Source organism: Muscardinus avellanarius, assembly GCF_963383645.1.
Source record: "Muscardinus avellanarius genome assembly, chromosome: 7".
Lineage (NCBI taxonomy): Eukaryota > Metazoa > Chordata > Mammalia > Rodentia > Gliridae > Muscardinus > Muscardinus avellanarius.
Window position 1 is genome coordinate 85,670,547 of NC_137793.1, and position 72,089 is coordinate 85,742,635.

At 41.4% G+C, this 72,089-nt stretch overlaps 1 protein-coding gene across 5 annotated transcripts; it reads right to left on the reverse strand.

Annotated features, from left to right (window-relative positions):
* Positions 1-21,254: 21,254 nt before the first annotated feature.
* On the reverse strand, positions 21,255-49,194 carry MDM4 (MDM4 regulator of p53; the record flags this gene model as incomplete). 5 transcript variants are annotated; one of them, XM_080698237.1, is made up of 10 exons in its annotated part: positions 21,255-21,827; positions 23,938-24,018; positions 26,491-26,640; positions 30,057-30,217; positions 33,442-33,535; positions 34,246-34,313; positions 40,081-40,145; positions 41,639-41,772; positions 48,017-48,091; positions 49,117-49,194. In XM_080698237.1, 10 exons carry the CDS (start codon positions 49,192-49,194, stop codon positions 21,255-21,257), a joined length of 1,479 nt encoding a protein of 492 aa, XP_080554363.1. The 5 variants fall into 5 exon arrangements, with proteins under 5 accessions (XP_080554363.1, XP_080554364.1, XP_080554365.1 ...); XM_080698238.1 differs by lacking the exon at positions 26,491-26,640; XM_080698239.1 differs by lacking the exons at positions 40,081-40,145; positions 41,639-41,772; positions 48,017-48,091 and having other exon boundaries at positions 34,246-34,284.
* Between the last annotated feature and the right edge of the window lie 22,895 nt (positions 49,195-72,089).

A 72,089-nucleotide genomic window follows, 5' to 3' on the forward strand; every position in this document is an offset into this window, starting at 1 on the left:
CCTCTTTTCCTGGAGGGTCCCTGTACATTCAAAACCAAGTTGACTGGAGGGAATGCTTGCAAGGGAGGGTGAAGTAGATGGCTGTTACGTACATGGACTTCGGAGGCAAATTGCCCGCATTCATTCAGATCCCTGTGACCCCAGGCAAGTCATTTTACTTCTCTGTACCCCATTTATCGAATTAGGTCATAAGAGTAACTCACAGCATTTTGGCTAATGAGATAATACCTATAAGTATCTGATTAGAAGAGTGTACCATGTATACAGGCCAGTATCCTAACCACAGCCTGCTGGAGCAGCTGGCAACGGCTGCCTTCCAGAAGGATGCTGTGTGCTCCTCATTCAGCTAGATGGGCAACTCTGGTGCTCTCCCAAGGCCACATCAGAGAACGGGCAACGGGACCATCATATTGTGTGGAAGGGATTAAGAGAAGCAGGAGTGTACAGGGAGAGAGCAGCAGAATTAGGGAAGGAAAGAGCCTGTCCACGGACCCCTTGAAACTCTTGTCCTCTGTGTTACCCCTGGAAAAGGGACATCTACTGCCCATAGAGCACGGGTTGAACTGAGCTCTGGCCTTAGTGCCACTGCGGAAGGAACCCCTAGGCCCCTGAACGTGGGCTTCCTCTCATCATAACCACTGGCTCCCTTCTAAAGGATTTTAAATATACCTTGCCATCATTCATTTCTTTCTGAAGCTCCCATGTGGCCTATTGAAGATATTCACATTCCTTTGATTATGATCTCGATATCTCTCTCTCTCTCTCTCTCTCTCTCTCTCTCTCTCTCTCTCTCTCTCTCTCTCTCTCTCTCTCTCTCTCTCTCTCTCTCTCTCTCTCTCTCTCTCTCGAACACATTACCCCGGCCTTATTTTGCACATCGAAGTATTCCCTCTTCTCAACACCCTTTACCTTACAAAGCTTCCTCACACTGAGGAAAACCATTTTCAACTGCCCCAGAGTTGAAGATAGAGAGGCCAGGGCAGACGGGGTGGGGGATAACGAAGTTCTGCTATAGTGTGAAAGAATGAGGAAGGGCATAAAGCTGATGCGACGCTCTTCCAGTGAACGGACACACGCTCACCTGTCTGGTACTCAGTGCCTGTTGGGTAACTGATGGTTAACAGCATGTAATTCTGTCTTTCACACTCTGATAAATCATAAAGTTCATGTACCTAAATCAGCATCAAATCTAGTTCATTTGTTTTGGACCCCAGGCCCACGTGAAAAAAAAAAAATGTGATGAAAAGAATTAAGAGGACAAGCCAGGCGTGGTGGCCCAAGCCTGTAATCCCACTACTTGGGAGGCGGAAACAGGAAGATCACAGGTTCAAGGACAGCCTCAGCAACTTAGTGGGACTCTCAGGAACCTAGCAAGAAAAATGAGGGAATGTTGGGAGTGTAGCTTGGAAGTAGAACATCCCTGGGTTCAATCCCCAGTACCACAAAAGGAAGAGGAGGAGGAAGAGGATTAAGAGGAGACCAAGCATGGTGGCGCACGCTTGTAATCCCAGCACTTGGGAGGCTAAGAAAGGAGGACTACGCAAGTTCAAAACCAGCCTCAGCTACTTAGTGAGACCCTGTTTCCAAATAAAATATAAAATAGGTCTGGGGGTGTAGCCTGGAGATAGAAGACCCCTGGGTTCCGTCCTCAGTACCACCAAGAAGAAGAATAAAAGGAGGAGGAGAAAGAAGATAATTAAGAGTATTCATTTGAGAATACTGGCTTTCTATAGGTGGCAGAGGACAGGGCCTACCTGGCAGGGGTTGTAGGGGACTTGATAGTAGCTTCCCTGTTTCCCAACTGCTGTTCTCTGGTCCCAGGTAAGCCAGGCTCAGGCTGCCCCTTCTATGCAGAACTGTGCAGGGACCCTACAGGAAGCTCCAGTTGAACGGGGGCAATTCCTGTGTGACAGTCTGCCCTCAGCCGGGCCTTGATGTACTCCTTGCAGATATTTAAGTCTCTCCAAGGTGCTGTGGCTCATCTGCCTGTCCTTGGTTAGAATTCTGCAGGGAAATTGCATGCAGAACCTGGTCACTGTCTGTACACAGATACACCGAGAGATTCTAGGGCCAGTCATTTCTGAGTAAATTACCTAAGTGCAGAAGGGCCCACCATGGAGCTAGGGGACAGTGGAGCAGGGACAGGAGGTGTGGATGAGACTTGAGCATAAATCACAAAGCAATCAGCAGGTGACAAGGGGCCCTGAGCCACGGGCTCCATCCAGCTGGACGAGTCAAGGGGCAAGTCGCCCTGCCAGGATCTCATCCATCACCAAGACACCACTTACCTGGACTTTGTGCGCCCAGGCCTCCTGCTTTCCCTGCTTGGCTGCTTTTCTTGGCCTGGCTCATGGTCCTTGCTCTTGCCCTCTGGGCTGTCTCAGAATCCACCTGTCCTGCCACACTTGGCCCAGGCCATGGAGGAGTACATGGCTTTTGCTAGTTCACCTTTAGGAAGCCATTTACTAGGTGAGTTCCCAAGTCACCTGCCTCAGTTACCTGCAACTCCTCTTCCTATGCCCTGTATTAGTTATCAGGGCCCAAGAAAAGAAGGCATAAATTCTCATTACTCTATCCCTAACTTACTTCATGGATCCTCCTCAGCTTCTTCCCTCTCCTGGCAACCTACAGACACCCTTCAGGCCCTGCTGAGCACAGAGGTCCCTGCCCCATGGGGCTCCCCTCTCATCTGCCCGGGCCTCTCTGAGCTGTGCCCTAGCCCCTGGATCAGCCTCCAAGTAGTAGGATTACGGATTACAGATGGGCATCATCATGCCTGGCTGTTTACTTTGTAAAAATTGTCATTTGCCAAGTGCAGTGGCCCAGCCTGTAGTTCCAGTACTTGGGAGACTGAAACAAGAGTTTCAGCAACTTAGTAAGACTCTGTTTCAAAATAAAAAATGAAACAAAGCTGAGGGGTATAACTCAGAAGAAGAGTACTCCTTGAGTTCAATACCCAGTAACAACACACACACACACACACACACACACACACACACACACACTCTCTGTAAAAGTCAAGGCCAGGCATGTTAACACATGCCTATAATCCCTGCTACTCAGGAAGCTGAAGCAGGAGGCCAACCATGGCAATTTAGTGAGACCCTGTCTTTAGCTTTAAAAACATAAAAAGGGCTGGGCGTGGTGGCGCATGCTTGTAATCCTTGCGCTTGGGAGGCAGAGACAGGAGGATCACGCTGGCTTAGGAGACCCTGTTTCCAAATAAAAATGTAAAAATAGTTCTGGGAGTGTAGCCTGGAGGTAGAAGGGCTTCCAGGAACCCCAGTACCACCAAAAATAAAAAAATAAAAAATAATAATAATAATAAATAAAAACATAAAAAATAAAAACATAAAAAGGGCTGGGAATATAGCTCAGTGGTAGGAGGCTGCTGGATTTCATCCCCAGTAAAACACACACACACACACACACACACACACACACACACACACACACACACGGGAAAGCAGCAAAATCAAGGCCTTCATACTAATGTAATCTTGTTCAAATATAAAATTTACATATGCCAGTAACGTGTGTGTGTGTGTGTGTGTGTGTTTTACTGGGGACTGAACCCAGACATTCTACCTCTGAGCTACACTCCCAGCCATATATATATATATATATGTTTGTTTTTTTTTTTTTTTTTAAACAGGGTCTCACTAAGTTGTGAAGGGTCTCATTAAGTTGTTGAGGCTGCCTGCAAACCTGCAATGTTCCTGTCTCGGCCTCCCAAGTACTAGAATCACAGGCATGAACCACCACACTGGGCTGAGACCCTGTCTTAAAAATAAGAAAATTTAAAAAGGACTAGGGGTATAGCTCAGTGGTAGAGTGCTCCTGGGTTTAGACCACAGTACTGCAGAGAGAGAGAAAAAAAAAGATCTTTTAAAAAGAAAGTAGTAATACATTATAGTGGTAATTGTTACTGTATTTTAAATGTTCTTATTTGATGAAATAAAGGCTGGCAGCACTGTGCAAGTCCCTACATTAATAGAATATATATGGGTTTTTGTCAGATTTTGCTGTTTAATTTTTTTTTCACCTGTGAAAGACAAATATCTGGACATAGCCGGGTGTGGTGGCGCACGCTTGTAATCCCAGCATTTGGGAGGCTGAGACCTGAGGATTGCAGTTCGCGGACAGCCTCAGCTACTTAGCCAGGCCTTCCGCAACTCAGTGAGACTCTGTTTCAAAATAAAGAATAAAAAATAGGGCTGGGGGTGTAGCTCGGAGGTCAAATGCCTCTGGGTTCCATCCCCAGACCCACAAAAAAAAAAAAAAATCATCTGGACATGCTGATTCTGTTCACAAATGTGAAATTTTATGTTAAGATAAATTGGCTAAAGGATGATTCCTGAATAGCACTCCCCGGGTCCCCTAACCTACCAGAGTCCTGCTTGTCTTCCTGGAGGATGAAAAGCTGCCTTGGCCAGAGTGGCTATCCAGATCCTGAGGCTGAATAGAGAAGGGAGAAGCAAACGGAAACTCAACTCACAGCGACTCCTGGGGATGCCAGAGGGAGGTTGAAATAGTGAAGCCAGAAACTCTCCTCTGCAGGGCGCAGGTATGCAGAGTGCTTCTGTGGGCTGTGCTGAGGCCTGAATGCTGGGCTCTTCCCCAGCTCAGATGCTGACCTGAATCCCCAGTGTGATGGTGGTAAGAAGTGGTGAGCCAGGCATAGTGGCGCACGCTTGTAATCACAGCATTCGGGAGGCTGAGACAGAAGGATCCTGGTTCACAGACAGCCTCAGCTACTTAGTGAGGACTTTCGTAATTCAGTGAGACCCTGTTTCAAAATAAAGAATAAAAAATAGAGCTGGGGGTGTAGCTCAGAGGTAGAATGTCCCTGTGTTCCATCCCCAGTATGGGGGGGGGGTAGTGGTGATATAGGAGGTCATTAGGTCACAAGTGCTCCACCCTCATGGGTAGGATTGTGCCCTTACAAAAGAAGCTGAGCCAGGCATGGTGGCGCACGCTTGTAATCCCAATACTTGGGAGGCTGAGACAGGGGGATCACACAGATTCAAATCCAGCCTCAGCTATTTAGTGAGGCTCTCAGCAACTTAGTGAGACCCTATTTCCAAATAAAATATAAAATAGGTATGGGAGTATAGCCCAGAGGTATAAAGCCCCTGGTTTCCATCCCCAATACCATACACAAAAACGTAATTAATTAATTTCAAAAATAAAAATAAATTTAAAAAGAGCTGGGAGTGTAACATGGAGTAACCACATCCCTGGATTCAATCCCCTGACCCCCTCTCCCCCCCAAAAAGCTGGAGGGAGGCCATTTGCCTCTCTTGTCTCACAAGGGCACAAAGGAAGACACCATCTACTCATGTCATGGGAGAAGAGTCCATCCCTCAACTCAGCAGGGTCTGTGGGGTCCTTGGTTTATATGACAGAAAAGAATTTCAGCATGTGCCAGAAATGTTGAAAGTGAGAAATGCATGTTCAAGGGAGAACGCGGGCCACCTCGAGTGAGTGAGACCCTTTGGGAGTGCAGGGCTCTTCTTTTCTAGGGGACTTTTGTGAGGGGTGGGCAAAAGATCAAGCTTGCTTCCCTTGATCTACTGGACCTGTTAAGAATTTAGGCCTAGACTTCTCTTATCCATCTAACATACACTGTAGGCTAACAAAACTGGATATATAGTGCTCTGATATTTACTGAACCTTTCACGAATTTTGGTCTGAAGGAAAACAGATGTTCAGGGTGAAGGTGAGGACAACTGTAGAGTTTTTAGATGTAAAGCTACAGCCTTCCTTTTCTTCCCTGTTTGTCTCCTTTCTACCTACTTATTACTTTTATTTCTCCTATCCCACCTGGCTAGGAATGGAGCCACACCAGACAGAATCTCCTGCCACCTTGATTTTGAACTTTCCAGCCTCCAAAACTGTGAATAATATATTTCTGTTGCTTAGTTACCCAGTCTCAGGTATTTTGTTTTAGCAGCCCCAAGAGTCTAAGATAGCTTATCAACACCCTTCACCCATACCGTCCTTGCTGTTGATAACAGAGAAATTTCCGAAGCTCAACAATACCTTGTCTAAGCTAAGCGCATAGGCCAAGAGAAGCAGGCAACAGGGACTTCTTCCTCCCAGAGAGCCCAACCGGGACTGTAAGGATACAAATAAAGCCGGAATGAGAGGGCTTACAGGCTTCAGAAAAGACAGACTAGCATTTGGTGAACGGAAGCAGAGATTTCTTACATGTTAGATGTCAATGTTTGCAGCCTGGTTTTCAACTTCTCCACATCAGGAATTTGGTTGGCAAAGCCCTGCTGCCCTCCCCCACCGCAGCCCTGATGCTTTAAGTCAGGAAGAGCAAAGGTGCTGTTTTTAAAGGCACAGTGCCTCTCCACCACAGAGCAAAAAGCCTTCTCAACTCCTCTGGGAAAGAACGAGGAGCGCACGAACACTAGAATTTCAGGTTTCCTTGTAAACAAATCAGGAATCTCATACAGACCCCAAAAGGAGGTGGGTTGAGTCCAGTGGTGAATCCACAGCCACAAGCATGTTAAGTACCGCTATCCTGCCATACTGCTCTGCACTGGAAGAACGGGAGAGTGAGCAGGAGGAAGGAGATAGCTCCTGGTGGTTTTTAAAGAAGAGCGCATTTAAACTTAACTCATAGTGTAGTTGAACAGCTGGGTTGGAAAATTGGTTGTTTAGTTCTGCAGTTTGTGGAACGACTCACTGGCTGAGAGAGAATAAAAGCAGCTCAATTCTGTAAACTGCCAGTATTATGAACCAAGGCGAAGGCCTCTGGGGAGCGGAGACTCTGGCAACTTCTGTTCCGTTCCTACAGACAGAGAGCAGTGGCCAAGCTGTGAGCACACGGCCATTAACTCCCCAGCTCTGCCTTCAAGGAATCACAGTGCCGGAATTCCAGAATGTCAGATCTGGAATTCCAGAACCTCAGACTGGAATGGTGCAGAAGTCTCAGCTTCAGTGGAGCCCAGTGCCCCGTGAACATCTGCTACCCCTGCCCAGCCTGCCTGCTGTTTGCCAGCTTAAGTCCGTGGTAAGTTCCTCCCTGTGGCGTAGGCTTAGCATATCCAGGCCTTGGATTTGATCCCAGGACACCCCCCCACACACACACACCAAAAACAAAAGAACCCCGAGCTGCCTCTCTGTCATCTCCTGGCACACAGGCATAGACGCAGCATGTTAGATGGCTCCCACGTAGTGTTTGAACAACTCTTTGCGTTAGCCAGGCATGGTGGTGCACACTTGTTATCCCAGTACTTGGGGAGGCTGAGACAGGAGAATCACAGGTTCACAGCCAGCCTCAGCTACTTAGTGAGACCCTCCATAACTTAGTGAGATTCTGTTTCAAAATAAGGAGTAAAAAATAGGGTTGGGGTTACGTGTAACGCAGAGGTAGAATGTTCCTGGGTGCAATCCTCAGTACCACAAAAAATAAAACAAACAAAACTCTGTGTGTGTTATATACACTACTAGGGATTGAACCTGGGGGAATTCTATCTTCAAGCTAATCATTGCTCAGCCCTTTTTATTTTGAAACAAGGTCTTATTAAATTGCTGAAAGTCTCACTATATCCATGGCCTCAAACCTATAATCCTCCTATCTCAGCCTCACAATAATAGAATTACAGGCATGTGCTACCACACCTGGCTACTTATTTATTTTTTATATTGGGGTTTGAAACCAGGAATGGTCTACCTCTGAGCTACATCCCCAGAAGTTTTAATTTTGTTTTGGAACAGAATCTCAGGTGTGCATAGTAGTACTCACCTGTAATCCCAGTATTTGGGAGGCAGAAATAAGAGGATCACAGGATCAAGGACAGCCTCAGCAAGTAATTAGATTCTCATCAACCTAGAAACCTTGTTTCAAAATAATAAATTAGGGCTGAGGGTATAACTTGGAGGTAGAATGCCTCTGGACTCAATCCCCAGTAACCCCCCCACACACGCACAAAGAAACAGGGTCTCACTAGGTTGCTGAGTCTCCCTCCATTACAAAGCTATCCTTAAACCTGTGATCCTCTTGTTTTAGCCTCCCAAGAACCGAGATTACAGGCATGTAACACCGTGTCTTAATTTTCATTTTCTTACAAATTTTTATTGGTGCATTGTAGTCATATATCTCAATGAAGTACAAGATGGTAGAGGCATACATGTTATTTTTCAATTTGAAATGGGTCTTCCTGAATTTCTGAGGGTCATGATAAGTGCCGCAGACTTGGCTCAGTCCAAATGGGGCGCGAGTCCACTCGCGATCGAACCGATCTCAGAAAAAGCCGGACGTGGATAGGGTGCCGTACTGCAGCCACTTATCTGCAGCGATTCTTTCCCCTCTAGGAAATAAATTTAAGTTCCTATTTACGGCGCTTCTGGAAAGAATCTGACATGGATCAATGCTTCTTGTGCAATCGAACACTTTATTCTAGACACAAGATTTTTTACATTTCCCCATTTCCCCCGTGATTCCCTAGTAGAAAAGTGCAAACACCCAAAATACAATAGTGAGATACACATGCAAATTACGAACCCTGAACAAGACAAAAGTAAGGCCTGTGACATCACAGGTCCTTGTAATTGAAATCAGTCCCATGACCCTACAGGTGGGTCTTGTGCTTTGAGTCAGCCCCTTTGGCCTTGCAGCTGCAGAGGCTTTTAGTGGGCAGATTCCAGAAGAACAAAAGTCACACCCAAAATCACTTGAAGAATCCAGCTTTTAAGAGTTTTCTTTAACCCTTTCGGAACCTTTTATTCCTAGGGCTTAGTCCAATGTCCTTCTCTATCTAGCAACCTCCTTTGAGCTGAATGGGGGATGAAGTCCGAGATTCCAGCTTTCATACATGTAGTTGGCGTAGGGAAATCCGTGTACATTTATGATGATTTAGAGGATTTCGATGAATGTCTGCTGGATTCTGTCTGCAATACCATCTGCTGTCTGAAAGCTTAAGCAAGCTCATAACACAGTTTAGCAGGTAAACACCAAGAAATAACATGAAGTTTTTAGATTTAGTTGTCAGATGTACTTCTCTAGTAGCTGAGCACTTTTCCTCAAATGATAGGCTTATTAGAAGCCTATTCCTCTTTTAATAATCCATTTCCTCACCACACTCCTTCTGTAACCTGCTTTTAATCTTTCTAATTCCTTTCTTTCCCATTTGGGACAATCTTAGGATAAGCTCCTCTTCATACAAAAATGCTTTCTTATTCTCACCATATTTTCTTTCTTTCACATTTACACATCTATTTTATCTTTCCTTTGTTTTGACATAGCTATTTTAACCAGGTGGTGTCGCCCTGTCTCCAGGCAGCCCTGTCTCCAGGCAGCGCTATCACTAGGTGCAAAGGTCAAGATTCCTTCTAGCCCTTGGCTCTATTGTAATGGTTAGAATGAAGGTCAAAGATAGGGAGGAGTTCTACATTTGTAATTGCGGTAGCAGGATTGCTTCCACAGTATCTGAATTCTGACTAGATTTTCTTACCATTTGAACAAAGTCGAGGACGTTTAGAGGCTTAGACAAATTACCAGAAACTTTATTTTCCACAGACTCAGTTTCTCTCACAGTCCTGATCTTACACCACCGGAGCAATTTGTGTGGAGAGTTAAAAGAATCATTACCAAAAGAATAATAGTTATGAAAGAATATCTAAAAGTGGGGGGAGTACTTTTGGCCAGAGACCACACCCTCTCTCGGGGCTTATTTCTCGTGTTGAGAATCCGCCTATTAGCTGCGTGGGTGGTCTCCACGCAGATGCCGAGAGGAAGTAGGTCTCGGCAGATAAGTTACTACAGCTGACCTCAAACCTTCGGTCATCTTATCTCAGCCTCTCAAGAACTGGGATTACAGACATAGTCTGCCATGCCTGGCTCATCCAATATTTTTAACAGGGAAATTTCCTAGAGAAAATCCAGCCTTTCAGGTTCTCTTGATATATAAGAAAAACTGCCAACAATGACCCCACAGTGTCCCCTGAAAACACCTGTCTGGAGTTAGGCAGCAGCTGTCCCCTTGATCTGAGCATCTTTCTCCAGGTTACCCCAGTCCCCAACATTGCCCAACACCCCCAGCCCAGCTATTGTGTTGGAGGCCAGACCTTGTCCAGGCTCCAGGTTTTACCAGTAACCACAGACCGGGGTCCTCCCTGGCCTAGAGTTCATTCCCTCACTTTATAATTTAGCCTCTTCCTTCCAGAGCCATGCTCCTCCGCCATTCCAGGGATTCCTTCCTCTTTCCCTGCTCCTATCTCCATGTTGTAGTCTTTTTTTTGTCTTTTTTTTTTTTTTTTTTTTTTTTGCGAGTCTGAGGATGGAACCCAGGGGCATTTGACCTCTGAGCTATACCCCCTGCCCTAATTTTTATTCTGAAACCAGGTCTCACTGAGTTGCAGAGGGCCTCACTGAGTAGCTGAGGCTGTCCGCGAACCGCGATCTTTCAGGTCTCAGCCTCCAGAATGCTGGGATTACAAGCATGCGCCACCACGCCCGGCAGATGTCGTAGTCTTCATTAGTATTAATTCAAACAACCAAGCCAGCAAAGCTTTTATTCATTCATCCATTTTATGGCATAGGGGTCTTTTGTTTTCTTACACTTATGATGCCATGAATTCACAGGGAAGATTCCAGCAGCTCAGATTCCTTCCTGGTGGTTCTCCCAAGATTGCTTCTCTGGGCAGCACAAGCTGGCGCTTCAATTGAACCCAGGTACCTTTCTCTTTGGCTTCCTTCTTTTTCTGATCATTTCTGTCACAGGATTCAGGAAGCTCTAAGAGTGTTTAGTGTGTTCAATATACACATTAACTCTCTTGGCAAGAATCTTGCCCTTAACTTGCTTATTTACAAAGCTGCCAACAGCATGCTGGGTAACACTGTAGACTCTTCAGTTTTGCATTGGTAACATTTATGGGGTGTTCCCTTTTGAACAGGACCCTTTCTCTTAATATCTAATACTGCATTTCTTGTAAATTTGCATATATATGATTTATGGCCAAAGGAATAACTTTTTTTTTTTTTGGTACTGGGGATAGAACCCAGGAGCAATCTACCTCCAAGGGACACAACCCCAGCCCTATTTTATTTTTCTTACAGTACTAGGAATGGAACCCAGGGGCATTCTGCCTCTAAGATACACCCCAGCCCTATTTTTTTATCTTTTGAAACAGGGTCTCACTGAGTTGCAGAGGGCCTAAGTAGCTGAGGCTGTCATGAACCCAGATCCTCCTGTCTCAGCCTCCCAAATGCTAGGATTACAAGCGTGCACCACCACGCCTTTTTTTTTTTTTTTTTTTTGGTGGTACTGGGGTTCCTAGAAACCCTTCTACTTCCAGGCTACACTCCCAGACCTATTTTTATACTTTATTTGGAAACAGGGTCTCTTAAGCCAGCACGGCTGGCTTCAAACCTGCGCGATCCTCCTGTCTCTGCCTCCCAAGCACAGGGATTACGAGCATGTGCCACTACGCCCGACCCGGCTTATTTTTTTTTTATTTATTTATTTATTTATTTATTTATTTATTTATTTATTTATTTTTTGCAGGTCTGGGGATGGAACCCAGGGGCATTCAACCTCCGAGCTACAGCCCCTGCCCTATTTTTTATTCTTTATTTTGAAACTGGGTCTCATTGAGTTGCAGAGGGCCTCCCTGAGTAGCTGAGGCTGCCCATGAACCACGATCTTCCAGTCTCAGCCTCCCAAATGCTGGGATTACAAGCGTGTGCCACCACGCCTGGCTCCGGCTTATTTTTTATTAGTTGAAACAGGATCTTACTAAGTTGCTCAGACTGGCCTCGATCCTGTGATCCTCCTGTCTCAGCCTCCCAAGTACTAGGATTACGGGTATCCATTGCCAAGCCCGACTTGACTGTTTTCTAGAAGGCACAGAGAACATATTTCAGAGCCTCTCCTCTTACCCTTCGGTTCATCATTTTGGCAAACTACTGGAAGATGTAGCTTAAAGGCCAAAGAGTTGCGTATGTTGTTCCTTTCCCGGGGCCAAGCACCTAAATCCATGGCTCTCAACTAGCAGCCAGACAGCCTCTAGCAGACCTTCAGGGCTTTGGGAAATTTTTGGCACTTTCTATCCAGGGATACTAAACATCTTGCCATGCAAGGATTAGTCCCATAAAAAAAACAAACTATCATTCAAAATGCCAGTCACCCTCAGGGAGAAAAATTAAATGGAAGTCTGGATAATTCTGTCCTATATATTTTATTTACCTGCTCCATGCTTATGTAAAATAGCCTTTTGTGATGGGCACCTGCCAATCACCAGACTCTCACCACAAAGGGATTCAGAAAACAGCTTCAGAGGCTCTGCAGAGACTCAGAAATAGATCCCTCCCCCAGCTGCCTGCTGGAAGGAAGGGTGGCCAGGCAGGCACCGTGCACAGGGGGAGGTGGGAGCTGTACAAAGGGGAGACAGCAGTGCGATTCATTTGAATAAACCAAGAAGAAAGGAACAGCAATAGGTCATTACTGAGGGATCAATTTGTAACTAGGTTACAATCAGTCTTGAGGAGATGGAGAAGGAATGGCAAAAATGAACAAAATAAAAAATGGAAATATAATTCTCTTGGTGGCTGATGGAGAGTTAGTCCCGTTTATACTTAAATTCAAGACGTTACTGCTGAATTTTACAGGGATCTTACAAATGATCCCTCAAAACACCAGGAGTAAGAATGTTTAAATAAAGGCTCTAACCCAGGGGATTATCCTCAGGCCAATTCAACTATATTGTTCAGAGCAGAGGAACCTCTTCTTGGATTGTATAGGTTACTGGCGCCCTCTAGTGGAAGATAGAAAATTATACTCACTGGTAGAGGCCAGATTTGTTGTGTTTGAAAAAGCTGTAAACCCTAGTTCCCACATAACCAGCAAGAGGAGGAAATATCAGATATTAAGCCCTTCATATGAGCTACTTCATGTGTCCATCATGCCTATTTTACAGATCAGGAAGCTGAAGCTCAGAGACACTAAGTGAATTGCCTAAGGTCACCCAGCAAACAGCTAACAGGCTATCCTAATTCTGTGCCAAAGATTCCAGGAATTCTGATGGTCAGTGTTTCAAATGCAGAGAAAGCTAGGAGTGGTGGTGAACACTTGTAAATCCAGCATTTGGGAAGCTGATACAGGTGGATCCAGGTTCGTGGCCAGCCTCGACTACTTAATAAGGCCCTTCGCAACTCAGTGAGATCCTATTTTAAAATAAAGAGTAAACGCCGGGCGTGGTGGCACACGCTTGTAATCACCGCGCTTGGGAGGCAGAGACAGGGAGATCGCGCAGGTTCGAAGCCAGCCTTGCTGGCTTAAGAGACCCTATTTCCAAATAAATATAAAATAGGTCTGGGAGTGTAGCCTGGAGGTAGAAGGGTTCCATCCTCAGTACCACACCCCCCCCCAAAAAAAAGAGTAAAAATTTGGCTGGAGGTGTAGCTCAGAGGTAGAATGCCCCTGGGTTCTATCCCCTGTACAGAAAAAAAAAAAAAAAATCACAGACACACACATATACACTCTCATGCACACTCACACACATGTGCACAGTGGAGAAGCGGGTAGGGAAGAAAAGATGCACACTCCCCAAATATGTCTTCTATAAGGTAGTAGCCTTACCTAGTTCTGAGCAGGGTTGTTTGCTGGAGTTTAAGATATCCCAATTCAGCCAGGCGTGGTGGTACACGCTTGTAATCCCAGCATTCAGGAGACTGAGACCAGAGGATCGCAGTTCGCGGACATCCTCAGCTACTTAGTGAAGCCCTCCCCAACTTAGAGACCCTGTTTCAAAAAAAATAAAGAATAAAAAATAGGGCAGAGGGTGGAGCTCAGAGGTCGAATGCCCCTGGATTCTGGCCATCCCCAGTACCACAAAAAAAAAAAAAAAAAGTCCCCTAAAAGTTTAAGAATCACTGCTAGAGACTCTAGCAGATGCAAGGTACATACGTGATTAAGATACATCTTGTGCTGGGTGTGGTGGCGCACGCTTGTAATCCCTGCGCTTGGGAGGTGGAGACAGGAGGATTGAGCAGGTTCATAGCCAGCCACGCTGGCTTAAGAGACCCTGTTTCCAAATAAAAATATAAAAATAGGTCTGGGAGTATAACCCAGAGGTAGAAGGGCTTCCAGGAACCCCAGTACCACCAAAATAAATAAATAAACACTAACCCTATTCAAAGATACAGTAAGTTCAGTGTTAAAAATTATATATATATATATATCTCCTGCATAGCCAGACATGGTGGCACACAACTATATCAGGTTGAGACAGCAGGATCAGTTGGAGCCAGTCTCACCAACTTAGGGAAACACTGTTTCCAAATAAAAATAAAATAGGGCTGGGGTTGTAGCTCCGAGGTAGAATATCACTGGGTTAAATTTCCAAAATCACAGACCAAAAAAAACCTCCTGAAAAACCTGAGGGTTTCCTTCAAGACTGGGAACCTGAAAATGAAAATACAACAATGACTCTATGAAGTAACTTGGGAGAAAGTTGCTATTGATTTTAAGTCCAGTAACTCTCTGAAATCAGAGCTGGATACGAAATTACATATTTCCCCAATAACGACAACTCATGATGAAAATGAAAGATATTTAATACACACAAAAACCACAAATTCAAAAGGCATTAGAAGCATTACAGTGCAAACATCAAAAGGATACATGCTTATTAACTTATTGGTACTTATAAAAACTAGGCAAGAACATATGAAAACGTCTCCCTCTGTCCTCATTTAATAAGCTGGCCACTATTCAGTTAAATTGCCCTTTTCTTCTGACTTTATGAAAGCTCTTTGCCATTCCTACTGACTGTGGTTAACTGATTAAAAATATCTGGAAAACGTCATACGTTTCAGGTACACAGGCGGGGCATTCTATGCCACCTACTCAAGTGTATGTAGGATTTTTATATATCAAGACAACAAGGCAGTTCTACCAGGATACAATGTGCTATCCAAATTTACACACTCTTCTCTCAGAACATATGGAGACAGAACTCTTCTAATCAAGAGCTTCACTAAGGAAAGAAAGCTGGGCAAGGTGACACGCACCTGTAATGTCAGCACTTGGGATGCTGCGATAGGAGGTTCAAGGTTAGTCTCAGGAACCTAGTGAGACCCTGTTCCAAAATAAAAAATAAAACAATAAAAGGGCTGAGGGTGTAGTGCAGGGGTAGAAAGCCCCTGGGTTCAATCTCAGTACCAAAAAAGAAAAAGAAAGAAAAGGAGAGAAAGAGAGTATGTGTGGGCAAAAGGACTCTGCTAGGCAGACATCAAGAACTTGTGTTCAGCTTCCGGGACACAAGATTTTTTTTTTTTTTTTTTTTTTTTTTTTTTTTGGTGGTGGTACTGTGGATTGAACCCAGGGGCATTCTACCTCCAAGCTACACTCCCAACCCTATTTCTTATTCTTTATTTTGAAACAGGGCCTAAGTAGCTGGGGCTGGCCATGAAGCTGCAATCTTCCTGTCTCAGCCTCTCATGTACTGAGATTACCAGCGTGTGTCATGACACCTGGCTTGAGATACTAATATACACCCAGAACTTGCTCAAGCATGACAGCTTCTTGTATCTTTTTCAAGGCAATAACAGACTTTAAATTTCTCCCCCAAACTTACTTCCCCCAACAAGCTGAGGTAGACAAGGCAGGTGTGGTGTGCTCCTCTTACAGACAATAAGACTGAAGCTTTAAAGCAGCACAGAACCAGGACTCACGTCAGTGGGGTGCTCTTCCTCTATGCAACAGGCAGTAACTCGTGCACATGCACTAACCACAAGGAGTCCTGTGCAGAGGCCGATTATGACTTCTACTTTGCCATGTGTTGAGCAGGCCAAAAACAACTTTCTATTGGTTTTAAAAGGGGGAGAGGGGAACAGAGGAGACACTTTTCTTACTGAAAAAGTAAAAAGCGAGGCAAACTACAAGGGAAAGAAATAATCTTCCTGCCAGAAGAGAAAAGGAGGGCCTCAAATTCCCAGTGCTGGGCTGGTAGGGAAGCTGATCACCAGCCCATCAAACACACAAAGGGAGTCTCAACTCCCGGCAGTGCTTTACACCAGCTGGCAGTTGTGAGCCAGGGCTTCCCTTCCTCACTGCTGAGACCCACCACCTTGCTCTGCAGCACAACAGTGCTGAAAGAGGAATGGTACCCAAAGGTGCCATGGTCACAACTGTGCAAGGGCGGGCAGAGCCCTCGGGACACATCAACACCAAGACAGGCAACTCTGAACTAAGAGGGCGGAAGAGCAACAGTGAGGGGGAGGGCGGGGATGCCTGTTGACATCAAAGTACTTACTATTAAGAACAAAAGCAAGAAAACCTCTGAATAAGAAATCAAACGCTCCGATAAACCCTCACATGTAAGGACAATGTCAAACGACAGGCTTGCTCTGAGAAAGGAATGGCTTCGATAGCACAATTTGGCTGTCTTACGGTATCTGACCTTACCACCTCAAGAAAGAGGGAGTTGCATTCGCTGGGCTGTGCTCCCTCCCAGAGGGCACTGAATGAGGACGCTGCATGGCAGAAGATACCCTGCAGGTGAAGCAGCAACTGTGGATTTCTGGTAAGCGGCCCAGAAATACCAACCGCCTCTCTCTGTAACATGTTCAATAAATCCAAATATAGGCTTACTGTAATAATTTATCAATGCCACATTCACCACTAATGGCATTATATAAGATTGCACATTCCATCAATGACCTAGAAATGTTTATGTGATATTCTTCCAAAGGAGAGGAGAGCTGGTGGCTCCTATAAAGGAAGAATATAACAATGGCAGACAAGGAGAATTCTGCCAACAGAAAGAACATCTCAAATCAATTGGGAAAAACTGTCCTCAAATTAGGTCTAGGAAGCTGTTTGAAACCACTATCTCGGATACTCATTTCCAATTTTCCTCAGTATTTCTACTCACAAATCTGAGAAAGTCCAGCAAAGGAACTTCACCATTCCCTATGGCAGTGCAAAATCCCAGACATCTGTAAACACTGTACATTTTACTTTTGGCACAGGGAAGAGCTTGCAGATTCATTTATCCTTGAAGTGCAAATTCTAAATAAAGCTAGCTCCTTATGTACAGCCATTTTTAAAAAGGTAGCATCAGTCTTAACAATGTGGGTGTGTGTACACATACACACTCATGAATGGAGGAACCATCATGAATTCTTTAGTATATGAGTCTGAACAATTTAAACACAAAATAGGCTAAATGGGTAATAACAGATTCACAGTATCTAACGCCGTGTACTTTAAGAAGTTCACATAACTCTGTGGAAAGGAAACCCAAATAGCTGGATGGCAAGTTTCCTCTTTTCTAAAGTGGAACGCGAGGTATTGTTACAATAGCTTTGTAGAATCCAAGAACATTCACCAATATGTCATTTATGACTTCCCAAAGGAGCCAAAATTGCATTGAACTGACACAAAAACAATGTTACAAATGATTCTAACCTTTACAAATAAATTTTTTCAAACCAAATAACAAAGTATTACAAACATCTAAATATACAATAATTACAACTAAAATACAAGAGCATTATCTCAAATGCTTGGCAGTGACTCGATCTTTTATTACAAGTTTGTGGCAATGTGGAGACTGGCCTGGCTGGACAATGATCCACTGTTCCAGACTAACATTGGAAACCTGTGATAAACTGAGGGGGACTGTGGAGAGATGGTAATATCATGTGATTTAAGTAGTAAACACGAAAGCATACCAATTACTATTAAGAACACTTTGAGTTGATAAATAGGAACTTGTTATAATCTAGAAATTGTTTTTCTAATGATTTATCATCTCTGCTCTTCACCTTTTGTCTAAGTTAACAAGATCATAAATATTAATTTAAATGGCAACTAAAAAAAGAAATCTGATACTTACTGTTTATGGCATGATGTAGCAGAAAATACTGAACTACAATGATACCCACTTCCCTTCAAGATTTCTTCTTAGCCAAGGTATTAATAATTACAGTGGCCATATAATTTAACATCCAAATGAAGGCATTTCAAAGAAAGGAAAAATACAGACAAATAAGATGCATGTTGAAAAATAGAGGAAACCCAGCACTGTCTCCAGAAAATCAGAGCCTATCTCCCCAAAATCACAGCCAAGAGGAAATGTGGTCAATCTTATGGCAGTCAACTCTGAAGATTTCCATACAAACTACATCTTGACAAAAAGTAAATAAAATTCGGTACTCTTATGGCAATGGAAAAAAAAACACTCAAAAAAGAATTAAGAAAATAGTTTAAGCCAGGTATGCCTTAATCCCAGCTACTACATACACTGAAGCAGAAGGATCCTAAATTTGGGCAACTTATTGAGAACTTATCTTAAATAAAACACAAAAAGGTTGAGGATGGAGCTCAGTGGTAGAAAACCCTGGGGTTCAATCCCTAGTACCCCCCCCAAAAAAAGGATGGTTTAATGCAGGTAAACCCAAAGTTCAGCTCAAACAACCATCTCCACACTACAAAACAAAACAACAGAAAACCAAAAGCAAACGTATCTTACTTAGCTCATCTACATCAAGTACTTAGTGCTAAGGGAGTTAGTGAAAAACCCAGCTGAGCAAACAGAAAAAGGAAAAAAGATGAGTAGCCATGGGGCTGCTATGCTAGGTGGATGTACCAAAATCAGTATCACAAATCTACAAACATAAATAAAATGCTTAATTATTCTTAAGTTTTTGTAAAAAATAAACTAAGTTTATGTACAGGGAATCAGGGGGTATAAATGTAAATTGCTAATTCTCCCTGACTCGTTTATCATATACAGAAACACTTAGCTGGCAAAAATCAAACAAAATTGAGTGCTATCAAACTATTAGGAAGATTATTGCTGGGGGGAGTAGGAAGGGAAAGAATGAACTTTCTAAAGCTCTAGAGCATTCACCATGTTCTAGCAAGACATTTAACTTAAGGGACTAGTCTTGCTCACAGGGAGGAAAACGCTCATCTCTAAATGCTGAGGCGCCTCATTCCCCTGGAAGAGGCAATACTGGAGAAAATGTTTCAGGTCCTTGCTGCCTTGACTTGTTCTCACAGCAGAAGTAGTTTTCTGAACAGCTGAGCCTGACATTCATAAAGCCTCATTTTGGCTACAATCACTATTAGAAGATCTACATTTTAAGGTTATTAGCTGTCCCAAATTCAAAGGCGCCACTTTGTGTGTGTGTGTGGGGGGGGGTAGTTACTAGTGACTGAACCAGGGGCATTCTACCTCCAAGCTACACACCCAGCCCTTTTTATTTTGAAACAGGGTCTGAGTTGATGAGGCTGTTCTAGAACCTGTGATACTCTTGTCTCAGCCTCCCGAGTACTGGGATTACAGGAGTGAGCCATTTACCTGGCAAGCAACATTATTAAAATTATTTAACAAACGATGAGAGGGCAACAAGCTTTTTTTTTTAAAGGTTCACTAGTCGAGAGACTTGGATTCTAGTTAATCTAGCTTCATGTAAAATAGGGGGACTGAATATATGTGAGTAAATTATAGTTTTAAAATGCAACAATTTTAAGGAAATTTCCCTTTTAGAAACTACATGACAATAAAGTGAGCCCGTTATACTTTCTGTTTGGTAGCTATAAAAATAGAAGGGGAACCCCTTCCTTCCTCGTGGGGTAGGGCTTCCACAAGTGCATCTACTGAAAACCTGCATCAGAACCTCCAGGAATATTTGTTGGAATTATCCCCAACAAATCAGTCTCTGGGAATGTGGGAACTTTTAACAAGTAACCCAGGGAATTCTCCTGACCTCCTAATTCAACAATTCTAGTACCTTTGTCCTCAAAATGACACTCCCTAGGGATACATCAGGATTTCCCCGTAAGTTAAAACAGACAAGGATGGCTAAGAGACAAGCACAACAAAGAAAGTAAAGCAGGGGGAGCTTTGGCTAAAAATTGTGTGCCTTTTCTTTTTAGAACTGATTGCTGAGGAGACTGTGTCAAAGATACATTTCCTCAAAACCAAACTTTAGCAAAAATGTTTGATAACCACTGTATTAAGCAACACATGAAAGTCAGGCATGTCAGTGCATACTTGTAATTCCAGTATTTGGGATAAGAGGATCACAGGTTTGAGATCAGCCTCAGTAACTTAGTGAGGCTCTCCACAACTTAGTGAGGTCCTGTTTCAAAATAAAAGAATAGAATGGGACTGGGAGTAATATCTAAGAGATAAGATGCACCCGAGTTCCATTCCCAGTACCGCAAAAAAAAAAGTGTGTGTGTGTGTGGCGGGGGGGGGGGGGGGGGGGGATACGTGAAGCTGAGTGTGGTGGCCCACACCTTTAATCCCAGTACTTGGGAAGCTGAGACAGGGGCATATAAGGTTTGAGGATAGCCTCAGCAAGTAGTAAGACTCTCATCATCAACCTAGTGAGAGCCTGTTTCAAAATAAAAATAAAATTGGGCTAGGGGCTAGGGATATAGCTGGAAAGTAGAATACCCCTGGGTTCAATTCTCAGTACCACAAAAAAAAAAAAAAAGAAAGAAAAAAGAAAAGAAAGAAAAAGAAAGAAATCTCTTATATTTTAAGACTTTTTAAGTTAGGTAAGGTGGCTCACACCTATAATTACAGGTATTCTAGAGATTGAGGCAGGATGATTATGAGTTTGGATCCACCCTGGACAACATAGTGAGACCCTATCTTCTAAGAACAATAAGAAAGTATGTGTTAAGTTGTACAGCACAAGCTTGAAGCTCTGGTTTTGACCCAGCAACTTACAAAACAAACCAAAAACAAACCAAAACAAACAAACAAACAAAAAAAACCCAGCTTTTTCTGTTTCTCTGACTACAACATAAAAGTGATCCATAACACTTCATAATTTGACTAATCAGATTACTTACTTTTTTTCAGTGTCAGCCTTCATATTTTTCTAGTAATAACCCTGATTTTGATGCCAGAAAAATAATACGCAACAGAAGAGAAGGGAATAAAACTAAAGAAAGAATGAGTCTTCAGTGAATGAATGAATGAATGAATGAATGCATTTTGATGTTTGTACTGGTAGTTAGTTTTTCCCTTTCTGATCTTCATCTTTGGGAGAATAAAGTAACTGATGCATTTTTTCATGTTAACGAGGCCTAGATTGATCAACTAGTTCTAAAATACTTACTCTCAAGTAAGTTTAGGAGCAAAAATGACCTGGGATCCAGATGTTTACATGAACAAAAGAACACATGAAATGGGTCACAGTAGAGATGCTCAATACTGATGTTTAAATACATCCTGGTCCTCCTATTATTTATCTGCAATTGATTAAGTTATGCCATAAAAACCTTAATAACCAACTGAATCTCTTTCTTGCAAGTCGGACACGAAGCCCCGGCCCTTTTTAGCCTCCTGGCACAGTGAAAACAAGTGGTGAGATGGCTGGTCCTCCCATGAATGATGTTCCCATCCCGTGGTCTTCTCTCACATAGGCTGCACGGCTTGAGGATGTTCTGGTAACCCTGCACACTTTCTGTGCCAGCACTCTGCTCAGGATGCCTATGTGCCTGTTCTCTGATGCTTGAGATGGTGTCCTGGCTTTCAGAACTTTGGGCCAAATCCAAGAATTCCACTGAGTTGCAGGGATTAAAAAGTTTACTGTTTTCTTCCTTTATAACTACATCTTTAGGTCTAACAACTGGAGCTGAAACAGTTCTTCGGCAATCAGGGACATCAATTCCTTCATTTTCCTTCTTTTCGGGTATGGCAGTGATATCAGATGTGGAGAGAGAATGTGTTAACTTAGAACAGTCTGAGTACCAATCCTTTCTCAGGGCCCAGCAACGAAAACAGTACCTCTTGCTTGGAGAGTTAAATTTCTTACACTCAGTACACTGCCACTCATCCTACAAAGATAATTTCAGCCTATTAATACTCACTCAGTGATGAACAGGATGCTGAGAAAAAAGATAGCTAGATTCTCATCACCTCACCAAGCGAGTAGTAGGTAGTAGGTTCAGCACATCAGCGGCCCAGCCTAGGATCTGAACAAATCCTATAGCCACATAGAATGTCTATGGAAGTTTTACACTGATAATACCACAACTCCCATTTTCAAGCCATTTGATAAAGCCATCGTGTGTGTGGGGGGGGGGGGGTGGATGAAGAGTAGTGAGAATTGAACAAGTTGGCATTAAACCTCTGAGCTACACCCGGCCCTTTTTTAATTTTTTAAACAGGTCTTCGCTAAGTTGCTGAAGCTAGCCTCAAACCTGTGACCCTCCTGTCTCAGCCTCTCAAGTACTAGAATTATAAATGAGCACTACCACCCAGCTGTGTAGCTATCTTTTAAGTGAATTAAATTCATTATTTTGGCTCTCTACACAGTTTAGGTAAAACACTGTTTGCTTTTCCTTGATGCCTTTTTTTAGGTCATTTTTCTATGCAAAACTCGCTCCTTTATCTGGCAAGAGACTAATGAATGAAGAGGTAACATTCTTTCTTTCTACTAATTAAACAGTATTGTAAAACCTGGCAAAGAGGAAGTTAAAACTAAAATGAGGTCTGAAAACTACTCAATTTTCCTCCTGCTCTCATGGTTCTCAGGATCACAGGGAGCTAATTGTCTGCCTAAATCACACCCTCTGAAAAATGAACGATCTTGCCCTTGAATGCCAAGTAATTCTCCGACTTCTCCATATTCAAATTAGGAGACACTGGAGCTCAATGAATTTTAAATGCCTTGCTTAATTCAACAGCAGCTACCTGGAACAAGTCCTGAGTAGCTCATGTGGATAACTGCCTGGCTTTGATAGGATCAATGATCTGACACTGGCAGACTTGGTTTCTTTCAGGACAAAGGCCAAGCACTTCAAGTTTAGAAGTCACAATTCAATTGTCTAGTCTGAGAGGCAGGGACACAACCATTTATTAAACTGGGATGGTCTCCAGAAAACCACAAAACACACTCACCAGTTTAAGGTCCTCCAATCTCATCTGAAATGCTGTACATATACTCAAAGGAATGTCATGAGGATTTGATATACATAACTGATGATAGCCAGAATTTAATTGGCATCACTTTTTCTTTTTTAGTAGTACATAAGATAATAGGGCTTATTAACTTCAATGGCATCTTTGATTTGATGAAATACAGTTTATTTGCTTAATAGGTTTCTGTGCCCAAGCAGCCACAGAAGTCTGATTAAGATGGGAGCATCTATCTCTGCTATTTGTATTATGGTCAAGAGCACTTATTGGACCAATATGTTCCACTTTATTACTTAGCTATGCACAGATAATTTGAAATGAATTAACATAATAGTCAACAGCAGCACAGAGGGAGTGGGGAAAGGTTCAACACCAGTAACAACCTAAAAATGTTTCTGTCCCCATGCAGCAAGATGTAAAATCCCTTTCTTACCCACCCCTCATCACCTTTTTCCCAGAGTAAGTTAGCTACAGAAAGTACTAAAAGGAAAATGGGGAAACAGAGAAAAGTAAAGTATACATTTCAGAATAGATTTGTCAACTGATAATAAATCCATAACTATTCCCTCAGAGCTTAATACCAAATCTTCTTTCAAAAATTATCTTGTACTGAGGATAGAACCCAGATGCATTCTACCTTTTATACCCCAACCCTTTCATCTTTTTTATTTTAAAACAGGGTCTTACTAACTTGCTGAGGCGATCCTCAAACTGGCAATCTTTCTTTCTCAGCCTCCCAAGTACTAGGATCATAGGTGTGTGCCACCATATCTATGTCCAAAGAATTTTGATGGCGGGGACACAAATGTATTTAGATCATCCTTTCCAAGACAGGGAGGAAATGATATCAATTTATCTTCTTCCCATCTCAAATTTCAATAAAACCTCTAACAAGATATAAAGAATTCGATATCTCTTAGCAACAAAGAAAGGGAGATACAGTGAAAAGTGGCACTCTACAAGTTGGGATGGATCACATCATCTAGAGAAGCGCCAGTGCAAAGAGCTTTAACTGGAGGTTCATACCTCAGAGGTAACTTCTACATCAGTATCATCACTGAGGGACTTAGAGTCCTCCAAGTCATCATTGTTTTCCATTTCAATCACCTATGAAGGCAAAGACATCTCATTAGTAAGTTTACCTACTTTAGATGAGGCTAGTACCTGAACACAGAAAAAAAGATAATACAGCTTCAACTTAAAACTCACATTCTGCCTGTATCAATTAGCATTCGAAAACAAAAAATAGTTAAAACCAGGCATGGTGGCACACGCTTGTAATCCCGCGCTTGGGAGGTGGAGACAGGAGGATCGCGCAGGTTTGAAGCCAGCCTTGCTGGCTTAAGTGATCCCGTTTCCAAATAAAAATATAAAAAATAGGTCTGGGAGCTGGGCATGGTGGTGCACGTTTGTATACCCCGTGCTTGGGAGGCTGAGACAGGAGGATCCCACAAGTTCGAAGCCAGCCTCAGCTGGCATAATAGACCCTGTTTCCAAATAAAAATATACAATAGGTCTGGGAGTATAGAATGGAGGTAGAAGGCCCCTGGGTTCCATTCCCAGTACCACAAAAAAAAAAAAAAAAAGGTCTGGGAGTGTAGCCCAGAGGTAGAAGGGTTTCCAGGAACCCCAGTACCACCAAAAAAAAAAAAAAAAAGTTAAATATAAGACCAAACACATGATTCTATAAACACCTAGCTAGCATTTTATGTTTTGTGGTACTGGGGATTGAACCCAAGAGCAGTATACCTCTGAGCTATACCCCAAGCCCTAAGCTGCTGAGGACCTTAGTTTAGCTAAGGTTTCTCAGGCTGGTCTCAACCCTGCGATCATCCTATTTCAGCCTCCCAAGTACTGGGATTACAAATGTGTGCTGCCTTGCCCAGATCAGCTGCCATTAGCACATGACTGAAAAGCATCCAGAAGAGTTACCAGATATGTCTACACTCAGAAGAGAAAAGGTGTCCACATTTATCACTAAAGAAAATAAACTATCAGAATAGAAAACCCACAAATCACTAAACATAGAAATTTTAACCTTGGAATCAGGTAGAAATGAAGAATGAAAACAAAGTATTATGAAACTTTGCTTTTAGCCGGGTGTGGTGGTGCACGCTTGTAATCCCAGCATTCAGGAGGCTGAGATCAGAGGATCATGGTTTGTGTACAGCCTCAGCTACTTAAGTGAGGCCCTCTGCAACTTACTGAGACCATGTTTCAAAATAAAGAATAAAAAATAGGGCAGGGGGTGTAGCTCGGAGGTCAGATGCCCCTGGGTTCCATGCTCAGACCCCCCCCCAAAAAAAACTTTGTTTTTTCTAGGTCTAAAATTTTTAGAATTTAAGATTCTAAAACTTTATTAAAATCCTATTTTTTATTAGAAGTGGTGAAGTACAGCTGTAATCCCAATACCTGTGAGGCTGAGAAAGAAGGATCACAGGTTTAAAACCAATGAACAGTAATTTAGTGAGTGTTCATTCTAGCTTCTGATTTCCTTTCAATGCTACCCATAATTAGTCTAAGAGAGCCCAAGCATCTGTCTACAGCAATCAACCCAAATTTTAATGAAAAGTTCATAAATTAATGAAGACAACGACCCAATTTAGTACTGAAAGGGGTTTTGCTAAATTTATTTAATGTTTATTGAAAATCTTCTACCTCTAGACACTAAATGCAATTTCTAATTTCTTTTCTTTTCTTTTGGTACTAGAGATTGAACCTAGAGATTCTACATCCAAGCTACACCCCCAGCTCGATTTTATTTCTTTATTTGGAAACAGGGTCTCACTAGTTATCTGAGAGCCTCATACGTTGCCAAGGTTGGCTGTGAATTTGCGATCCTGCTGTCTCAGTCTCCTAAGTACTGGGATTACAGGCATGTGCCACCATGCTCAGCTTTAAATCTAATTTCTTAGGAACTGAGCACTACCCATATGAACTCATCTTGGTGTGCTCACACCATATGTACTCAGAGTTCTAACTACCATCTTTTCTCCAATTTTAACTCTAAAATAGGTATAAGAAATCCTATCTTCCCATTTAGCTATGAAATGGTGTGGAAATTAACAAGATTTCTAAGAAAGGATGTTGAGAGTATTTAGAACTTTGCCTTGTTAGAAAAGCAAGATTTTTATTTTATTTTTATTTTGGGGAGACTGAACCCAGGGGCATTCCACCTCTAAGCTATAGCCCTAGACCTATTTTATTATTTTTTTAATTGTAAAACAGAGTCTCACTAAGTTACCGAGGCTGGCTGCAAACCTGGGATCCTCCAGTCTCAGCCTCTCACATACTGGGATTACAAGCTTGTGTCACCAAGCCCAATTGAAATGCAAGATTTCTAGAAGAAAATGCTTCGCAGTAAGAAACCAGATAACAGGAGAAAATGGGTAACTTATTGCTTTCAATAAAATAGAAGCTTGTCTTTCTCCTAAGACAACTTTGAATTACAATGTGAATCTTGAAATTTGGAGGCAGGGAAATATTAAAAACTAAAAAGGGAGAATTATATAATTTACTATACAAAGTAAAACAGAACCCTAAACAGATTAATGAACATTAAATTTTTCTGGAACATACCTTTTTGTCACTCACTCTCCCTACTTCTTCACTTGCTTGTTCAGTATCAGCAGCTTCAACCTTTATTCCAACACCTAAGTGCTCTGATACAGACTCATTTAAAAACCACAAGTCATCTGTAGTGTCTGAAACAATGGCAGTACCTACAGCCTAACAGAGAAAAACAACATGAATTTCTGTAATCAATGGCTTATCAGAGGTGACGAGCTAACAAGAACCCAAAACTTAATGTCTTCACATTACTTCTCCAAAGAATACCCTGCCTTTCCTCAACCGACATGCATTCTTCTCAACAGATACCTACTTAACGCCAACTATGAAGAGATAGCGAATGGATAGAAATTTCCATTCTCACAGTAAATCAGGGATAATCACCAACAAATGTGACCGAAGCACTTAAAAGGTTAAGACTCATAGTTGTTTAGCTAAATAGAATTCATTCTTGACATTCTTTTCCACAGATGGCCCTCGGAAAATCCAGAAAACATCCCATTGGTTCTGATGAATTCTTTCCTTTAATGGTCAATGACTGCCCGCTGAAGAAACACTGATGGTAACTCAAACCTTGCTACCACTTTCTAAAATTTTAAATGACTTTAGATATATAAGACCTTACTTTCTGCATTTGTCAACGGACATTTTATTGCATGCTTTCCTACAACGCTCATGAGACAGCTCACTATTTTGCCACTGTTATAGGCCTATTTATCTAATCAACAAGTACTCACTGAATGCTGATTAGTAGGTAAGGGAACAGAGTGGCAAATAACACAAAATTCTGGCCTTCCATTTCAGCGAGAGTAAACAGATACTAAGTACATACATAACACTAATTTTACAAAGTAAAAAGTGCAATAGAGAATATAAATTTAAGGTAAAAGAGCAGAGTGGCTACAGTTAACTAGGCTATTTTAACTAGGGATTGTTTTGCAGGGCTACCACTTAAAACTGAAGGGTACAAAAAAAAAGTGAATGAATCCCACTGCCAGTGTGAAACAGCGGCCTTGGGAGCCAGAGATGATCTCTAAGAAAATACATTTGAGCCAAGTCCTAAGAGATGAGAAATAAATGAAACAATTGGGGGAATGGTAAAAAACAAATTTAAGTTGTCTGAGGGGGGGAAAAAAATTTAGGCTATGGTGTTAGAAAGAAAGCCAGTGTGTTGCCGGGAGTGGTGGCGCAGGCTTGTAATCCCAGCATTTGGGAGGCTGAGACAGGAGGATCAAGGTTCGAGGATAGCCTCAGCTACTTAGTAAGGCCCTTTGCAACTCAGTGAGACCCTGTTTCAAAATTAAGAATAAAAAATAGGGCTGGGGATGTAGCTTGAAGGTAAAATGCCCCTGGGTTCCATCCCCAGTACTGCAAAAAAAAAAAAAAAAAAAAAGAAAAGAAAAGAAACCCAGTGTAAAAGCCGGGCGTGGTGGTGCACGCTAGTAATCCCAGTACTTGGGAGGCTGAGACAGGAGGACCATGCAGGTTTGAAGCCAGCCTCAGCTACTTAGGCTCTTAGCAACTTAGTGAGATCCTGTTCCCAAATAAAATATAAAAGAACAGGTCTGGGAGTGTAGCCCAGAGGTAGAAAGTCCCTGGGTTCCATCTCCAGTACCACGAAGGAAAAAAAAAAAGGAAAGAAAAAAAAAAAAAAGAAAGAAACCCAGTGTGAGCCAGGCGTGGTGGCACACACTTGTAATCCCAGGACTTGGAAGGCTGAAACAGGAGGATCACCAGTTTGAGGCCAGCCTCAGCTACTTAGTGAGCTCTTCCCCAAATTAGTGAGACCCTGTTTCCAAATAAATAAGGTCTAGAGGTGTAGCTCGGAGATAGAAGGTCCCTGGGTTCAATCCCCAGTTCTGCAAAGAAAAAAGAAAGAAGGAAGCCCAGTGTGTCTGAAATGCACAAACTGAATGAGGAAGAACGACAGGAGGGGAGGCAGGTGGAGTTTAGTTCTGGCTGTGGTAAGGAGTCTAGATTTTATCATACTTGAAGCTACTAAAGAATTTTAACAGTAATGTTACTTATCCATTAAAAAATGTACTCTCAGAAGGGTGTGGTGGTACACAGTTGTAATCCCTGCACTTGGGAGGCTGAGACAGGAGGATTGCAGGTTTGAGGTCAGCCTCAGCAACCTAGAAAGACCCTGTTTCAAAACAAAAAAAAATCCAGCCGGGCGTGGTGGTGTATTGCTTGTAATCCCAGTACTTGGGAGGCTGAGACAGGAAGATCGCAGGTTCAAGGTCAGCCTCAGCTACTTAGTGAGGCTCTTAGCAACTTAGTGAGACCCAGTTTCAAAACAAAGAATAAAAAATAGGATTAAAGGTATAGCTCAGAGGTAGAATGTTCCTGGGTTCAATCCCCAGTACTGCAAAAGAAAAAAAAAATTGCACTGTTTGAGTCAGCGGAAAGTGTCATATCCCTGTAATTCCTGCAACTCAGGAGGCTGAAACAGGATTGCCAAGTTTGAGGCCAGCCTCAGCAACTCAATGAGACCTTGTCTCAAAACTAAAATTAAAAAATAATTATAACTCAGGTAGAAGGCCCCTGGGTTCAATCCATCTGTATCCTGTCACCTTAAAAAAATTTACTCTTTGAAAAGAATCAATAGCTGAACAAGAATAAAAGCAGGTAGAAACAGTTGTGGTGCTAGCATACCTGCATGAAACTGAAAGGGGGCTTGAGTTGGGTTATGACACTGCAAGTAGTAAAGAGCTGATTTTTTAATGTGCTTTGCATGAAGAGCTAATGACATGAAATGTGGTCACCCAGAGAAAGAAAATCAGTATCACTTTACATTTGGCTGGAATTGGGTAGATTTACAAAGAAGGAAAGGCTAAGGAAGGAGTGCTTTAAAAAAAATTATTTCTTTTTAAATTTAAAGTTCGCAGGTCACAGTGACTCAGATCTCTAATCCCAATACTAAGGAGGCTGAGACAGGATGATTGCAGGTTAGAGGCCAGCCTCAACAATGTAGCAGAGTTTTCAGCAATTTAGTGAGGCCCTGTTTAAAAAACATAGGGCTAGGCCGGACGTGGTGGCCACGCTTGTAATCCCCGCGCTTGGGAGGCGGAGACAGGAGGATCGCGCAGGTTCGAAGCCGGTCTCACTAGCTTAGGAGACTCTGTTTCCAAATAAAAATATAAAAATAGGTCTGGGAGTGTAGCCCGGAGGTAGAAGGGTTTTCAGGACCCCCCCCCTTCAAAAAAATAGGGCTAGAGGTGTAGCTAGGCAATAGAACCTGTGTCTGATTCCCCATCCCACACACACACACACACTCACTCAAGCGCGCGCACGCGCGCGCGCGCACACACACACACACACACACACTCACTCACTCGAGAGTTCATGTTAATGTCAGATCCTCTTAAAGGAGATGTGCTAAGCAGGCAGCTCGATGTGGAAGCTGGGTATACAGGGGGAGGTCAGGCCTAGAGACAGAGATCTGGGCATCATACACACATAGGTGGTAAAGTCAAAGGAGTTCATAAGAATTCTTGGAAAATGCAACCTGTGGTTAAGAGTAAATAAGGTTACTCTTTCCAAAAAAATCAGTTTCCAAGCATGAAATTTACCTGATTTGTCTGTAAATCAGTGGAGCCATTACTTCTAGGTGTATAGTTGTTTTTCAAGTTTCCTAAAAACCACCAAGGCAGGCCAGCTACATCCCACTCCTCAAACCCAAGGTCCAACCCAGATGTCTCATCTTGGGTTAAATTTTCTATCAAGTCTTCATCTATAGAAGTCAAATGAAAAGAATAATAATATGTATACGACACTTAAGAACCCAGTCTCCTTAAAATACTTACAGTCTCTTTATAAGATGGGTTAAAACAAACTCCCACTCTCAGAACCAGAAATCAATGATCTGTCTTAGTGGCAGAGCCCAAATCTCCCCTTGATTAGGCTTAATTAGCAAGTAATGACACTAGAAATAGATGATCATTTATCAAAGACTCTGCCAGGTATGGTGGTGCATGCCTGTAATCCCAATACTCAGGAGGCTGAGACAGGAAGACTGCAGGTGTGAGGCTAGTAGATTCAGCAATGTAGTGAGGTCCTGTTTCAAAATAAAAAAGCAGGCCTGAGGGTGTAGCTGAGAATGTCTGGGATTCAATCTCCAGTACCACACCAAAAAAACCCCCAAAACATCTGAACAATGGCAATAGCAGTACTATAAAAAGCCTGCTTGCTTACTTGATTTCTTTTTCTTCGTACGTGGGTGGGTGCGTGTGTGCGTGCTTGTGTGATACTGTAGATTAAACCAAGGGGTATTCTACCTCTGAGCTATATCCTTACCCCTTTTTCTAATTTTAATTTTGAAACAAGGTCTCCTTAAGTTACCATATGCTGGTCTGGAACTTCTGTTCCTCCTGTCCCAGCTTCCCAAGTACTTGTAAATGATCACTTTAAACACTCCTCCCACTGCACCAACTAAAGAAAGACTTACTCTAGTGCATGATGCCTGGTAAAGGCTTGATCCACTGTACTACAAATGTGACAGCATAGTGGCCTAACCCTTGAGATCAAAGCAGGTGGTACAGATCATAATGGGTAATCACAAGATTGTTGAGGCCTGGTACCACATATTTGGGGACATTTCTCAATAATTCAGTAGGTAACAACCATCATAAACTCAGCCAGGTATAGTGATGCACACCTATAATCCCAGGCTTGGGAGCTGAGACAAAAGGATGGCAAGTTCAAGGACAGCCTTATCAAGTAGTGGGATTCTCATCAACTTAGCAAGACCCTGTTTCAAAATTAAAATAAAATAGGGCTTCGTAGTGTAGCTCGGTAGTAGAATGTCCCTGGGTTCAATTCCTTGTACCAAAACACACAATACAATAAGCAATGAACTCTAGGTTCAGAATATTTGGTTGCCCATATATTCACATACATATGTCCTTTCTACATCTGTAGACTCTTTTGGAGTTGAGTATCTAGAAATATCACAAATAGTAAGGCCCCTGTTATTTCAAGTAAAAATCCTTGTATCAAATATCTGATCATTCAAAGCAGTTACTAACGTAAGTCAGCTGCTACCACACAAGTTCTTTTCTTTCTTTTCTATCCCCTAACCCTACTTGCTGTATCTTGCATTCTCTTCCTACTGTCTTACTCTCTATCTCCTCCAATGCACCAGGCCTGCCAATGGCAATCACAGGTGATGAAACGTGCTGAGGACACAGGACAAGGATTATGCAACAAATAAGTCCCCTCAGAACATAAGGATACTCTATCTACTTACAGATTATGCCAACCTTGCTTATTATAGGTGGATCTGTGGACAAGGAAACTTCAACTGCCTTTTTACTTACTCATTGCTAAACGATCTGAAGCCAAATCCCTGAGATGGCATCATGTTAAAGTTATCCTCATCTACTCCAGCTCTGTAATTTATCATGAAGGAAATGTAAATAGGTCACTCTTTCCACAGCTACTTGGGCTTTTAGCTCAATGGTAGAGTGCTTGCCTAGTATGTGCGAAGCTCTGGGTTTGAGTTCGAGCACTATAAGAAACAAATTCTCTCCTTTCTACCTACAGACCTGAAAATTCTAAACTATTTCCAACTTCCCACCACAAATTACATATATCTCTTAAATCGACACTTATTTTATCGTTTTTATATCTTAAACAGCCTTTTGAACAGAAAATAAGCAAGGAGCTACATGTAAATAAGCAAAATTACAAAATATCATACAGACTAAAATAATCCCAAGGTAAACAAGTGGCCCAAAACTCAAGATTCCATTCAAAGCAATTTGAAAAAAATCCAGCATAAAAAACGAATTCAATTTTAATTTAAACATTTTTAAATAACTTCAGAAGATTAACTTTCTGTGATAGAGTTAGAGAGCTAACCTGCCTTTGATCCAAGTATGAGCCAACTACCTAGACAAGAAATCATCAAGCCATAAAATACCTTTGGTAAAATTATGATCTTATATATATATATAAAAAAAAAAGCCTGCTGGGTGTAGAGACACACACCTGTAGTTCAGTATTTGGAGGCTGAGGCAGGAGGGTCACAGGTTTGAGGCCAACCTCAGCAATGTAGTAAGCCTCTCAGCAACTTAGTGAATCCCTGTCTCAAAAAAATAAAACAGAGTCGACTGTGAGTGTAGCTCAGAGATGAAATGCCCCTGGGTTCAATCCCCAGTACCACACACATACACACAAACACAAAAAAGAAAAACTATGAAAATCAACCTTTACATCAAAAAATAAAAACAAACTAAAAATTATAACCAAATCAAATATATAGAGGTATCAAGATTAAATAGGCCAAAGCAGATGAATTCATGTATATAGAAAATTCATCAGTTAGCAAACCAGTATGTAGTCTTCTTCTCATTTTTTCTTTCTTTCTTTTTTTTGGCATACTAACTAGTAGAAGGTTCTTGCATTACCCCAGTTATCCTGGTTTGCTAAAAGAACACTACACCACCTTCAAAGTCAGTAATAGTGATAAGGGTAAAAAAAAGCTTTCAGAAAAGAAGAAATATGACATTGCCCCCCTTACTTCACATGCTAATACACAGCAATGTTACTTTTTTAGTTCTCTATTTGCAAACTTCTGTAATAATTGTTGGTTTTGTTTTTTATTTTTTTATTTTATTTATTTATTTTTTTTTGGTACTGGGGATTGAAGCCAGAGGCATTCTACCACCAAGCTGCACTCCCAGCCTGATTTTATTTACTTGAAAAGAGGGTCTCACTAGGTTGCTAGGCTCACTAGACGGCCTAAGTAGCCAAGGCTGGCACTGAACCTGCAATCCTCCTGTTTCAGCCTTCCAGGTACTAGGATTATAAGCTTTTGCCACCAGGCCTGGCTGTAATAGTTTTAATTATAACTAGTGCTTAATATATTCACATGCCATTTCTAGAAATAATCAACCCCCCCAAAAAAAACCACAAAAGAAGAAAAAGTCTATATATCAATAATCCAAAACTTACCTCCTCTGAAATTTCTGTGTTTGTGCTCTGAGGTAGGCAGTGTAGAACCTTCTTCGGGTCTTTTCCTGGAACTGGAACTTCCTTCTACACTTTGCTGAAAGGGAAAGACATCTATCAGTACAGTAGAACTGATTGAGACCAGGGGATGTAGCAGTTCCATCCTGGCTCACCAGTTAGTGTGCAACACAACAGGTTATGCACAAGAAAGAGAACTCTGGAGTTCACACAATCATCAAGGAAAGCGACACATTACCTCTCCTCACCCACTATAAGCACAGCTAGGAGAATCCAAAACCTGGGTGTAGAAATAACCTCTGCTCGAGGCCAAAATAGCAGGCTCCAGCCAACCACAAAATTAGGCATATTTCAAAAAAACACGTGAAACCCTCACCATATACCAAGACGATTTAAAGTTCTCCTGGGTTTGAGAGAACTTTAGGAAATGGCCTGACATGAACTTAACTGCAACAAACTCATTAAAAATCTTTAAATAAAGTGGTTTCTTCAAACACCTTTAACATATATTTATATACTCTTTCACACACACATGCACACACAACCCAAAGAAATGCAACTGGAAGAACTGAAGATCAGAAGTGCTACATCCCTAAGAAAGATTCAGAGACTGGAACTCTGTATGGGCAGAACAGAGAAGGTTCGCTCTGTCCCTGGTCTATGAACTCCCAAGAACCTTTCCCATTAGTCTTACCACATTTGGAGGAAAGGCCTTGGGAGTCCAAGATCCACAGGTACAGAGAAGGGGCCACTCTGTACAACAAAAGAAGTCACCACGTGGTGATTTACCTTCAGTTGGTCTTGACTTGGAATATCCATACTGTGATCCTGTGCGAGAGCGAGAGTCTGTGCAGCATCTGGATAGCAAGTAAAACAAAAGGAAAACCTTCCCTGGTAATAACCATTCTTTCCACACAAAAAGGATCTCAGCAAACAACCCTAAAGCCACGTTGGGGCCCTACAGGTGTACTTCATTATGTTGGCTGGACAAGGCTCTCATTTGCATGAAGGGAAAAAATAAAACTGGTAAAAATGACACAAAGACCTGGGTATGGTGGCATATCCCTCTACGTGAACGGCTGAAACAAGAACCCCAAATTCGAGGCCAGCCTGGGCAACTTAGCAAGACCCCATTTCAAAATAAAACTAAAAAGCGCAAAGGATAGAGCTCAGTGGTAGAACACTTGCCTTGCATGCACGAGGCCCTATGTTCAATCTCCAGTACAGAAAGTGACAGAGAAAGAGAGAAAAAACACCAAGACAGGCCACCTTTAAAATAATACAAAATTATAATCCGAGAAAAAGTGGAAAATGACTAGAAATGGCAACCTTTCCTATTATTATATGAAAAGTGATCCTAAGCAGTTAATAATGAGTACCTTTGCCATCTCTTTCTGTATTACTAAACTTGCCTATCTTAAAACAACAACAAAGTTTCTAGCCTTTTATCTTTAATTTGTATTATTTATTTATTTGGTGGTACTGGGGGTGGAACCCAGAGGCTTTCTACCTCCCGGCTATACTCCCAGACCTATTTTCTATTTTATTTGGAAACAGGGTCTCACTAAGTTGCTGAGAGCCTCACTAAGTATGGAATTTCCCCCACTTGCTTCATTAAATAATAGCATCTTCAAGCAAATCTACATTCTAAAGTGTCAATGATGATTTCATAATTTAAATTCCCATCATCTGAATAGACTGGATTTTTATAACATCTTATTTTTCCTAGTTACAACAAACATTTCCTAAGAAGAGAAAGCAGATAAAGGTTTTTCTCAAAGCTAATAAAAGCAATGAAAAAAATAACCTGAGAGAAATTCTTATATATTAGCCTAAGTGACAATGTATTTCAAAGACTCAGAAATTTTTCAAGCAGAACAGAAAATATAAACTCAGCTACAGAAAAGAACAAGCTGCAGAGATTTTTTTTTTTTTTTTTTTTTTTTGGTACTTAGGGTAGAATCCAGGGGCTTTCTATCTCTGGGCTATACTCCCAGACCTATTTTATATTTTATTTGGAAACAGGGTCTCACTAAGTTGCTGAGAGCCTCACTAAGTAGCTGAGGCTGGCTTCAAACCCGTGTGATCCTCCTGTCTCAGCCTCCTAAGCGCGGGGGTTACAAATATGTGCCACCACACCCAGCTAAGCTGCAGAGAATTTAATAATCCAAACCATTCATGATATGACGCTATATGTAACTGATAAGCACTAAAACAAGTGTGTCATGAATCGGGTTCATCGGCCACTATCAGGTCCAGAGGTAAGGCATTTAGGGAAAACATCGTTCTCGTCTAATAAAGATTGCCAGAAAGAGAATCCAGATCCTACAACTGATCTGACAATTCAGTTGTTTTGCACAAAGCAAACATTTCCAAATGGTAATAATAAAGAATTAATTTCTAAAAATATTTTTATAGCTAAGTGACATATGAAAAGTTCAGAGACTAATTTTCTGACAACAGTGGTCCTCAAAGCAAAATCTAACTAACATACAATGCAGGTAAAACAGTTAACAAAGCAATTCTACTGCTGTCACTTATACTACTGTATTCTAAATTAAATGTAAAAAAATGTTAAAATATATAGTTTTCAATCCCCAGTACAGTTAAAAATACATTATATACAAAGTGTTAGTTTGTCTTATCTTATTTCATTTTATTACTATCATGGGGAAATTTAGAGAAGTGATTTAGAAAGCACCACCTTGACTTTAAATAATGGCATCTTCTTCAACCACTGCAATAAAGTTCTATTCATTTGCAAAGGTGTTGAATAGCTACCATTAACTTTCTCATTTGTCCATTAAATAAAACAGAGCTAACTACAAAAATCAACAGAAGTTGGGTGTGGTGGGACATGCTTGTAATCCCAGTACTTATGAGAATCACAGGTTCTAGAACAGCCTCAGCTACTTAGTGAGGCCCTCTGCAACTTAGTGAGACCTTGTTTCAAAATAAAGAATAAAAATAGGGCTGGGGACACATCTTGGATGTAGAATGTCACTGGGTTCCATCCCAATAACACACACACACACACACACACACACACACACACACACACACACAATGTTAATAGAGATCACAGCAGATAATCAATCCAAATTACTTGGGGCAATTTCCTAGTTTTGGCCACCAAACCATGGTTAAAGAAAATGTTGCCATTGGGGAATCTGTGTAGAGAACATCTGATAACTCTACGTAACACTTCTGTGACTCCTGAAATTTTTCAAAATGACAAGTTAAATAAGAAATAAAGATATCGTAAAGATGTAATATTTAGCCGGGTGTGGTGGCACACGCTTATAATCCCAGCATTTGGGAGGCTGAGACCAGAGGATCGCGGTTCGCGGACAGCCTCAGATACTTAGTGAGGCCCTCCACAACTTAGTGAGAACGTGTTTCAAAATAAAGAATAAAAAATAAGGCAGGGGGTGTAGCTTAGGGGTAAAATGCCCCTGGGTTCCATCCCCAGACTTGCCAAAAAAAAAAAAAAAAAAAAAAAAAAAAGGATGTAATGTTTAAAGAAAAAAAATGTGTCCAAAACAATGGTGTGGGAGGGCAGGTGCTATTAGAGGCAAGAGTTAAAGAGACATCAACGTGTGGCATAATGAGCAGAGAAAGGACTGGCTAGTCAGAAATCTCTGCTCTACCACTTACCAGTGGCATCTGACATTGGGCAAATTGCTCCTATTAAAAAAAAACACCTCAATTCCTTTATGTCTAGATCTTCCTCACAAGGTTATTTGAGGATTGATTAAAGTGTTAGAAATGTTCTTTATATTTGACATACCAAATTCTACAGAGAAAGTGCAAGAAAGAAAATAAGAGAAAAGGTGAGAATAATACTCAACTCAGATATCCAGAGTATAGATCAACCAGAAAATAAATTTTACTGAAAAAGTAGACCAGCAATTATAAAATCCTCCATATTCCGGAAGCCATTAGTGATTAGCCCAGGAATGCTGTAATATTTTACAAATAATGGGGTTTAAATGAAGCTGCCAATCACTCACCAAGCTTTCTCCTATCAGAAATCTACAGCTATATCAAGTGGCTGAAGTAGGCAAACGGGGAAACCAACAGACTCCAAAAGTCAGTGCAAGTTCAAAGTCACATTTCAATGTATGAGCAAATCTCTTTCCCTGGCTTTGAAGCACAAATCTTTATTAGGAAAAGATTCTCTTCAATCTACTTATTTCAGTAAACATAGCCAATCTAAAAGAGATTATATAATTTGGGCTTTTTTCAAAAGAAAATGTTAACTACAATGTAATTTGAAGCTCCTAAAACAGTTTCATGTAGTAGAAAAAGAAAAAAGTTGTATTATATGGAAGTGAGTGAGAGTTGCGATTCAGTTGTATCCAGCTTATTCACCCATCTCTCTACCACCACTTTGGAGACTTAAAGACACCAGAGCTGCCGGTTTCCTACACATACCTAATAAATTTGAAGGTCAGTATTCAAAAGGTCTGGAGTCAAGCAAAGGGTTAGACAAACTGGCAGATGACTAAAATCATGAGGTAAAAGGTTTCTGAAGAAACCATTATAAGAGATGGATTAAATGAACACCTCCTAACCCACCAAATCGTAAGAGCCAGAAAAGTGACAAAGCAGACCTTGCAAGACTGATGTGACGGAACCTCAGGGCACAGCACCACCTATAAGGGTCTCTTGGAAAAGAAATCTAAACTTGAAACTATTCAAGCACCACTACGTATATCAAAAATAGGAAGGATAAAGAAATAAGTTAAATAATCATAGCATATGTTCTGCCGACTCCAGAATGTGGGAAATTCTTCAGGACAAATAATCAGTTTCTTCAATAAATAAATGGCATGTAAACAAAAGGAGGGGTGTTCTATACCACAATGTGATGACTATAATGAATAATTTATTGTATACTTCAAAACAGCTTAGAAGAGAGGATTTTTAATATTTCCAACAAAAAGAAATGATAAATGTCTGAGGTGATAGATATGCTAGTTACCTTAATGCAAATTACATATTGCATGCATGTGACAAAATACACTGCATCCCATGAATATATACAATATGAGCCTTTTTTTTTTTTTTTTGGCGGGTCTGGGGGTGGAACCCAGGGGCATTTGACCTCCAAGCTATACCCCCTACCCTATTTTTTATTCTTTATTTTGAAACCGGGTCTCACTGAGTTGCAGAGGGCCTCTCTAAGTAGCTGAGGCTATCCGCGAACCGCGATCCTCCAGGTCTCAGCCACCCCAATACTGGGATTACAAGCGTGCGCCACCACGCCCAGCTATGAGTCATTTTTTTAAAAAGGCAAAAGCTATGTTATTGAGTAAAGATATAAAAAAAAAAAAAAGCAGGGAAAAGTGCTAGCTTTGTATAGATTAAAGAAAGACACTTATGGGATATGATATTGAATATCATATTCAATGTGTAAACTTTGTTTGGACCCTGATTTGAACAAGTCAAAAATAAAAATATATTTTTGAGGGTTGGAGATATATCTCAGTGGTAGAGCCCTTGTTTAGAATTTGTGAGGCATTGGGTTTGATCCACAGCACTGCCAAATAACCACCAAATAAAAAAAGATTTTCGAGATAATTAGTGGAAAGGAAATAAACCATAATTAAACAGAACTATGGAATAATTTTTAATTTTGTTATTAATTTTTTTTGGTGTAACAATGATGTATTTATGTTTGAAATAAAAAACTCCTTATCTATTAGAGATTTTTAAAAGTTATGTCTAGCCAGTGTGGTGGTACACACTTGTAATCCCAGCATTTGGGAGGATGAGACAGGAGGATCAAGGTTCGTGGACAGCCTCAACTACTACTTAGTGAGGCCCTTTGCAATTCAATGAGACCTTGTTTCAAAATAAAGAATAAAAAATAGGGCTGGGGGTGTACCTTTGGAGGTCAAAGGATGCCCTTGGGTTCCACCCCCAGTACCGCAAAAAAAAAAAAAAAAAAAAAAAAAAAAAAAAAAAAAAAAAAAAAAATTGGGCTAAGGGTGTAGCTCGGAGGTAGAATTTCCCTAAGTTCCATCCCCAGTACTGCAAACAAAATAAAATAAAAAAACAAATATAAGTTATGTCTAGCTGGACACGGTGAGGCACACCTATAATCCTAGTACTTGGGAGGCTGAGACAGGAGAATGACAGGTTTGTGGCCAGTCTCAGCAACTTGTGAGGCCCTCCAAAACTCAGTGAGACCCTGTTTCCCAATAAAGAATAAAATAGGTCTGGGGGTATAGCTCGTAAATAGGATCTTAAGTCCCATTCCCAGTACCACAAAGAAAATAAAATAAGTCTTGAGGTATGGCTCAGAGGTAGAATGCTCCTGGGTTCAATCCCCAGTACCACACACACACACAAAAAGTTATGTCTAGATGAAGTAAATGTGGAAAATATTAACAACTGTTAAGTCTAAGAGATGGGTATCTATCTTTAGTATGTTTGAAATTTTTCACAGTGAAAGCTAAACAACATAGTAATAACATTCTGCACGACACATAGTATATTTCCCGCCCAGTCACACTACAGACAGCATTCCATTTCTATCTCAATTCTCCTTGCTTTCCCATTATTTGCTCCCTTGAACTTAAAGCTACAATACAGGTAAAGAAATATATGACATACCTGTAGTAGCAGTAGTAGCAGTAGGTAAAGGGACAAGATTCTTCCTTAGCATATCATACAGAGGGCTGTTAGGAGATAAAAATAAAAGTTTAAGAACCTACTCTAAAGATACTGGAAATATTGATAATTTTTATTAAATATTAAATATTTGACGTTTGTTGCCTCCCAATTTTCTCTACTAAGTATAAAAAGACATAATCCTTTTCCCAGAATTGAATTTTTTTTTAGGGGGGGATACTGAGAATGAACCAAGGGGCATTCTATATCCGAGCTATACCACCAGCCTTTTAAAATGTTTTATTTGAAAATAGGGTTTTGCTAAGTTGCCGAAGGTCTCCCTAAATTACTGAAGCTGGCTCAAATCTGCGATTCTCCTGTCTTGCTAAGATTACAAGCATGTACTACCACACCCAGCTCAGAACTGAATTTTTAAAAATCAATCTTAGCCAGGTGTGGTTGGTGCAGATTTATAATCCCAGTACTTGGGAGGCTGGGACAGGAGGACTGCAGTTTCAAAGCCAACCTCAGCAACACAGGCCCTCTGTAACTTAGTGAGATCCGGTTTCAAAGTAAAAAATAAAATAGGGCTAGGGTGTAGCTCAGAGGTAAAATGCTTCTGGGTTCCATCCCCAGTATCAAACACACAAACAAATCAATCTGAAATATTAAGATGTGAATGCCTAAGCTCTTGTGACTTCTTTGTCCACATTAAAAAAAGTTAATTTATATTTTATTAGATGACCTTACAGTAACCCAAAATAGAGGTGTCCTTTGGGAATTATTCCTTCCTTCTAGAAATTAAATTTTATATTTTAATTGGGAAATAAAAGTGGACAGGAATCTTTGTTTTTTTTGGTGGTACTGGGGATGGAAACCAGGGGCCTTCTACCTCGGGCTACACTCCCAGACCTATATACCTATATATTTTATTTGGAAACAGGGTCTCTTAAGCCAGTTGAGGCTAGCTTCGAACCTGCAATCCTCCTGTCTCAGCCTCCCAAGTGGGGGTTTACAAGCGTGCGCCACCACGCCCAGCTGACAGGAATCTTTCTAAAGTAAAAAAAAAAAACCTCAGCTGAGCTGGGTGCAGTGGCACACACCTATAACCCCAGACTTGGGAGGCTGAGACAGGAAGATCACACACAATCCGTGGCCAGCCTCAGAGACTCAGGGAGACCCTCAGCAACTTAACAAGACTGTTTCCAAATAAAACATTTTAAAAACTGGGGTTATACAGCTCAGAGGGAGAATGTGCCTGGGTCAATCCCTAGTACAAAAACACAAACTCTCCGTATCACACTTTTTACTTCATGTACCTCTCTTTTGAAGTGCTTTTCATACTGTTATTTTACCATGTGCCAGTATAATTATTTGATTAAGATGGGGAGCATATCCATTGTCTTATTGCTTTGAAAGCTCTATAAAATCAGACCATGTTGTGTTCCCAGTACCTCATTAGCTATCTAAAATATGTAAGCCAATTATTTGTAAACTAAAAGAATAACCACTAATGTCCTAAAGGAGATTAAATGGATACACAATGTCGCGCTCTTGTTACCTTGGATCTTTCACGGAGAAGCTCTGATGTCCCATTAGCTCTCCCAAAAGATCCCCACCACAATGCACCATATGCTGCTCCTGCTGATCATACAGCTGCTTCACCGTTATATACTGGCCCAGGTAGTGCATTACCTGTGTGGGAATAAAACACCATATAACAATCTGTCCGACTGTCGCCAAAAACAAACTATGAGAAAGTAGGTAAGGCAGGTAGATAGAGAAACAGATCGTCTATTTACAAGACTGTCAGTACCTGTACGCTGACACTATACAAGCAGTCCTACAACAGATGGTTGCTCCCAACTTCTAGGTTCATCTACTCATTATTTCTGATCATTAATAGACCCACTATTTTTAGCACCAAAATGTATTGATATGGCAATGAAAAACAGTGATAAATTTATTTAATATCCCCTTAAAAGTTTCTCACCAGCTGGGCATGGGGGCGCAGGCTTGTAATTCCCGCGCTTGGGAAGCTGAGACAGGAGGATAATGCAGGTTCGAAGCCAGCCTCAGCTACTTCGTGAGGCTCTCAGCAACTCAATGAGACCCTGTTTAAAAAAAAAAAAAAAAAAAAAAAAAGACTTAACTGGGCGTGGTGGCGCATGCTTATAATCCCGGCGCTTGGGAGGCTGAGACAGGAGGATCACACAGGTTTGAAGCAAGCCTCAGTTACTTAGTGAGGCTCTTAGCAATTTAGTGAGACCCTGTTTCCACATAAAATTCAAATGACGAAACTGTTCTGTTACTACAAGTAATAAACTTTAAGTCTGCCTGGACTCTAAAACTATTTTCCACTCCAAGGGCACATAAACAACTAGGCTTTTGATGCATGTTCACTTTTTTTGACAAATGTACAATGTTTAATAAGCCACCAGCACTCTATGTGCACAAAAAAGAATCCAGGTATTTAATAAAGAAATACTTAATCTGCATGGCTATTTTTTCAGAGTTCATAAAATGGAAGGGAACACAGACTTAACATTTGAAATTTACCCTTTAAAATGGAGATGTAACATTTCATTTAATCTTTATTCTATTATCCGGGTTGAACTATTTGCCATTGAACACGGCTGAATTGTATGAAAAACAAATATAATGAAATCTATTGAAGTGTTCTCTAAAGATAGATTATTCAAAAAACTTGTTTTGCTTAATAATTAAATTCTTCCCATAAAACACAAAGTGACCAAAGCAGTTTATCTTTATCTTTAGGCCTCAACTTCATAGAATTATTAAATATCTACAAAGAATTTTTCCAACATTATTCTCATTATATTGGAGCAATGATGTTTCCTAGACACATCCCCAAACATGACCTAGGTTTTTTTGTTTTGTTTTGTGGTGGGAGGGTCTGGTAATGGAAATTGAACCCAGGAGCATTCTACCTTTGAGCTTATACCTCCAACCATTTTTTTTTTTTTTTTTTTTTTTTTTTTTTTTTTTTGGTGGTACTGAGGATTGAACCCAGAGGCAGTCTACCTCTGAGCTACACCCAAACTCTATTTTGATTTTTTATTTGGAAACAGGATCTCGCTAAGTTCTTGAGAGCCTAAGCTGCTGAGGCTGGCCTCCAATATGTGATCCTCCTATTTCAGCCTACCAAGTACTGGGATTACAGGTGTGTGTCACCATGCTCAACTTATTTTTTGTTTTGAAACATGATTCCACTAAAATGTTGAGAGTCTCACTATGTAACTGAGGCACTATCGAACCTGCAATTTCTCTTGTCTCAGCCTTCCAAGTACTAAGATTATAAGTGTCACTACCATGCCTGGCAATGTCCTAGTATTAATGGATTAGCTGATTTCTCATATCTAATAAACTAGGAGAACATAAGATGAAAAAAGCATTTACTGAAAGAAACAAGAAGTTCTTTATGTCGACTCAACTTTAAGAAAAAAATGAATCATCTTGCAGGGCATGGTGGCACATAGTTGTAATCTCAGCACTTGGAAGGCTGAGACAGGAGGATCACACAGGTTCGAAGCCAGCCTCAGCTACTTAGTGAGGCTCTCAGCTACTTAGTGAAACCCTGTTTCCAAATGAAATATAAAATAGGTCTGCGAGTATAGCCCAGAGGTAGAAAAGCCCGTTTTCCACCCCCAGTACCACACACACACACACACACACACAAAATCACCTCTAAGTATATAAAATAGTATGTTCTAAAATACTAAATTTTTAGCCAGGCATGGTGGCACATGCTTGTAATCCCAGCGTTTGAGAGGCTGAGAAAGGAGGATCACATAGGTTCGAAGCCAGCCTCAGCTACTTAGTGAGCCTCTCAGCAACTTAGTGAGACCCTGTTTCCAAATAAAGTCTGGGAGTATAATAGCCCGGAGGTAGAAAGCCTCTGGGTTCCACCCCCAGTACCACCAATATATATATATATTATACATACATATATACACATATATATACATATATATACATATATATAAAATAAAATAATAAATTTTTATATAATACTATTACTTTCATTTCTCATTATATTATCTGCCTCAGTGTATACAGTACAACTTTTCTTTTTTGGTGATAGTGGTGGTACTAGGATTGAATCCAGGAACATTCTATCTCTGAACTACACACCTAGTCCTTTCTATTTTTTATTTTGAAACAGGTTCTCACTAAATCACCACATGTTGGCCTCAAACCTAAGCTTCTGTCTCAGTCTGCCAGGTACTGGGATTAGAGATGTGAACCACCACGCCCAGCCAAAAGAACCATGATTTAAAAATAAAACCAAGCTGGGTGTGGTGGTAATCCAGTACTGGGGAGACCGAGATAGGACTGCAGGGTTAAAGCCAACTTCAATGAGGCTTTCAGCAACTTAGGGAGGCCCTGTTTCCATATAAAAAATAAAATAGAACTGAGGGTATAGCTTAGAGGTAGAATGTCTTTGGGTTTAATCCCCATAACAAATAAATAAGTAAACAGGTATATTAATAGATAAATTAAAATTTTAAAAGGCTTAGGGGTGTAGCTTGGAGGCAGAGTGCCCCATGGATTCAATTCCCAGTACCACACACACAAAAAAAATTATAATAAAAATAAATAAGCCGGGCGTGGTGGCGCACACTTGTAATCCTAATACTTGGGTGCCTAAGACAGGAGGATCACAAGTTCATGAACAGCCTCAACAACTTAGTGAGGTCATCTGCGACTTAGTAAGATCCTGTTTCAAAATAAAAAAACAAAAGCCGGGCGTGGTGGCACATGCTTGTAATCCCAGCATTCGGGAGGCTGAGACCTGGAAGATCGCTGTTCGCGGACAGCCTCAGCTACTTAGGGAGGCCCTGCGCAACTCAGTGAGACCCGGTTTCAAAATAAAGAATAAAAAGTAGGGCAGGAGGTGTAGCTCGAAGGTCAAGTGCCCCTGGGTTCCATCTCCAGACCCGCAAAAAAAAAAAAAAAAAAAAAAAAGGATTAAAAAAATTTATAATAAAAAAAATAAAAAACAAGATGGGTCTTGTGTAATTCAGAGGTATAAACGTCCCTGGGTTCAATTTCCAGTATCATGCACAAAAAAATAAATGCACATGCCTATAATCCCAATATTTGAGAGCTTGAGACAGAAGGATCACAGGCTCAAGGCCAGCCTCAGAAACTTAAAACTATTTCAAATTAAAAAGTAAAATAAAAGCCGATGTAGTGGCACACACTAGTAATCCCAGCATTGGAGAGGCTGAGACAGGAGGCTGGCAGTTCGTGGACAGTCTCAGCTACTTAGTGAGGCCCTCTGAAATTCAGTGAGACACTGTTTCCAAATAAAGAATAAAAAAAAAGTAGGGCTAGGGGTGTAGGTCAGAGGTAGAATGCCCCCTGGGTTCCATCCCCAGTACCACAAAACAAACAAACAAACAAAGTAAGTAAGTAAGTAAATCAGGTGTGGTGGCACACACTTGTAATCCTAGTACTTGGGAAGCTGAGATAGGAGGATTTCAGGTTCCTGGTCAGCCTCAGCAACTCGGTGAAGCCCTCCACAACTTAGTAAGACCCTGTTTCAAACTAAAAAGATAAGGCTGGAGCCAGGCGTGGTGGCACACGCTTGTAATCCCAGCACTCGGGAGACTGAGACAGGAGGATCGCTGTTCGTGGGCAGCCTCAGCTACTTAGTGAGACTCTCCGCAACTTAATGAGACCGTTTCAAAATAAAGACTAAAAAAATAGGGCAGGTGGTGTAGCTCGGAGGTCGAATGCCCCTGGGTTCCATCTCCAGACCCACCAAAAAAAAAAAAAAAAAGGGGGGTGGGGCTGGGAGTGTAACTTGTAGAATGCCCCTGGTCCAATCCATAGTACCACAAAACAATCAAGTAAAATGGACTGTGGGTATAGTTTAAATGTAGAATGCTCCTGGATTCAATCTCCAATACCAAATAAATAAACAAGTAAATAAAAACTTAGACTTTTAATAACAGTTTAGATAAAAATCTTATGCATAAGGATTTTAGAGATACAATCCAAAAGTTTACACTTAATTTAAAATAATAAAGGGAACTAGGACTGTATCTCAGTGGTAGAGTAACTGCATAGCATATGCAAGGCCTTGGTTTGATCCTGGTACCATAAAAATAAACACATACATATTTACACAAACATAATAGGTTTTAATAGAATAAAAAAAGAAAATGTGTCTTTTAGAAAGATCTGAAATGCCTCTAGATTTGCTTCCTTGAGGAGTGCAGCAGTACTGACAGATATGAAGCCTTTATTTGTGTGTGGTACTGGGGAACATTCTACCTCTAAGCTAATATCCCCAACCCTACATTTTATTCTTTATTTTGAAACAGGTTTCAAATACTGAGTTACAGAGGGCCTAAGTAGTTGAGACTGGCCACAAACCTGTGATTTTCCTGTCTCAGCCTCCCAAGTACTGGGATTACAAGCACATACCACCACGTCCAGCTAGGTAAAACAAACAAAAAAGCTTCACAATTATTTCCTGTGTAGGAAGAGGTGAATATCTACCCTGCTAAATACAAACTGTTCCAACAATTATCATTTTAATATTGAGTTTTCTCGAAAACACTTAAGGAATTCAATTTGGTTTTGTTTTTAATAAACTTTAGAGCCAGGCATGGTGGTACACGTTTGTAATTCCAGCATTTGGGAGGCCGAGACAGGAGGATCACAGTTCTCGGACAGCCTCAGCTACTTAGTGAGGCTCTTTGCAACTCAGTGAGACCCTGTTTCCAAATAAAGGATAAAAAATAGAGCTGGGGGTGTAGCTCGGCAGTAGAACACCCCTGGGTTCCATCCCCAGTACCACAAAAAATAAAATAAACTTCAGAAGCTTAAATAAATAATTTAAATGCATAAATGTTTAAAATAACTCACAGAACCCAGAAGAGTATTTGACACATTTTTAATGAAACACTGGTGCATCAAATTCCTGCCTGACAGTATAGCTTGTATATCAGTGTCATTTTTAATATGTACATGTTTTGCATTTTAACACTAAGATCAATAAGTTCATGGTTAAGCTTATGATTATAAAACACTTCAAAAAGAACTCTAAAAGAATATAAAGTTCAATTTAACATGACAGGTCTTTAAAACAGAACAAAAGCCAGGCGTGGTGGCACACACTTGTACTCTCAGCATTCGGGAGGCTGAGACTGCAGGATCGGTTCACAGTCAGCCTTAGCTACTTAGTGAGGCTCTCTGCAAATTAGTGAGACCCTATTTCAAAATAAAGAATAAAAAATAGGGTAGGGGATGTAGCTCAGAGGTTAAATGTCTCTGGGTTCCATCCCCAGACCCGCAAAAAAAAAAAAAAAAAAAAAGAGCAAAAGTTGCCTCTCCAGTAAGTACCTCAAGAGAATTTCTTTTCTTAGGCCTGATTTCAAAAATGTGTATTTGCAGGGTTTTACTTTTCCAATGTGTGTCTGTGTGTGTGTTTTACTGTGTGTGTGTTACTGTTTGTGTTACTGTGTGAGAGAGACTGTGTGTGTGTGTGTGTGTGTGTGTGTGTGTGTGTGTGTGTGTGTTTGAGGTACTGGGACTATTGAGGCCAAGGGGCATTCTATTTCTGAGCTATACTTCCAGCTCTTTTTTTTTATTTTTAATTTTAAAACAGGGTCTTGCTAAGGTGCTGAAGGCCTGGTTAAATTGCTGAGGCTAGCATTGAACCTGTGATCTATGAAAGTTTTGGAAGTTAGTTAGCATCTGTGGCCTCTCAGGAAACTGGGTCTTTCCATCACGCCCTCTGGCCCTGCCTATTTCTTTCTACCTCCTCCCTTCTTCCATTGTCTGTCCCCGTAAGAGTCAGTGTGTCCCGACACAGAGCTTCCCAGTACTGGGATTACAGGCATGATTCATCAATCCCAATTCAATTGTTCTTAAAACTGATTTATTATCTTTAATGGCTTACCTCTTTAACGGTGAACATTTCACCTTGTGCACCTGCTGCCTGCAAAATCTTCAAAAGTAGCAGTTTTGGTCGTACCTGGTATAAACATAAAATAAATCTGCTATTTACATTTCAATTACATTGGTTTCCGGAACCCTATGGAACAAGAGATATCCTTTAATACTTTTTTTTAACAAATCCTGGGAGACACTTTTCACTTAATAATATATATTCTTCCGATATATAAAAAGAACTAAAAGCTGGGACTGAGTGTACTCTAATGTTCATAGCAGCACTGTTCTCAAACAGGGTATAAATTCATGAGTTTATAATGACTATTGTAGGCCGGACATGGTGGTGCACGCTTGTAATCCCGGCGCTTGGGAGGCTGAGACAGGAGGATCACACGGATTTGAAGCCAGCCTCAACTACTTAGTGAGGCTCTCACCAACTTAGTGAGACCCTGTTTCCAAAATATATAAAATAGGGCTGGGAGAAAGCAGTTCGCAAGTGACAGCATGTGGCTTCGGCTACTCCCAAGTAGTGTCCAGGAGGCAGATGCCAGACACCGAGTTCCCACTGCCCACAAGGGTGATCTGCCTCTTTTCCCCTGTTCTCTTTACAATAAAGTTTCTGCTCGCCTTTCTTCTATCATTCTTGTCATTCTTCCCACTTTCTGTTTCCCCAGTAAAGAAAATGTCCATTTCAGGGGAAGGAGATAGTCAAAAGAATCTTTATAATACCTAAAGTTTGAATTTTTATACTTGCTATGTTTCTCTAATTTAACTTTTTAAAAAATATAGCCATTACTGCTCTGTATAAATCTCACTGAGTTCAGTTATATGCCTTAATTCAATTTCTTTCTTTTTTTGGTGGTACTGGGATCAAACCCAGGGCCTCCTGCATGCTAAGTAAACGACCACTGAGCTACATCCCCAAGCCTTTTTTTTTTTGTTGTTTATTTTATATAGTGTCTCACTAAGTTGCGCAGGCTGAACTCCAAATTTCAATTGTCCTGCCTCAACCTCCCCTGTTGCTGGGATTACAAACATGCCACCACACTGGGCTCAGTTCAATTTCTTAAGAATTAAAAAAAAAAACTGCAACATCCAATGACTTACCTTATTGATTCGTTCTGGTGAGATCCTGCTAGCATTGTCAGATGTTGAACACTGAGCAGAGATGGAGTTTGATGTCATTTTGGGAGGGAAGAAATTGCAGTCTTCTGATAAAACTAAAAGGGAAAAAAATGTATGTGTGTATATACATATACATACACACATATACATACACACATATACATACATACATACACATATATGCACACATATACACACGTGTATGTATGTATAGACGTATGTATACATTAACATATAAGCTAAAGTAAAAAATTCCATCTTAGGATTTATTAAAAAAAAAAAAGAGCCAGAAGTAAAATACCTAACACATATATAAGGTCCCTCTATACAAATACCATATACCAATGTTAAGGTTCTCTATAACTTATGATCACTTTCAGTTTAGATTGTATAAAAAACCTTCAGAGCTTAACCAAGACTAAGGACCATCTATGACTTCCCCAGGTAAAGCCTGAAACAGAAACAAGTTTGAGCATGCACCAACCTCCCCACTGATGTTAACTAGCAAACTGTTTTAGCTGAAAGTCAAATTTACAGTAACTACTTCCCCAGGAGTGTTATCTCCTCCTCTCTTAGGTGGCACTCCAGAGCACTCTCTGAAAGAAAGCTGCAGAGCTGGAGAATTCCCAAGATAAGATTCCAATCCAAGAGTGATTCAAAGAAAATCTCTGGCATGTTTTCTTACTTCACAGGGGACCATAAAAGTGAGAATCAACCTTTTCAGTATCAGTGAAGACATCTTTTAAATATGCCAAACCTAAAGAGAACATAGCAACCAGATAACTACAAAATAGGTTAAACCAATAGATTAAACCATTTTTCCTCTGATGGTTATATGTCTATGCCTAGCATGAATTGAATTAAAGAAATAAAGTTAGTGTTTACTCTTTCTCTCTCTTTTTTTTTTTTTTTTTTTTTTTTGGTCATACTGGGGATTGAAACTCAGAGATATCCCCTTTGAACTACATCCCCTGCCTTTTGTTTTGTTTTGAAACACGGTCTCACTTGGTTGCTAAAGTCTCACTACTTGCTGAGGCTGTCCTCAAACTTGCAATCCTCCTTTTTAAAAATACTGGAATTACAAGGCTGGGCGTGGTGGCACATGCTTGTAAACCCAGCATTCGAGAGGCTGAGACAGAATGATCGCAAGCCTCAGCTACTTAGTGAGGCCCTTTGCAACTTAGTGAGACCCTGTCTCAAAATAAAGAATAAAAGCCAGGCGTGGTGGTGCACGCTTGTAATACCTGCGCTTGGGAGGCTGAGACAGGAGGATCACACAGGTTCGAAGCCAGCCTCAGCTACTTAGTGAGGCTCTTAGCAACTTAGTGAGACCTGTTTCCAAATTAAATATAAAAAATAGGTCTGGGAGTATAGCCTGGAGGTAGAAAGCCTCTGGGTTCCACCCCTAGTACCACCAAAATATAAATAAAATAAAGAATAAAAAATGGGTAGGAGGTATAGAGCAGAAGTCGAATGCCCTGGGTTCCATCCCCAGACCACACACACACAAAAAAAACAAACACTGGGATTTCAGGAGTGTACCACTATGCCTGGTTATTACTTTTTTTGTGTGTGGTACTAAGTATTGAATCCAGGGACACATTACCTCTCAGCTACATCCCACCCCTATTTTTGTTTTGAAACAGGGTCTAAATTGCTAGGCTGGCCTTGAACCTACCATTCTCCTGTCCCAGCCTCTCAAGTACTGAGATTACAGGCATGCCCCAACACACCCAGCCCCTATTTGTTACTTCTTAAATAAAGAAAATAAATTTTAAGATAAACTTGAATTTACCTATAGGCCTTTTTCTAATAAATAGAAAGGATGAAAGGAACCTAGAAAACCAATATACTGGCTGAAGCTAATAAGATCTCTTCTAAGAAGGCTTATTAGTGTATCAAGTATCAATTCCTCCCTGCCCCATCAGTTTTCCTTGCTACAATATGAAGTAGAATAGAATACAAGCACAAGCCAGGCCTGGTGGCACAAGCTTGTAATGCCAGCATTTGGGAGGCTGAGACCGGAGGATCGCGGTTCTCAGCTACTTAGTGAGGCCCTCTGCAACTCAGTGAGACCCTGTTTCAAAATAAAGAATAAAAAATTGGGCAGGAGTTGTAGCTCGGAGGTCAAATGCCTCTGGGTTCCATCCCAGACCCGCAAAAAAAAAAAAGAATACAAGCACATATTACAACTTTAAAGATGGCTTTTAACTGGCATTTCAAATATAAACACTAATCCTGATTTCCTCAGACCTGTTAGCCTTATAGTTTTCCTCATCTTTCCAGTTGTTCAGGTCAATTTGACTCTTCTTATATATACTCCAAACCCAGTCCATAAATAATTCTAAAGCTGTATCTACAAAATATATACAAAATCCAACCACTTCTCACTACTTCCACATCACACTAATTTAATCTACCTATCAAATGTATTAGCCAAGAATATATAAACTCAGTTTCTCCTATGTTCTCACTCATCAACACAGATTGTGACCTTAGGTCACCAATAAGTATGAAGATTTGTCCTCAACAGCAACAACCCAATTCTTCAGCAAACACTAGCTGGGTGTCCACTAATTCTTCCCGGAGATCGGGTCAGATCCCACAGGTTGAAGACTCAATCCCTCAAAGCTAGCTCCTGCTGCCAATACCAAATGAAAGCCCCAGGTTGTTTTACCTGTGCTTCTGAAGCTGGCTATAAATCAAGATTCCCACAACCTCCTTCCCAGGAACAATTCATTTGCTAGAGTACCTCAAAGAACCTGGAAAAACACATTTGCTGGTTTATTATAAAGGACATTAGAAGAAATACTACTGATGAGCAACAGATGGCGATGCACAGGACAAGCTAGGTGGCAAAGTATAAAGCTTTGATACCCTCTAGGGGTACACCACCCTCCAGCAGGAACCTCAGCTACCAAAACTGCCCTTTGGGGCCTTTATACAGCTTCTTACATAGCAGGCATCACTGGTCATTGGTGATGATTTAACCTTTGGCCCCGCTCCTTCCCCAGCAGACCCAACACTAATCCTGCCAGAGCTCCCATTCCACAGCTACCCAGGGCAGTAGCATACAAAAAGACACCACTCTCTAGAGTCCCAGGCTTTTAGAAGCTGTATGCCAGGAAAACTCAGAAGTGTGTGTGTGCGTGTGTTCCACAATATCACAACTCCTGAAGGTTTCCTTATCCTCTAACTCCCATCCTTTGTCCTTTGCTCAAGTATCATCATTAAAGGCTTTCCATGACCACTTACTCTGTGTGTGTGTGGTGGGGGGGGGGGTACTGGACATTGAACTTAGGCGCATTCTACCCCAGCTCAATATTTGTTTTGGGGTTTTTTTTCTTTCTTTCTTTTTCTTTTCTTTTCTTTTTTTTTTTTTTTTTTGAAACAGCATCTCACTAAGTTGCTGAGGTTGGTCTCAAACCTGTGATCCTCCTGTCTTTGCCTTCCAAGTACTAGGATTATAAGCCTGTGCCACCACATCCAGCATGACCACCTATTTTTACAAGTCTAACTCCCAAACCCTTGTATACTCGTATCTCCTTTCCTGCTTACTTTTCCCCACCACGCTATTACCAACCAATACACTTACACATCTTGTTTTTGTTTTTTTTTTTTTTTGTACTGGGGATAGAACCCAGGGGAATTCTACCTCCGAGCTATACCATTAGCCATATATATATATATATAATTTTTTTCCTCTATTTTGAAACACGGTCTCATTGAGTTGCAAAGGGCCTCACTAAGTAGCTGAGGCTCAATCCTCTTGTCTCAGCCTCCCAAATGCTGTAGCCCCCCGCTACACTCGTACATCTTTATTGACTGTGTAAAGCATAAGCTATAAGTGGCAGAGATTTCTATTTTTTCATTACTATATTTCCAGTGTCAGCATGTATAAAATCCTGGGTTCAGTCCTCACTTGACAAAAAAAATGTGTAAGGTGTGTGTGTGTGTGTGTGTGTGTGTGTGTGTGGTGTTTTCCCAGTGCATAAAGCTGACAAGTCTATACATGGGACAGCAATATTGTGAATGAAAACATTAATAATAGTGCAGATAGTTTCCAAAAGAGGTCCCAATGAGCCATACCATCTAACTGGCCTTGTAAGTAAATCAGCAGAATGTACATTATTTTTTGGTGCTTTCAGAGGCCCCTGAAACCTGGCTACCTTACTGGAGACCACATGAAAAGGTCTCATGGACAAGGTAAAAGTCCAGTTGTCCAGCTGAACCCAGATTTGTACCCTTACCCTCCCAAGCAGAATACATATTCTAGCCTCAGCTGCCAACAGACTACAGCTATAGGGCAGATCATAAGTGAGACCACAAGATCTGACCAATTCAGCCCATCAGCCCATACCACCATAAAAGATAAGTAAAATGCTGCATTTTGACTCACTAAGCTTTGGGTGGTTTACTACACAGCATTAGATAGCCAAAACAATGGCAAAATCAGGGGTGGCGGCACATGCCCTAATCCCAATAGTTGGGAGGCTAACACAGGGGTAGAATGCCTATGGGTTCAATTCCCAGTAAATCAAAAATAAAGTAAAATAAAACAAAAAATTTTATAATAATAATAATAATAATTATTATTATTATTATTATTATTATGTTATTGTTATTATTATTTTGGTGGTACTGGGGTTCCTGGAAGCCCTTCTACCTCCAGGCTACACTCCCAGACCTATTTTATATTTTTTTTTATTTGGAAACAGGGTCCCTTAAGCCAGCGCGGCTGACTTCAAACCTACATGATCCTCCTGTCTCTGCCTCCCAAGCACGGGGATTACAAGTGTGCGCCACCACGCCTGGCTAAAACAAAAAATTTTGGGCTCAGTGGCAGGTGCTTGCCAAGCATGCCAAGGCCCTGGGCTCAATTCCCTGTATCCTGCCCCCCTCCCCTCACCCACCCCCCCACACAAATCCTACCTTAAATGTGTTTGCATTCCTTTGCTTTCCTTTTTACACATTTTACTGAACTAAAGTAAATTCCTAAAAGTATCTCTTTTTAATTGAGATGCTCTTAAGCATTGATGTTATATATAATATCATTTCACTTTGGTTCGTTTAAGTTTTATTTTCAGTATGGTATTTACACATTTTTACACAGTACACACAACAAAAATTACTGTTTTGACCATTTGTGTGTGGAGGGGGGATAACAGGGAATTGAACCCAGGGACATTCAACCTGACATATCCAGACCTATTTTATTTTGAAGCAGGGTCTTACTAAACTGCTTGGGGCTAGTCTGGAACCTGCAATTCTCCTGTCCCTGTCTCCCAAGTACTGGAATTACTGGCATATGCCGCCATTCCTGGCCACAGCTCAATTTACTGAACATGCCTTGCTTCCTTAACTGGCTTCTATCCTTGTCATGTATCAATTGTTCATATACATACAGTGTTTCTGCAATGTCTACTTAATTCTACTGGTTGAACTTTCTATGTTAATACAATTAGATAGTCATCTAAAAAGTCTGCCTATCTAGTATGGCAGGTTCTCTCCTTCCTGTTCCTTTTCAAAAATTACTTACTATTCTTAATTACTCTCCATATAAAGTTTAGTATAAAGTTCCATAAAAATCCCTGTTGGTTTTTTTTTTTTTTTTTTTTTTTTTGTGGTACTGGGGTTCCTGGAAGCCCTTCTTCCTCCGGGCTACACTCCCAGACCTATTTTGTATTTTTGAAACAGGGTCTCTTACGCCAGCACGGCTGGCTTCGAACCTGCGCGATCCTCCTGTCTCCGCCTCCCAAGCGCGGGGATTACAAGCGTGCGCCACCACGCCCGGCCTCCTGTTGGGGTTTGGAATAAAATTACAATGAAAGGAATGAAAGGCCGGGCATGGTGGCATAGGCTTGTAATCCCAGCATTAGAGAGGCTGAGATGGGAGGATCATGGTTCGCGGATAGCCTCACTACTTAGTGAGGTCCCTTACAACTCATTGAGACCCTGTTTCAAAAATAAAGAAAAAATTGGGGCTGGAGGGTGTCGCTCAGAGGTAGAATGCCCCTGGGTTCCATCCCTAGTACCGCAAAAAAAAAAAAAAAAAATACCATGAATATATAAATCAAATCATTTTCTAATTTCATATACATAATTTTCTACTTATTAAGGACATTTAATACCTCTTAATAAATTTTCATAATTCTCCCTTTAGAGGTCTAACATTTATGTATTTCTAAGTCATGTTCCTAGCCAGACGTGGTGGCACATGCTTACAAATCCCAGTACTTTGAAAGGCTGAGACAGAAGGATCACAGGTTTAAAGCTAGCCTCAGCAACTTCATGAGGCCCTCCTCGACTTAGTGAGACCCTATTTTGAAATAAAAAATAAAATAGGTCTGGGGATATGTCTAATTCAGAGGCAGATTGTCCCCGAGTTCAACCCCCCAAAAAGTTTTAAATAAAAGTCAAGTTCTGATACTACTATAATGCCTCATTGTTTTTCAATGGTTTTTGCTGAAGTAGAAAACTATGAAAGATCTTGCATCTAGGCATCCTGACAAGCTTTTATTTCTTGTGTGTTTGTTGTGTGGTGCTAGGGATTGAACCCTGAGGTATTCTATTTCTGAGACCTACCCTCTTCAAGTTAGACCCTCTTCAAGTTAGTGAGACACTGTTTCCAAATAAAAAATGAAATAGGACTGGGGTGTAGCTCAGAGGTAGAATGCCCCTGGATTCAATCCCAGCACATGCACGTGCACACATGCATGCATACGCACATACACGGTAGAACTCACCTGTAAAACTGTAATTCAGTGTTTTCTTTGTGGGAAGATTTTTAACAATTGCTTTGCTTTCTTTTTTTTTTTTTTTTTTGGTACTGGAGATTAAACCTAGGGGCACTCAACTTTTCAGAAACACTACTAGCCATTTTTTTTATTTGTAATAGGATACAAATTGCAAAGGGTCTTGTTAAAAAGCTGAAGCTGACCTTGAACCTGCTATACTCCTGTCTCACTCTCTCAAGTATTGGGATTACAGGAAATGCACCATGGGGCCTGACTCATGAATATTAAAGCTTTGTGTGTGTGGTATTAGGGACGGAATCCAGGGGCATTCTACCTCTAAGCTACACACCCCCAGCCCTATTTTATACTCTTTACTTTGAAATAAGGTCTCACTGAGTTGCGAAGGGCCTCACACCTAAGTATCTGAGGCTGTCTGTGAACCCAGATCCTCCCTTCTCAGCCTCCCAAATGCTGGGATTACAAATGTGGGCCACCAAATCCAGATATATTAAAGCTTTTTATACCTTCTTCCATTTATGTTTCTGTATATGTTTAGATACATCCTCCTTTCCACTAATGATCTAGTTAATTATATTTTCTATTCTTGGCTAATCTTGTTCAAGGTTGTCTACTTTCCCCCCTCAAAAAAATAAAGTTTACTTCTCTACTATATATTTCTTCTTAATAACTATTCACTTATTTTCATTTTCTCTTCTTTTTCCAAATTCTGAACATTTCCTGATTTCTAAATTAGATACTTAGCTTATTCCTTCTTTTATAATTTGAATATTTAAGGTTACAAATACCTCCCCCAACCCAGAACTTTACTTATTTATGATGAGGGTTTCACTATTTTGCTCAGGCTGATCTCCAATTCATGAACTTAAGTGATCTTCCCTCAGCCAGGCATGGTGCACGCACACTTATAATCCCAGCACTTGGGAGGTTGAGACAGGAGAATTGCAGGTTCCTTGCCAGCCCCAGCTAATTAGTGTGGCCTTACACAATGTAGTGAGACCCTGTTTCAAAATTAAGCATTAACAATAGGTCTGGGGGACTTCCGGGAAGATGGAGACCGAGAAAAGCAGCGTTTACGAGCCCTGCTAAAACTCGATCTCTACTGCCACAAAATCAGCGCTTTTCATAGCCAGAAAATGCCATCAGCAGAGAAATAAAAAATGTAAACACAAAGGACAGAGAAAAAAAAGACTAGAAGAACAACCAGAGACCAGAAATCAAGCCCACAATGCAGCAGCGGGGCCGCGCCGGCACCATCTTCCCTCACAGCACCAGGATACAGAGAGGAAAGGTAAACAAGGAGCTGAAGTGAGCGGCTGCGGATCATTCAGGTGTAATTCAGCAGTTCTTTCAGAGCAAAGAACATCTAAAACTCCCAGTGGAAATCAGAACAGAGCTCAAAACCAGAAAAGAAATATGCCAGCCTCACAGCCGAGAGTGTGGCAGTGGCGCCATATTGCCAGCAGCGCCAGCCTCACAGCCGAGGGCATGGCAGCAGCACTGTATTGCCAGCAGCTCCAGCCTCACCACTGAGGGCGTGACAGTGGCGCCATATTGCCAGCAGAGACAAAAGAGTTCACCACGCCCTCGACAGCTCCTGATCAACACGCACAATAACCATGAGTGAAATTGTGGCCCCTAAAGGAGAAGTCCCTGTACTGCACGCCCAGGGATTTTGATAATCTCCCTGGGTGTGAGATTTTGCAGTCCAACCCAGTGAAGGAGTAGCAGTGGTAAAGATACCACACCTTAGTTGCAACTCCCCGTGGGAAAATGCCCAGCCCAGCACCCCCCACGGTCTCGCACAGCCTCAATTAACTTTCTGGGTCTGAGCTTTGCAATACAACCCAGTAAAGGAGTAGTGGTGGCTAAGATTACCACAGACTTGAGATACAGAGCACCCTAAGTGAAGTCGTAGTGATCCAGGGAAGGCACAAACTTCTGAAATCTTGGGAAAGAGGAACAATAGGGCAATGAATGCCCACAACCCCATATTATCAGAACCTGATAACACAAAAATTCAGAGATCTCCAGAAGATCAAATCAGGAATATAACTGTAGAAATAATACAGGACCTTCAAAAAGAATTTAGAGTCTAAAAGACATAAAGAATGCAATCATTGAGGTAAAGGCCTCAATTCAAAGTATAAATAATCGATTAGACCACATGGAGAATAGAATCTCGCTCCTAGATGATCACTCCAAAAACAAACGCATAATTTATAACTTAGAAAAAAAATCATACAGCAGGAATCTGACATTGAAGAAATATGGGCCCATATTAAGAGAGCTAACCTAAGAATAATTGGAATAGAGGAGGGAAAAGAAGGTGAAACCAAAGGGATCAATAACATCTTCAAAGAAATAATAGAAAATTTTCCAAACATAGAACAAGAGATCGATACACAGGTCCAGGAAACTTATAGAACTCCCTTTAGACAGGATCGGAGAAGAGGTTCCCCACGCCACATAATTGCCAAAATGACCAATGTGGAAGCCAAGCAGAGAATCTTAAAGGCAATAAAAACAAAAGGCCAAATGACATTCAGAGGCAAACCAATTAGAATTACTCCAGACTTCCCAAACCAAGTCATGAGAGCCAGAAGAGCTTGGAGTAACATATTCCAAACTCTGAAAGAAAACAACTTCCAGCCAAAAATTTTCTACCCAGCAAAACTATCAAATTAGATGGGGAAATAAGAAGCTTCCATGACAAACAGAAACTGAAGGAATTTATGTCTTCAAAACCAGTGCTAGAGAAAATACTCAGAGGTTAACTACAAAGAAGAAATAGATAATACATGCCAGAACCAGAGAAACAAGATTTTCCATCCCGCAGACAACTAAGCAAAGAAGAATACATTCATGTATTTATTGGTTAAAATCTTTGGAGATTCATTATTTTAGTCTTTTACCTATTTCTAAATTGTATTGTTTGTGTTTATTGTTGCTAACTTTTAGGATTTCTATTTGGAATATTAATATACCTTGAGATACAGCATTTGGAAATATTTTACCCCATTCTATCAGTAACTTTTAATTCTGTTTACATTGTCTTTGGATGTACAATATTTTTTTTAGTTTTTAGGAAGTTTGTTTATTCTGTTGTTGCCTGTGCCTTTGAAATCATATCCAAGAAATCACTGCCAATTTCAATGTTGTGAAGTGTTATGACCCAGGTCTTAAAATTTACATTTAGATCTTTTATCTATTTTGAGTAAATATTTATATATGGTGTTAGGTAAGGGTCCAACTTTATTCTTTTTCATGTAATTATTATTTTTCAACAATATTTAGTGAAAGGATCATTATTTCCTTCACCATTTGTTCATGGGAACCTTGTCAAAAAAAACTTGACCATATATGGAAGAATTTATTTCTAGGCTTTTTATTTTACTCCACTGGTTTATATATCTGCCGTTATAGCAGTACTACACTGTTTCAATTAATGCAGCTTTATAAGGTTTGAAATAAAAAATGTACATCTTCTAGCTTTGTTCTTTTTCGAGATTGTTTTGGGTATTTAGAGTTCATATTTCATGTTAGGATAGATTTTTTTCTGGGAAAAAAAAGTATGATAGTTTCACCTTAAAAAAAAAAGAAAAAAAAATCCTCTGGTAAGAAAGCAAAAAAGAATATTGAAATGCTATCTCTAAGTGATCAAAAGTTTGATATCAGACAAATGAATCTGTTATGTGAGATTATCATTGTTAATTTTGGATAAATTGCTATAATATTAGATGTCAACCACTAAGCCAAGCATGGGAAGAAGGGAGGGGAAGAAAATGGTGTGGGGTAGAGGCTAACTGGGCGATGTGTGCAAGTATGTCTACATAAGTTTTTTATCCCATTAGGATGTATGAATACAGTGCACCAATAAAAAAAATTAAAAATTGAAAAATTGAAAAAAAATAGGTCGGGGGTGTAACTCAGAGGTAGAATGCCCCTGGGCTCAATCTCCAGTACCACAAAGAAAAAAAAAGTGGTCTTCCATCCCCTCCTCAGCCTCTCAAGTAGTTAGGACTATTGGTGCACACCACTGTGTCCATCTTAGAACTATTCTGTTTGTGTTTGTGGTACTGGGGAGTAAACCTGGGGGCATTCTACCACTAATCTACATCCCAGCCCCCTTTATTTTTATTTTTTTGTGCTACTGGGGATGGAACCCAGGGGCATTCTACCTCCAAGCTACACCCCCATCCCTATTTTTTTATTCTTTATTTTGAAACAGGGTCTCACTAAGGTTGCAGAGGGCCTAAGTAGCTGAGGCTGTCTGCAAACTGCAATCCTCCTGTCTCAGCTACCCAAATGCTGGGACTACAAGCATGTGCCACCACACCTGGCTCCAGCCCCTTTTATTTTTGAAGTAGGATATTGCTAAGTTACCAGTTTTTTTCTTAATCCTTTATCAGTATGATTATACCAACTTTCTTTTGATTAGTACTTCCAGGTATGTCTTTTCCCAAACATTCACTTCCAATGTTTGCAGGTCCTTAGAAACTGTGTGCGTGCGTGCATGCATGCGTGCGTGCGTGTGATGGGACTGCAATCCTCCTGTCTCAGCCTCCCAAGGACTAGGATTACAGGCATGTACTACCATGCCCAGCACAAGTCTTAACTTTAAACTTCTGATACATCTGTTCTAATGTTTCTGTTCTAATTAATCCTATGTTTAGCTGGGTATGGTGGCGCATGCCTGTAATCCTAATCCTTGAGAGGCTGAAACAGGATGAACATAGGTTCAAGACCAGCCTCAGCAACCGAGAGACCCTGTTTTAAAACAAAAATAAAAGGGCTGGGGGTATAGCAGAGAGATTGAACACCACTCAGTTTGATTCCCAGTAAACCATATACATACACAAAAAAAGCCTATATATTATTTTTCTTTTTTTCTTCGGTACTGGGAATGGAACCCATACGCATTCTACCTCCAAGCTATACCTCCAGCCCTATTTTTTATTCTTTATTTTGAAACAGGGTCTGATTTGCAAAGGGACTAAGTAACTGAGGCTGCCCATGGACCAGCATCCTCCTGTCTCAATTCCCAAATGCTGGGATTACAAGCGGACACCACCAGCTTCAGTATTTGTACCTCTCAGCTGTCTTTGATATACATATCTCCAGTCCTTTGTACTTTTAATTTTATTTGTTTGTTTTATGGTACTGGGGATTGAACTCTGGGGCATTCTACCTCTGAGCTATACCCCCGGCCCTATTTTTTTTTTCTTTTTGGTACTGGGGGTTGAACCTAGAGGCATTCTACTGCCAAGCTATGCCCTCAGTCCAAATTTTATTTCTCTATTTAGAAAAAGGCTCTTACTAGCCAGGCGTGGTGGCGCACGCTTGTAATCCCCGCGCTTGGGAGGCTGAGACAGGAGGATCACACGGATTTGAAGCCAGCCTCAGCTACTTAGTGAGGCTTTCAGCAACTTAGTGAGACCCTGTTTCCAAATAAAATATAAAAAAGGTATGGGAGTATAGCTCGGAGGTAGAAAGCCTCTGGGTTCCACCCCCAGTATCACCAAAACAAACAAACAAAAAAAAAAACAGGCTCTTACTAGCTTTCTGACAGTCCCACTATGTTGATAAGGCTGGCTTTGAACCTGTGATCCTCCTGTCTTTGCCTCCCAAGTACTGGGATTACAAGGTATACTACCTGGCTGGCTTTATTTTTTATTCTGAGACATGGTCTTACTAAGTTGCCCAGGTTAGCCTGGAACTTATGATCCTCCTGTCTCAGCCTCCAGTTGCTAAAATAGGTTGATAAACCACCACCTCAATTTCCTAAATTACTCAATTATAAGCATGCACCACTGAACCCAGCTAAACCTTGAAATTTTTTTTCTTTCTTTTGTGGTACTAGAGATGGATTCTAGGGGCTTTCTACCTCCAGGTTACACTCCCAGATCTATTTTTTACTTTATTTGGAGACAGGGTCTCACTAAGTTGCTGAGAGCCTCACTAAGTAGCTGAGGCTGGCTTCGAACCTGCTCGATCCTCCTGTCTCACAAGTACTGGGATTACAAGCATGTGCCACCATGCCCTGCAACCTTGCAAATTTTGACTCCTAACTCACGCAAAACCATCCTCTCTTCATTTGCATAACCACTCCCTCAAACTAAAAAATGTCATTTCTTGACCCAAATGTAGTGATGCACACTTATAATCCCAGCATTTGGGAGGCTGAAACAGAAGGATCTCGGTTCACAAATAGCCTCAGCTACTTAGTGAGGCCCTTTGCAACTCAGTGAGACCCTGTTTCCAAATAAAGAATAAAAATTTAAAAAAAATTGGGCTGGGGTGAAGCTCAGAGGTAGGCTGCCCCTGGGTTCCACCCCCAGTACTGCAAAAAAAAAAAAAAAAAAAAAAAAATTTCTTGGGGCTGGAGATATAGCTCAGTGGTATAGTGCTGGTATAGCATGTACAAGGCCCTGGACTGTTTTTGTTTTGTTTTGTTTTTATGGATTGAACCCAGGGGTATTCTACCTCTGAGCTAAACTCACAGCCCAATTTTTATTTTGAAACAGGGTCTCACTAGGTTAATGGGACTCTCGCTACTTGCTGAGGCTGTCCTTGAATCAGCAATTCTCCTGTCTCAGCCTCCGCTACTCCTGGCTAAGGCCCTAGGTTTGAGCCCCATCACAACAGAAAAAAGGGGTTATTAAGAAGCCAAGCATGGTGGTGCACTCCTGTAATCCTAGTACTTGGGAGGCTGAGAAAGGAGGATCACAGGTTTGCAGCCAGCCTCTCCAATTTAGTGAGGCCCTCAACTACTTAGACCCTGTTTCCAAATAATAATAAAAATGACTGGGGATGTAACTCAGGGGCAGAACACCCCTGGGTTCAATTCCCAGTACCCCACACACACATACACACACACAAAGAGGGGGTTATTTCTTACCTGGATCACTGCAAGTAAGATTCTAAAGTGGTCTAACACTACTCCAATCCAAACTACACAGGATTTAGTGGGGGAGGGGCAGGCAGGGCAGATGGCTAGCTCAGTGGAGGAGTACTTGCTTAGCATATAGGAGGCCCCAACAAACAGGAAAATCCTAAGTAGTATCAGGCCCTGCTTAGTAGCTTGCTATTAAGATAAACTCATAGCAACTTAGTGAAACCCTGTTTCAAAATAAAGAATTAAAATAAAGCCAGGCATGGTGGAACAGCCTGCAATCCTAGTACTTGGGAGGCTAATAGGAGGATCACAGGTTTGAGGGCAGCCTCAGCCAAGTAGTGAGACTCTCATCAACCTAGTGGGACCCTGTTTCAAAATAAAAATAAAACAGGGCTGGGGATATAGCTTGGAAGTTGAATGTCCCTGGGTTGAATCATCAGTTCAACACACAAATAAATAAAATAGGGCTGAGGGCTGTAGCTCAAAAGTAGAATCCCTAGTAACAAAAAAGAAAAAATCACATGTTTATCTGGCTCCTTGCACTGTAGCTAGTGATCTTTTAGTTTCTCAAATGGAGCCTTTGCTTCCTGCTTCAGGGCTTTGGTACACACTGTTCTTCACTTGGAGCACTTTCAGTTCTATACAAGACTGATTCACCCTAAATTTTAAGTTAATCTTCACTACTTCCTCCACTCACCAGTAGATAAATAAGCTGGGGGTTTTAAAACACATGGCACAGGCAGACAACCTGACCTACCTAATCTTATCCATAAGAGGGTCATTCTGACATGTTCTACAGATAGGAAGCAACCAACAATACCTATTAAGTACTCTTGACCAAAAACTAAAGAATCTAAATCTAGATCTAAGCTGGGTGTGGTGGTACACCTTGTAATCACAGTACTTGGGAGGCTGAGACAGGAGGATTGCCTCAGCTACTTAGTGAGGCCCTAGGCAACTTAGTGAGACTCTGCCTCCAAATAAAATATAAAATAGGTTCGGGTGTAGCCTGGAGATAGAAAGCCCCTGAGTTGCATCCCTAGTACCACAAATAAATCTAAATCTAGCAATTAACTACAAGTGTGTAAGAAAGGGGAAGTGGAAGCCGGGCGTGGTGGCGCACGCTTGTAATCCCCGCGCTTGGGAGGCAGAAACAGGAGGATCGCGCAGGTTTGAAGCCAGCCCCGCGCGCTGGCTTAGGAGACCCTGTTTCCAAATAAAAATGTAAAAATAGGTCTGGGAGTGTAGCCCGGAGGTAGAAGGGCTTCCAGGAACCCCAGTACCACCAAAAAAAAAAAAAGGGGAAGTGGAATAAGCAAACAACACTAAAAGGAGGTCATTAGCCAAATCCAGCATGCATAAAATTCTTATTAAGTCCTGGGTAGAAAGGTTAAAGTGAAGCCAGGTGTGGTGGCGCACGCTTGTAATCCCAGCATTTGGGAGGCTGAGAAAGGAGGATCGGGGTTCACAGCCAGCCTCAGCTACTTAGTGAGGCCCTCCACAACTTAGTGAGACCCTGTTTCAAAATAAAGAATAAAATATAGGGCAAGGGATGTAGCTCGGAGGTCAAATGCCCCTGGGTTACATCCCCAGACCCACCCAAAAAAAAAAAAAAAAGGTTATAGTGATTTGGGAGACTGTTATGGAGACTTTAAAAACACAAACCTAATGCAACAAGTGGATCTTGTTCAAGTCCTAATTCAAACAAAACAACCTATTTGTCTCTTTCTCCTTTGTGTGTGTGGGTGATGCTAGGGACAGAACGCAGAGCCTCAGGCATGCCAAGGAAGGATTCCACCACTGAGGTATATACCTCCAGCACTAAAATGTCACTTTTTTTTTTTTTTGCAGTACTGGGGATGAAACCCAGGGGCATTCTACCTCTGAGCTACACCCCCTAGCCGTATTTTTTATTCTTTATTTCGAAACAAGGTCTGGCTGAGTTGCAAAGAGCCTCACTAAGTAGCTGAAGCTGTCCGCGCACCATGATCCTCAGGTCTCAGCCTTTCGAATGCTGGAATTACAAGCGTGCACCACCTCGCCTGGCTAAAATGTCACTTTCTAAACAACAGAAAATTCTGAATTGTGTACTAGGTGTTAGACACTATTAAACCATTGTATCTCCAGAAGTGGTGGTGTACAACTATAACCCGAGTACCCGGAAAGCTGAGACAGGAGAATTGCAGATTCAAAACCAACCTTAGCAACAACACCCTGTTTCAAATTTTTTAAAAAAAAGTCCAGGCATGGTGGCACACGCTTGTAATCCCTGCACTTGGGAGGCAGAGACAGAAGGATCATGCAGGTTCGAAGCCAGCCATGCTGGCTTAAAAGACCCTATTCCCAAATAAAAAAGTATAAAATTAGGTCTGGGAGTGTAGCCCAGAAGTAGAAGGGTTTCCAGGAACCCCAGTACCATTAAAAAAAAAAAAAAAATTGTTTTTTTTTTAAAAAGGCTAAGGGTGTATCTTGGAGGTAGCATGCCCTTCAGATCAATTCCTAACACCAAAAAAAAAAGAAAAAAAGAAAAAGAAAAAGAAAAAAGAAATTGTTGTGATAAAAAAAAGGCCTGTGTTAATTTCTTTTAAATCCTAATTTGAGAGCCAGGCGTAATGGTGCACACTTGTAATCCCAGCTCTTAGGAGGCTGAGACGGAAGGATCGCTCAGGTTCAAAGCCAGCCTCAGCTACTTAGTGAGACTGTTTCCAAATAACGTATAAAATAGGTCTGGGAGTAGAGCCCGGAGGTAAAAAGCCCCTGGGTTCCATCCCAGCACAAAAAATATAGGAAAATAGAAAATAAAAAAGGAGTGGGTTGGGTATGTAGCTCAGAGAGACCCTGGGTTCTATTCGCAGTACAGTAAATATATATATATATTTTTTTTTTTTCATTAAAGCCAGGTGTGGTGGCATAGTATTGTAATCCCAGAACTTGGGAGGCTGAGACAGGAGGATGCCAGGTTCATGACCACCTTCAGCCACTTAAGACTCTCAGCAACTTACTGAGATCCTGTTTCTAAATAAAATATAAAATAGGCCTGGGGGTACAGCCCAAAGGCTAGAAGGCCCCTGGGTTCCATCCCCAATGCGGCAAAAAATATAAAATAAAATAAAATAAAATAGGGCTGGGGGTGTAGATGGTAGGTAGAATGCCCCAGCCTAAATCTTCAATACCACCACTCCCATATAAAAAAGAAAAATCATTACAAAGGCAAAAGAGGGTCAGGCACAGTGGTATACATAATCCCAGAGACTTGGGAAGCTGACACAAGCTGATTACAAATTTGAGATCAGCCTGAGGATCTTGAGACCTTAACTCAAAATAAAATACAAAAAGGGTTGGGGATGTGGCCTAGTGGTAGAGCACACCTGGGTTCAATTCTCCAGGGGACTGGGGGGAATAAGAAACAGTAAAAACAATATTGCTTTGAAGAGGTTTTAGTTGCCTTATTGAATGATACACACCCAAATTGGAAGAAATCCCATAAAATTTTATTTGCACCTATTACATCTTGAAAGAACAGGTAGAACTGGAAAGCATTCCAACTACATTAAACTGTTATCATTAACTGGCTTTGACTTAGAGAGACCTCTTTCCAGCTAATAAAAACCATGCGTGTAGAGAGCTGAAAGGCATTTGCCTGCTTCTAAATAAAGGGAAGTCCTTTTTCCAGCTGTTGTTTTTCTCAGTAGTGGGGTCTGAACCCAGGGGCACACTATCACTGAGCTACATACCTATCCTTTTTATTTACTTTTTAATTATTACTAATTAATTTAATGTGTGGAGGTGGATGGATGGATAGAGACAGACCCTGGGGATAGAACCCAGGGGCATTCTACCTCTGAGCTACACCTCCAGCCCTATTTTTTAATCTTTTTTTGGGGGGAGGGGGGAGTGGTACTGGGGATGGAACCCAGAGGCATTCTACCTCTGAGCTACACCCCAAGCCCTATTTTTTATTCTTTATTTTGAAACAGGGTCTCACTGAGTTGCAAAGGGCCTCATAAGTATCTGAGGCTGTCCACAAACTGCAATCCTCCTGTCTCAGCCTCCCGAATGCTGGATTACAAGTGTGTGCCACCACTCTTGGCCTATTTTTTAATCTTTATTTTGAAAAACAGTTGCATAGCCAGACATGGTGGCACACACTTGTAATCCCAGTACTTGGAAGGCTAAGACAGGATGGTAGGTTTGCAGTCAGTCTTAGCTACTTAGTGGGGCCCTCCACAGCTTATTAAAACCCTGTTCCAAAATAAAAAATAAAAGGGCAGCCCGGCATGATGGCGCACGCTTGTAATCCCAGCATTTGGGAGGCTGAGACAGGAAGATCACGGTTTGCGGACAGCATCAACTACTTAGTGAGGCCCTTCGCAACTCAGTGAGACCCTGTTTCAAAATAAAGAATAAAAAAATAGGACTGGGTATGTATAGCTCAGAGGTAGAATGCCCCTGGGTTCAATCCTCAGTAACACACACACACACACACACACAGAGTCTAAGTTGCAGAAGGCCTTGCTTTTATTACAGACACACACACAGTCTCACTAAGTTGTAGAAGTCCTCACTATTTTATTAACATTTGAGACAGAGACTCACTAAATTCCCAGGCTGGCCTCAAACTTGTGATCCTCCTGCCTCAGTCTCCTAAGTAGCTGGGGTTAAAGGCATGAGCCAGTTTTCTTCGCTGCTCTCAAAGGATTCCCCCCTCAAGAATGCTTCCTAACATTGGATGAAAGAGGATCTAATCCCACCACCTCATCCCACAATATGACAGAAACAAATATTCAAGGCAGACCAAAATACCTGCTTTTCAGGACTTTTGAAAAGCAAAGGTTAGTCAGTCATGGTGGTGAACACTTGTTATCCCAATAACTGGGAGGCTGAGACAGGAGGATTGTGGGTTCCAGGATAGTCTCAGTAAATAGTGAGGCTCTCATCAAACTTGAAAGACCATTTCAAAATAAGAATAAAATAGCACTGGCAGTTATAGCTCAGAGATTTCAAAATAAAAATAAAATAGCACTGGCAGGTAGCCAGGTGTGGTGGCACACGCTTGTAATCCCAGCATTCCGGGGACTGAGACCAGAGGATCGCAGTTCGCAGACAGCCTCAGCTACTTGGTGAGGCCCTCTGCAACTCAGTTTCAAAGTAAAGAATAATAAAATATGGCAGGGGGTGTAGCTCGAAGGTAGAATACCCCCCTGTGTTCCACATCCAGACCCACAAAAAAAAAAAAAAATAGCAATGGCAGTATAGCTCAGAATGCCTCTGTGTTCAATCTCCAGTGCCACACCAAAAAAAAAAAAAAGAAAAAAAAAGAAAAGAAAAAGAAAAAAGAAAGAAAAAGAAAAAAGCTACATGGTCCTGGAGAGCTAACTTGGAAATGTTGGAGACTCAGAACACATCACCCCAAAAAAGGACAGCAGAAAACCAGAATGTGAGACCTCCAAAAGATACTTCTTTTGCTAATTTTGAGGAAGTTACTCTAAAAAAAATTGCAGACATATGAATGTCTTTTAACAGCTCTTTTTATAAAAGAAAATTTACATCCAGATAGTAGGATTACAGGGGTATGCCACCCACCCACTTACTTACTTATTGTGTGGTACTGAGGATTGAACAGAGGGACAGTCTACCAAAAAAAAAAAAAAAAAAAAAATACCCCCCCACCTCTACCGGTGTTTTTTTTTTTTTTTTCTCTAGTACTGGGAATGGAACCTGGGGCATTTACCTCTGAGCTACACCCTCAGCCCTATTCTTTATTTTGAAACAGGGTTTCACTAAGCTGCAAAGGGCCTAAATAGTTGAGGTGGCTCCAAACCTGCCACCCTCCGGTCTCAACCTCCCAAGTACTGGGATTACAAGCGTGTACCACCACACCCGGCTTATTTTTATAATGAAACAGGGTCTCACTAAATTGCTGATACTGGCCGTGAACCTAAGATCCTCCTATGTCAACCTTCCAAGCACTAGGTGCTTGGAAGCACTCGGTACAAGTGTGCGCCACCACACCCGGCTCAGACTTTTTTAAATCAAGAATTGTGATCCCAGCTGCTATGGTGGCACACACTAGTAATCCAAGTATTTGGGAGGCTGAGATAAGAGGATTGCAAAATTGAGACCAGCCTGGGCAACTGAGAGCCAGTCTGGAAATAAAATATAAAAAGAACTGAGGATGTAGCTCAGCGACAGAGGCCCCTAAATTCAATCTCAATCCCCAGTACTATCAAAAAAAAAAAAAAAAAAAAAAAAGATGATCCTAATGAGTAAGTTGAAACAATATTGTGAAAAACTTTTTTTTGTTGTTTTTGCAGTACCGGGGATGGAACCTAGGGGCATTCTACCTCCGAACTATACCCCCAGCCCTATTTTTTTACTCTTTATTTTGAAACAGGGTCTAAGTTGCAGAGGGCCTAAGTAGCCTAGGCTGGCCGCGAACCTTTTAACTAAAATACCTTTTCACATCAGAAATGTTCGAGGAAGGAGAGCTAAACCTGAAATGACACGAGAAAATTGGGTTTTGTGGAACTTATAATAGATCTTTTCCTGATTGGGGGGCAGCACATTTTCCCCGAGTGTTAAAATGTGTGTGTGTGGGTGTGTGGGTGTGTGTGTGGGTGTGGTATTGGGGGATGGAACCCACGGGCTTTCTCCCTCCGGGCTACACCCCAGCCCTATTTTATAATTTATTTGGAAACAGGGTCTCGCTAAATTGCTGAGAGCCTAGTAGCTGAGGCTGGCTTCGAACCTGTGGGTTCCTCCTGTCTCAGCCTCCCAAGTGCCGGGATTACAAGCGTGCGCCACCACGCCCGGCTTGTTTTAATTTTTAAAACACTCGTTTTCAAACTTTTGGGCGTACAAGAATCGCTGGGCAGTGTGCTGATGAAAATATAGATTCGGAGTCTATTCCACACTACTCTGCTTCGGGGGAACTGGGTTTGCCTCCCCAAAAACCCAACGAGCATTTTTCTTTTCTTTTTTTAGCGCGGCTGGCCGCGAACCTGCGATCCTCCTGACTCAGCCTCCCAAATACTGGGACTGCAAGCTTGCTGAGCACTCGAGTACGACGGTCAGTAGTCCTAGAAGTTATTAAATCTTCCGTCTCGTCAGTCTTTCTTCCCGTCTCACTCTCTCCCACCGCTTTCCTCCTGTATTTTCTCAAACGTCCCGCCGAGTTAATCCCCGACGACCTGACCACTTCAACCTCAGGTGTCCAACTGCTGGCCGCATTCCACCTCCTCCCCACCCCGCGGCCTCGGCTCCCGAGCCTTCCCCGCCAGCCCTCCTTCCGCTGGGCGCGACCGCCCCACGCCGCCACCCACGCCGCAGCTCCTCCGCCCGCCACGCCCGGGCGCAGCCGCTCCCGCTCGCCGCTTCCCGCTCCCGGCCTCCGGGCACCCGGCGACGAAACCCCAGAGCCGCACCTTAAGGCCGCTCCAAGAGTCGCTCCCCCGCGGAGCCCGGGGGGAGGGGTGGCAGTCGTAGGTCCTAACGCCTCGGCAGCATTTTCAAATGGCGAGTAATGAGGGCGCAACTTCCGGCCTCCCAAGGCCGTCTTGAAGAAGAGCTTCCGGTGAGGTTCCGGAAGCCAGATGGGTGCGCTGGAGGACTCGAGGGCTAGAGAGGCTGTGGTCTGTACCATAGAGTAGGGCTGAGTCGGGAAGAGAGTCCTGAGACCCCGGCCTCTGAGAAATTAAAACACCTGGGCCTCTGAGGAATTAAAACAAGAATTAAAACACCTGGGCCTCTGAGAAATTAAAACAAGAATTAAGCTTTGAGAAAGCCTCCAGAATGAGAGATCAGTATCACTTATCTCTGATATAAAACTAACATCTAGAATATGCAAAAACCTTAAAAGACTACACTAAAAAAAAAAAACCCAATCAAGAAATGGGCAGTTAAGCTGGCCTGGTGGCGCACGCTTGTAACCCCAGGTCTTGGAAGGCTGATACAAGAGGATCGAAGTTTCATAGCCAGCCTGAGCTACTGAGTGAGGCCCTCTGCAACTTAGTGAGACCCTGTTTCAAAGTTAAAAATAAAAAAATAGGGTTGAGGGTGTAGTTCAGCAGTTGAACACCTCTGGGTTTAATTCCCAATAGCGTAAAAAAGGAGAAAAAGAAAAAAAGAAATGGGCAATTGAACTAAATAGATACTTCACAAAAGAAGAGATACAATTGGCCAATAGATGCATGGAAAAGTGTTCAACATCAGAGAGATGCAAATCAAACTATACTGAGATTCTGTCTAACCCCAATCAGAATAATAATCATCAAAAAGTCAACAAACAATAAATGCTGGCAAGAATGTGAGGAAATTGGAACTCTACTACGCTGTTGGCTGTTGGTGGGATTGCAGATTAGTTTAGTGTGGAATATCCTCATATGATCCAACTATACTCTTGGATCTTTCCAAAAGGATTGAAATCGGAAAACTACAGTAATATATGCATATTTATGTTTATAGCAGCACAATTCACAATATCAAATCATGGAACTAATCTAGGTATCCCATCAACATGAATGAATTACAAAATTATGGGATATCCGTACAATGGATAAAGAAGTACCAAATTATATCATATGCTGGAAAATGGAAGGACCTGGAGAACATTATGTTAAGCGAGATTAGCCAGTCACAGAGAGAAAGTAAAGGGTCATATGTTTCCTCTAATATGCGGAAGCTAGGGAGAAATGGGACTATCAGAGGGACTCCAGATAATGGAGGAGAAACTTCTGTGGAGCCAGGGAAGTGGTTTAGGAGAAGGGTAGGAGGAATAGTGAGGATCAATGAAGGAATTACTACAATGGGCTCTGTATACCAATGTGATAATGCCAATGTCAATCTCAGTACCCTATATGGGGAAGAATGGAGAGGGAGCTGGGGTAAAGCCCGCCAAGTTCTCTGTGAATGTATGCCACTATTAATATGATTTTTAAAAGATTTGTTTGTTTGTTTTCTTGGTGGTACTGGGTGGGGAACCCAGTGGCTTTCTACCCAGACCTATTTTATATTTTATTTGGAAACAGGGTCTCACTAAGTTGCTGATTCACTAAGTAGCTGAGGCTGGCTTCAAACCTGTGCAATGCTCCTGTCTCAGCCTCCCAAGCGCAGGGATTACAAGCATGCGCCACCACGCCCAGATATGATTTAAAATTTAATGTGAGATTATAATGCACCAATAAAAGTATATTTAAAAAATAATGGGAGCCGGGTGTGGTGGCTCACACTTGTAAACCCAGCATTTAGAAGGCTGAGACAGGAGGATTGCAGTTCATAGACAGCCTCAGCTACTTAGTAAGGCC